The following is a 72,089-nucleotide window of genomic DNA, read 5'->3' as shown; positions in this document are numbered from 1 at the left end:
AGGTTATATATGATTTGTTAATATATTATAAGTTATAATATATTAATATGAAATCATATGTTTTAATTAGTATTGATCAAGAATTAATTTGGAATTAATTTAGTGATCAAAGGAGACTAATTAAATCTATGGGGACTAATTATGGTAATTAGTTATATTTATATGTGTTGGGCTTATGATCCATGTTGGACCAAGTTTATGTATGGATACATAAAGAGTTGGGCCACATGAACCATGGATCATAACACCCATGGGTATGGATTCGAGGTTATACCCATGACCCTTGGAATCCTACATATAAATATGTCCATTCATAGCCAAAAACGCCTAGACTTGTACTTGAAGTTCATGGAGGTGTTTTTGGGTGCATGGAATTCTCTCTCAAGTTCCACCTTTGTTCATGATGTGTTGTGACTTCATTTGAGGTTTTCACATTATTAGGGCTAAGCTCTTAAGGCCAAATACATCAAGACGTCAAGCTACATAAAAGGTATTTTATCCTAACTAGTATCTTGTATGGTATATGTCAATTGCATGCTAGTTATAGGCTTAATACCTTGGAAACATCATTGCATGTATAATTAGTGAAAACATAGATCCAAGGTATTTAGGGTTGTATGTGCACCATAGGATGTTGTAGTATACTAAGACCAACAGGTATAAGGCTGCAGTAACATTTTTTTGGTTGCAGATCTGAAGAAAACCCCACCGCCACCACCGGGAGGTGGTGGCTGCCATCCCAAATCCGTTGTTGCCGCCGCCGTGAGCCACCAGGTGGGTGACTAGAGTGTATACTGCTATCTGAAGTGTGTGTATGTGTTTTTATGTGGCCGGAAAAGCCACCACCACCACCGTGAGGTGGTGGCTGCCGCCATGTGCCACCGTCGGCCACCACAAGGTGGTTGTGTGTGTATTTTATTTAGATGTGTTATTTTTTGGGTTAAGCATTGTAAAATGTAATTAGAGACTAGTATAATAAAGAAAATTCATAACCACCACCGTGAGGTGGTGGCTGCCGCCACCGGCCGCCGTGTTGGGTGGCGGTGTGCTTTGCATGTGTTTGGATTACTTTTGGGATGCTTGGACTCGATTGGACTAGAACCATAACCACCACTGTGAGGTGGTGGCCACCACCGTGAGCCGCCGTTGACCACCACTATCCGAGGTGGTAGTAGGTGGTGCCCGACTAGCGAAACCTTAATGGGCCTAGTAAAACCCTAATGGTCCTAATGAAACCCTAATGGATATAAGGACTTAGCTTTTGGGCCTATTGGGTTGGGATTGGGTTGGAAACCCTAATTAGGGTTTAGAAAACCCTAATTTTGGATATATTGGTTTGGACTTATCGGGACCCGCATTTTGGGCCATTGGAATGGAATTGTGAATTACACCCAATCACACCATGTGATTTATCTAGTAGAGTGATGGACTTAATGGATTAAGTCCTTAATGGGTTAAGTGAGAAACACTTAACCCTAATCGTCATTTTATGTGAAAACCCTAATTTCACTTGGGCCTTGAGTTGGGCCTTTCTATTGGGCATCGATGATTGGGTTATTGGCAGGCCATCCAAGAATAATTATATGGACTAGAATATTTAGATGGGCTTTAGGGTAAGGCCCATATGTGAGGTTCGGGCCCAATTTGGAAAATTAGGCCATAGATGGGCCATAATTGGGCCTTTATGACTATGAGATAGTGGGTCATTAGAAATGCCAAATGTTTGGACTGGACTAAGTAGTTGGGCCTTAGAATAAGACCATCTAAAGGTTTGGGCCCAATTTGGAAAATTGGGCCATATGTTGGGCTTTGACTCATAGTTGACTTTTGGGCCTTTCGAATTGGGCCTTGGGCTTGAATAAAGCTAAGTTAGGGGTAAAGTAGTATTTACCCCAAGTATGTACTTATGGATATGTATTGGAACCCAATTATTAATTGGGTGTTATTTTGATGATTGACAGTTCGGGAACCTGTCATCCAGCAGCTAGAGTTTTGTCTGCGGGACTTCAGTAGTGTGAGGTGAGTTACCTTCCAGTAGAACTGGGTCTACGGCCACAATGCCGACCCACTAGTAGGAGTTGTTTGATTAGATGATTGTCTTTGTGATAATTATCTAGGTTTTCTACTAACTGATATGTTATATGTGCTAGCATGATATGATGTTGTGTGATAGTGGTAGTAGGGGGAATAGTCCCAGTGTCACGATCGTAAGGACCGAAGGGTAGGTCGGGCACCCCTGAATTGCCTGGCAGTATGTTTATGTTATGTTATTATATGGTAGTAGTAGTAGGGGTGAAATAGTCCCCGTAGCCGGTTCAGATAAACTGGAGGGTAGGTCGAGCACCCCAGAATGGCTTGACATGGGTAGGTCAGGCACCCTAGAATTGCCTGGCAGGGTAGGTCGAGCACTTCAAAATGGCTTGAAATGGGTAGGTCGGGCACCCCAAAATTGTCTGGCAGTATGTTTGTTATATGGTGTGTGGTATGATGGGGGAACTCACTAAGCTTCGTGCTTACGGTTTACAGTTTTGGTTTCAGGTACTCGTTTTCAAAGGAAATGAGTCAGCTTGATCGCAACGCATCACACTATGATTTTCCGCACATGAGATCTTTGGGATTACACTCTGATATTATTTTATGATAACTTGTTTTGATGATTGACACTTTGGTTTTGACATGGAACGTTACTATGGATGTTTTCATATACTGTTGGTTTTATAATAACTTAATTAAAATAAAATTTTTGGTCTTGAATTTTGGGATGTTACAAGTTGGTATCAAAGCCTTGGTTTGAGGGATTCGGGTACACTCTCGGGTGAGTCTGAACTCAAACTAAGGACTCGGTATGAAAATTTTCAAAGTAAAATCATTTTATAAAAAGAAGTTTGAAAAGAGAAAAAGAACTTTGAAAAGAACAAGGTGTGTGATGCGTGCAATCGGCCGAGCTCAAGTAAGTTTTCCCCAAGATACCCATACATGTTATGTTATGATATGATTATGAGAAATGCATGCTAGATTAGGGCTAAGGATCTAGGAAGGATGCCTTATATGCCTACTGTATGAGAACTGCATGCTAGATTAGAGCTAAGGATCTAGGAAGATGCCTTATATGCCCGCTGTATGTGCTTGTTGAGCTGCATGATAGTACTGACCATTTAGTGATAGGATAGCCTGTTTAGGTTATGGTTGATTGTATGAGCCTTAGAATCTCGTGCCAGTATAGATTCCTGATAAGAGGATAGAATGATTTGATTGGAATATGTTGGTTAGATTTTCCATTTTCTGAATGTTGCTTGCTTTGTGCTTTGTGGGACTCTTAGTAATGTGAGATAGCTATTAAGTGAATATGCTAAGTCACATGTGGCACGGGTTGGATAATCTCAGAGTGATAGATTTGACCCTATTGCGCAACTCTTGTTTGAGTCCAACCGTTTTAGGGATGGGTCTTTTACTCGAAGGATTATCTGATCTATGTTGCATGTGGCTATATTCATGAGGTAGCTAGTTGACATTATTGGGAATCTTTCAGCAGCTGAGGACTGGGTGGGTTTGGGAACCTAGGAAAGCCTAGGATATGTTTCAGTGGGTTAGTAGTGAGGTTTAGTGAGACTTGGGTGCACCAATTTGAGGAAGTGACTTGGAGGATTCAGGAGGATTGTTGATGAAAGTATGGATAGGTGTGGAAGGTAGTATTGGGCCCATACTACTGAAAGCACAGGATCCATACTCGAATCGGTGAGAGTCTTGGAGAATCTGAGAAGCTTCGGGGAGGAGTTTGTGACCCGGTTTTGGGACAGAGGGTGTTCCAGTTGTTGCAGCTCAGCCATTGGTGAGTGAGCTAGTGAGCGTGACAGGGTGTCAAACCCTGGAGGATATGACTTCTAAGACCGAGGATGCGAGATCGATTTGGAGCATTTTGACAAGAGAGGTTCGTGCCAGGTGCATATAGTAGGGGGTCCCGGAGAGAGACCCAAGACTTCTGATCATCGGATGAAAGGCCAGCAGGGCCGGAGTCAGTGAAGCACGTGTAGGAAAGTACACAAGGGAGTTTGACATTCCAAGGGCTTAGGCTGCTACAAGGGTAGTGGGGTTGGTCATGTCAGCAAAAGGTGATCAGGATTCTTCCAGATGTTGCGGATATGTCATCTTTGTTGGATAAGGTGTCTAAGTCCATAACTATATTTGGTATGTACTTGACCCGACCCGGCATGGTCCATTTGGGTTGCACTTCACCGGAACAATTTGTATGGATAGTCTTTTGAGAATAGTATATTTGTGATTTATTAATATATTATATATTCTAATATATTAATATGAAATCACATTATTTAATTAGTATTGATCAAGAATTAATTTGGAATTAATTTGGTGATCAAAAGAGGCTAGTTAAATATGGATTCTAATAGTATGGGCCAATGGATTATTTAGAATGGGCTAAGCTTGCATGGAAGTCCATGGATAGTCCATGGAGCTTTTAACCCATGGATCCAATGGAAATGAAAGGTCATGGATATTAGGGTTTACATGGATGTAACCCTAATCCTCCATACTATATAAAGAAGTCCAAGGCTCTAGAAATGGCACTAGTGTGTGTGATATCAAGGTGAGGCCGATTTCTAGTGAGCTCCATATTCTCTCAAGTCTTCCAAGTTGTTTTGGTGATTTGTGACTCCACTTGAGGCATTCACATTATTGGTGCTAGGCTCTTAAAGCTCCAAGGAATCAATCACAAGAAAAGGTATGTAATTCTATCTAGTTTTGTTATACAAGTACCTAGGATTGCATGCTAGAAAAGATAAAGCTTTGGAAATCAATTTTGCATGTATAATAGTGAAAACATAGTGCCAAAGCTTTTAGGGTTGTATGTGCACCTTAAGGTTGTTAGGATGCTCAAAACCCATCAATCTTCTACTGCTACTAGGTGGATGTTGGGAATACGTATCGCTTTGGAATTGTGAGTGAGTTTGGATAATTCAGATCTCGGGTCGGTTTTCTGCTAGTGTTTGGGTTATCAAGGATCATATATGCCATCCTGCATGCTGAAAATTCCTTGATGAACCCACAGAGGGACGCATCTTGCGGAGTGGGTTCCGCGTGTACCGTTATCATTCCGGATCTTTTTCGAGATATGTGCAGGAAGTAGTGGGCGATTTGAGGTAATAGTTACGGCGTTACAGGGAAATGATGAGTGAAAGAAACAGGTAACTGTCCCATCTAATACATATGGCCTAATTAGTACTTATCTGTTTCTTGAGAAAGTTTCGATTATACAACCGCTAGTTCGAATTGCCACTCCCCAGTTCTAACTAAGGGGACTTAATGAGGTATATACCTAGTTACCGAGGTATGTACCTCAAAGTCAACGGTTAAAGTCAAAGTTAAAATTGCCAACAGCAAGCCTCCACGTCGTGGCCTTCCATTGGCCATGTTGTGGGCACAAAACGACAAAATAGTTTACTAATCCCCCAGTCGCCATGTCGTGGCAACCCAAGGCCACGCCGTGGGAACTGGTCTTAACAACTTAAACGAGTTAAACTGCTTTAGGCCAATTCCAAGGGCTCCAAAGCCCAAATCAGATCCTTCCTAAGGTCTTAATAGATAAATTTTCCAACTTTATCCATTAAGACATCTCAATAAGACAAGATCTCTAAACCTAGGTCCTTGAAGACTAAAAATCATGCATGATTTCCAAACCACAACTAACTCCTAGATCTATGAGTTATAATGTTCTTGGGACTCAGAGAAATCATAAAGTTGCAAACTTTATCTCTTTTCTTCACTCAAAATCCACAAAAGGGTTCTAACATGCAAGATAACCTTAGATCTACTAAGAAGGAACTAAAATATTAGATCAAGAAACCTTACAAATGGTCCAGCAAGGTACTTTTAGAGATTGGGGAGTGTTGCTTGCTTGTTTCTTGCACTAACCAACTCCATTAAGATAATAAACAACGTAGGCCTTAAATGGGTATATAAGATATTTACAAACGCTCTATGTTGGCATGTGACTGAATCAAAACCAAGAAGCATGCAATTATTGTTTAACAAGATACTTACAATAGTTATGTTGTTTCTATTAAAGAAAATACGATCACGATTTCCAATCTAGGGACCTTCGGGTGTTATTTCACTGTAATATAGAGGTGTCATTGAGCATAAATGTGTTGGGATTTAATATTATGAAACATATCATAAGTATAAACACAAAACTTGTGCTAAACTTAAAGAGGCAAAGAAATTTCTGAATTTAACACATAATTTAAAAAAAAAATACATGATGTCTATATGGCTTCTTGACACACACACACAAAAAAAACAAAAAACAAAAAAAAAACAACAGAGATATGATTCTAAGCTGCTGGTAGTTGGTATTTATGTTATAAAAAACAGGAGTATACAATACGAAAGGATTCTTACCATTACATTTGATATGAAGCATGTTCCATCCTTGTTAAAGCTACCACCTTTTTTCACAGTGAGGGATTTCAAATTCACCACCAAGGGCTACCTATATCATTCGACATATAATATGCTTCAGTTTTCCTGATGTTATTTAACAAAAAAATGGAAATATAAAGTTAATAACAAAAATTGCCAATACTTCGTTCACATAACCGCTACGAATACATTTCATAATTAAATTGATTGCATATGAAAAGGAAAAGAGAAAATAGGAGGTTAACCAACATCTGTTAAAGACGAAAATGATTCAGGAAAGTGAGAGCGAGAGTGACGGATCGTGGTGGATTCTTCTCGCCGGAAAAGTGTTGCGAGAGCACACGGTAGGTGACAACGACGATCAGATATGGTGTGTGGTGTGAGGATGGAGAGTGGGTGGTTGTTCACTACCGATGGTGGTGAGGACGATGAGTTGGGCGGATGAGGTGCGATGACGGCTCTTCAAATTAGGGTTTTTGCTATTTGTTTGAGGGAAAATGTGAGGGCAGAGGGACAGAGGAGAAAAATAGAAACTATTGTTTACTTTTTTGAGGGTAGAGGGACGATGAGTTAATGCGATTAGTTTGTGAAACGGAAATGTGATAGGAGTATTGAACGTCAAGCATAAAATGATTGTATATTATAAAGTAGGTGTAGTACCTCTTAAATTTCAAGAAATGTATAAAATGTTTTATATATAAGTAAAAGATAATGTTGTTCTGTAAAATAATTTTATGATATTTATTATAAAAATTGATTCCAAAACTTATAGATGTTCATTCTTTGTTTTTTAAAATGCCCAAAATAATAGACCCTCTCGGTGTTTTATTAGAATTGTTGATGGATCAAAGGTAAATCAAAATTGTATCAAATACCAACCCATAAGAAACTTATCGTATTTATTATATTTATTATAAACTAATATTAGTTTACTTTAGTAACTAATAATGGACACAATAATCCAAGAGACGCAAGTTGGATTAAACTGTTGGCATCATATTTAATTTAACCAATGAAAATATAAATCGTGTTGCGAAGGGTTTGAACTGTGTATAAACCAACCACATTTAGTCTATGATATAATAAAATAAATAAACAATAATATTTAATTAATTAAGAATATGATTCCTAAACGCTAATCCTCTTTGAAGTTACGAGTCAAGTCCTGGTGCGGATATAGGTGAATTTAAGTGTTAGTTTAGAAGTAATTTTATATATTTGCCGGTCAAAAAAATAAAAAATATAATTAAATTTGTGGTAGATCTCCGACGAAAAACATCCATTTGCGTAATATGAATAACCATTTATGTATCGTCTAGACAATTATATACAAGTTATTTTGATAAAAAAAAAATAGAATTCATTCCAGCATAAATCAATATTCAATAATTGCCTTTATTTTATTTTTATTTTTTTGTTTATTTTATTTTTTTTTCTTAATCTGCCACAACTGGGTTGTGTATAACCAATCACAAGTAATCCGCTAATTAAGATAAAAATAACAATATAATATTTTATTTAATTAAATTTGAATATGATTCATGGACATGAAAAAAAAATGACTGGGATTATCTGAAAATCTAAAATCCAAATTGTATATTTGTTTAATATGCAGAAACATTTATGTATCATTTAGTAAAATATTTATTAGACATTTTTACAAAAACAAAATCCAAATTCCTTTCTTCATGCATTTTTATTTCTTTTTGTGTCATATAATAAGCCCGTATAAAACTAAAAATATCAATTCATACAGTGAATAAATATTAAATAATACCATGATTATATAATTGGATCTAATGTGATTCAATGTCTTTAGACGAATGACTATCATTGGTTGTTGATACGTGGTGCTCTTGTAAGTGCATACATGTGCATAAACCTTAACATTGATTTTTAAGTAATTTTATATTTAGACAGAGGATTCTATATTTAGAATAAATACAAAGGGTAAAATATTAAAAAATATAATCATTTATCTATTAATATTTAGAAATAATCTTATATTTTGTTTTATATTTATATAAACTCTTATATTTTTCAATTACATTTCACATTAATACAAATATCCATGATTTATAAAAAATTAGCAAGTTGTTTTTTGACATGATATTTATCTTTTGTATTTTTTGTTTAATATAAAAGAACTAAAATAAGTGATTATCTAAGATAAATGTGAGAAACAGACCATTACTCAAACATAAATAAGTGAAATCATTTATTTTTTTCCCATACAACCTAAAAACGAAAATAAACGTCATGTCACAAAATAATCGGTAATTTAAAAAAATATGATATTTTGGTATATCTGAAAGGTAAGGGTTTTTTTAATGTTGGTATGCATAAAAAAATATGAGAGTTTATCTACGTATAAACAAAATATAAAGAAACTTAAAATATAAAAAAATTTCTATGTATACACAAATTAATATTGGTATATAAATGGTTGTATTTTTCTTATTTTGCTCTTAGATAAAAAAAAATTATCAAATGAAAAGATTCAAATGTTTATTATAAATAGGAAATGTATTTGATAACTTGATTTTAATCTTATTTTAATACATTCGGAATTGGCATTTTAATTTAAATAAAGTAAATCACAAGTTGAATTAGTAAATTAAGGCCTTCACATATAATTCAATTTTTGTTTGATTACATAAAAAAAAATATAATTTAAAGCATGTAGGTCCCACAATTACTCGGCGAACAGAGAAAGGTCGCACATGTCATGGTTAGTGACTCACTTGGTCACTGGTAGTCTGGAATCTGTATAACTATTTAGTAATATTTCAAAAAATAGCATATTGGGCTTATAAAATTTACAGTTCAAGCCCCTCATGTCTAGAATAATAATATAGACCTACTCTTCAAAATCTAAACACGCCAAGTTCACTCCCTCTCGTTGTGGAAGTTTATAATTTAAGAAAATTGTTAATTGAGATGACATAAAAAGCAAAAAAAATAAAAATAAATAAAAAATAAATGGTTTTTAAAATATAAAATGTAAGGCTTTATGTTCTTACTTTCAATAAATGTACCCCTTTTAGATATCTATAGTACCACATTCCATCATCCATTGCTTAAACTATAGTACTATACTAATAGCACCGATTCATATCATCCTTTTCACGATATACTTAAAATTTCCAATTCCAATATAAACTTTGACTATCCAAAAAAATTCAAAGTTCTCCATCTTTAATGATAGTGTATATTTCTTTCATTGGAGATTTGATACCTTCAACCTAAAACATAGAGTGTTACAGGGTTACAAGGTTATAAACAATATGTATTTTAGAGTCCAAAACTGATTAAAACATAAACTTTGTTTCTTTATTTCTGTAAACTCGTTAATGAATCAACTCAAGAATTTAACTTACTTTCAATGGCAAATTTTCAAATCGCCAATTCCTTCATCGTATACCTTTACAAATCTAATAACCATTAAAATATTCGACATTTATTCACCTTCGTTCATCTTAAGAAGTTTGACTTTTCAAGAGTTATCACATGCTTTATTCCACCTTGAAATAATATTGTGGCATTATACTTATGTACAGTTATTTCTATATAGGTTGTTGGATTAATCGGTTAGTAAGTAAATATTTCTATATAGGTTGTTTGCTGCGGGGCAGGCGCAACAGGAACCGGGTTCGGTTTAAGGGGGTGTGGATTGTTTTTTGAGCGCGAGTTGAAACATCTCAACAGCAGCCCCGGTTTCTCTTAATCGGGCTTGTGAGAGACTAACCGGAGGCACGGAATAAACGGGCGGGAAGACATCAAATCGGGTGGCTTTGATTTGGTTCGTTTTGCGGGTGACAGAAGACGGTAAAGGTGGTCGTGACCTTGTCTTGTTGTCCGGTGGAAGAGTGCTCTCGTAACAAGCTTGATTAAAGAGGTCGGGGTTAATGAGAAAAGGATGTCATTGGTTAATGTTCGATGTCGTTTCAAGTTCCGGTTTTAACTCCAACGAATTATCCGGTGTGGGGAATCAAAGTCAAGTTGATTTATGGATGCACACGACATATGTGAGACGGTTGAACCGAGGGCGTTTGATGGAAGAATCTCTCGGAATATGATTGATCAACAAAGGTAGGGTTGTCAAGACAAGAAGAGAATGAACAAACAACACGGTGTGGACATTATGGTGGTGGAAGTTCAAATCGGATGGCTTTGGATTTGGTCAGGGAAAGGTCATGAATCCGGGAAAAGTCTAGATGGTAATGCACATATCCAACGGGATGCCATGGTATATGTCACATGTGTCGTCAACAATTAAAATGGGTTGTTAGAAGACTTTAGATGTGACCGAGATGGAGGTCGGGTGTCCGGGAAAAGTCGGGATGGTTTGGGAAGACGATAATGCAGTGTTGTTGTGAGTGGTATGACTAAACCGATTAAGGGGGTGATTGTTGGATTAATCGGTTAGTAAGTAAAGTTTTATTATATTAGGATAACCTTTATTCTAGAAGGTTGTTTTTCCTAGTTTTGGTATTAGAGCAGGATTCTAGTTTTATTAGTATAAATAAGGTTAATATTTAGGATGTTTAAGTTAACTTTTTCCTGTAATAAAGTTCACCAAGTAATTTGTGATTCTTGTTCTTTTCTTCTTCTTTGTTCAGTTCATACCTTGGACACCAAGGTAACATCAGGTGGTATACCTACATAGGTTTTATTCCTAATCTATTATCGACATTGGTTTCACTCATGGGCGGAGGATACTAAGGGCTAGTTTTACCTACTATATCTTATATATATTAGACATGAAAATATAAAATTTAGGCTTTGGCCCCTGCTGTTTTTTTTTAAGAACTATAGTTTTAGTTTCCCCCCCACACAAATACTTTGTTCAAGCTCCGCCACTGATTTCACTAAATCCACTCCGTTCAACCTCCTTACTCAAAGTAGCATCTTACTTTTCAAATTATGTTTGGTTTTCACTTATTAGATTTTGTTCCCACGATTTTTTCCTTCCTTTTCATTTTAGCATCTTGTTTGACTTTGACTATCAAACTAGTTTTCCCATAACAAAAATCTACTTTGCTACCAGTATGTGTTTTCATTTTCTTAAATGTCTCCATCACTTATTGTTTGATCATTATACCCTAACAAGTTCCATCCACCATTCCGTTTAACCAATATATCTCCATCATTATACCCAACACATTTTCTTAATTATATCATTCATAAAACACAAGGTAACGCATATCGTTTTCTCTCATCTCTTGATGAAATCGAAACAATGATGATAGCTACTACTGATGTTATGGAAACATTTAAAAATGTATTAAGTCGTCTTATTCAGGAATTCATAGGAAAACAAATTGAAGATAAAGTATCACAAGAAGCTTTTCAATTAGAATCATTATGGCATTTAACTAATCTACGAATTTGTAATATGTGTTATCTAGATCCGTTTATATGCGAATATTCTGAACATTATTATAATTTAGATTCCACTAGAAAAAATGTAGCATTAGATATGTTTTATCAAAAATTACCATCATTAGTAAGCCAAAGTGTAATAAAAAGATTTCCAAGAAGCATTACAACAAAATAAAATTTCAGATACTTTCCATCCACCATTCCATTTAACCAATATATCTCCATTATCATCATTTCAATGTCATTTATCATATCATATAAGTTCCATTTCTTTTATTTAAAAAAAAAAAAAAAAAAAAAAAAAAAAAAAAAACTACTTTCTAGAGCAATATCAACTCATTTTATTACCTTAAGTTCCATAACAATTGCTCGTTTCACCATCAAATTAAGCCTATAACGGCAATAACTTGATATTTCTACCTCATTTCATAATAATTAAATTGTTCGCAAATAATCTTTAGTGGTTAAAATGGGTTTTACATTGTTACATTTTTAATAATAATAATGGTTTTATTATTATTAAATAACAATTAATTTTTGCGGTTAGTGATTAATATTAGTTTTAATATAATTCTTTTTATAAATTTTTCTAACAAAAATTGCATTAACTGTAGAGGTAAATTAAATTGAGAATTATTAGTTATAATTGTTCTAATAAAACCCATAAGAGAGAAAGATTTGTAACATTTTGATTCATATTAAATTATTTATCGAATGTATTTCAATAATTTGAATCTTGTGTAGTATATTATATTAATATCGTCTGTAGAGACAATTGATTTATTATTGTCATTTATATGTGGGTACTTACTTTTAGTAAAAATATAAGTTAAGAGCAATTGTTTAATTTATAATGTAAGGAAATCTAGTTTAAAGTTGTATGTGTGAGGACTAAATTCTAATATAAACATAAATTAAGAGAAATTGTTTAACTAATAATGTAGGGAAATGGTTTAATATAATTAAACTCGAGGGATTTTTTGATAGAGAGCATACAACTATACAAGGGTTTAGGTTGTGGACTTTTGGCCATGTTTTGGCTGATTCAAAGTGTAGTTGGTCGTTCTTTTTTTTTCTTTCCTGGAACTTCCATAACGAAAGTTTTCATATTAGTTTTCACGTAAAGATTAATCTCCCCTGTGAACATAAGGTTATGTCTGATGTTCTGAAATCACTACAGACGAAGATTCCTGATCACATAAGTTGAATAATGTTATGATTTAAATATGAGTCAATAAGTTATCCACCACATCTTCCACATAAATTACACAAGGCACCACAACCTAAGCAGTGGTCGAACATTCTTAATTCATAAATATTTGTCACATGCATTACAAATACACAGGTCACCACAAAGTGGCCGAACATTCTTAATTCATAAATAGTTAAGCAGGGCATTCTTAATTCATAAATATTCTTGAATTTACCATCATTAAAATACATATTAAATATTTTATTTTTAATCAAACACTTTCATTGATATGAATAAAATTATTAATAAAAGTTAAAATATTGTAAATACCTTTAATACAAATTTACAAAATTATTCTTATTATTTTTTTGGAAAGGAAACTTCTCTAACGAGGGTTTTCGGACCAACTTTCATGCACCGACTAATCATCCGCTGCAAACATGATGTTTTGTTTCATGCCCTGAAGTCACTGCAGGCGAACCTTCATGGCCACAAGGGCTGATTAGTGTCAGGATTTGAACATTGGTCAATAGGTTATCCACCACATTTTTCACATATCTTACCAAGTCACCACAACCCAAGTGGGTAAATTTACAAAATTAAATTAAACCAAATATGAAATATTGTTGAATTAAAAAGACAAAACTGCAAAAATGGTCTATGTGGTTGTTCAAAAATTGTCATTTTGATCTAAAAAGTTTTGGAGTAGCACCACCGGTCTAAAACTTTGATTTTGTTGTGAGTTTGGTCCAAAATTTTTGAAACTTTTTATAATGACATATTTGCCCTTGATATTTTCATTTTTTAGATAAAATTGCAAAAATAGTCCTTGTGGTTTGGCGCAAATTATCATTTTGGTCCAAAACGTTTTGGAGTTGCACCCAAGTCCAAAACTTTGATTTTGTTACGAGTTTGGTTACGTTTGTTTTGAAAATGGCAAACAGTTTCTAACGCTTAGAAGCCCCACTGTGGATATCTATGGAGCAAAGGTTTAAAAAACTCATCGTCACTCTTTAGATTTTTGGCAGACTGGTGTTTTGCGGTGGCGAAACCGTCGAACGGATCTGGCTTCCGATGATGGTGATGTAACGAAACCCTAATTGAGTCAGAGAAGATGAAGGATGACAGTAGCGGTGGTGATTATATATATATATATATATATATATATATATATATATATATATATATATATATATATGGAGTTGTTACGAGTGAGAAGTTGAAGGGTGGGTGGGTTAGTAATAGGTAGGGGTGAGGTGATTTTTTTCCTTTTTAATTTAGAAAATTGTTAAATTAAATAAAATAAATAGAAAATGAAAATACAAAGGATAAACTTGTCATTTTTATAAATAATCAAAACAAATTGGACCAAACTCACAACAATATCAAAGTTTTTGACCGATAATTTACTCCAAAATATTTTGGATCAAAATGACAATTTTCGACAAACCAAAAGGACCCTTTTGTCAATTAAAAAAGTTGCGGTTATAAAATGAATGGAAGCCATTTTGCCTACGTGCAATCAACAATTAATTATGAACTCCCATTCCACAAAACATTAAATAATATCTTTGACGGGGATTTTGTAAATATGTTAATTACTAATTAAATACTAAAAATACGTTTATTAGAATAGGAGTAGGATCAAATGAGAACACCTAAAAGGTTGAGAACGCGAGAACAGGTCTAAGCCTTCTAAATTTTAAAATCAAAGGTTAATATTAACGGGTCATTTATATAAATTCTGAAAGTCATAGGATTAAACTGTAACTTCCTAATTACCTAAAAGGGTACTATAGTCATTAGGTTTTATCTTATTTTTATCAACTCCTAAAATCTCTCTCTCTCTCTCTATCTATCTATCTCTCTCTCTCGTTTCCTTTAAACCCTAATCGATGGAAGCCAGGACTAAAAAAACATCCGCCTCTTCCCTCTCACCCCCTCCTAATCGGACCTGCAAGTTGCTGTGAAGATAAAGACTATTGATGGAGTCGCTTTTTTTCTCTACTCATCCAGAAAGCACCCCATTTCTCCTTCGTCTTCTATCTTCAACAATCCATTTACCTCTCAACAATCTGCAACGCCGCCGCCTCCTTCTGCTGCCCTGGCCCTGACAACGCAAGCTTCGCCGAAGATGGTGCAGCGACGTCGGCTTCCTCGACCATTCAGGCGTCTATATCCACCTTAGACCCGTCTCCGCCATACCTGAGATGCAAATATCATAAGAGACGAGGATCTGAGACGAGGAGACGGGAGTGGATTCGAAGCATGAAACACAATTTGAGGTAATTTGGTTAAAGGAAATCGAGATGCAGAGGGAATAAATCGAACGCACATGGGTTCTCAATCTCCCTGTGTTTCTGTGTGGTCACGAGAACTGAAATAAGGGCAGGGTAGTCGCCGATGGCAGCAACGCTGACCACCAGAGAGGGAAACGGCGGAGCTCAATCGGAGGTGGCCGGAAAAAGGTACGAGTTAAATCAATTTCGTATTTCTGTTTTCCAAGTTCATAATGTCGATTGATATCAAGCCCTTGTAAAAATTCCTTGATTGTCATTTTAACATAAATTCATTTTGTGGTGGAGCGATTCAGTCAAGAACATGGAGTTGAGGTCTAATTACATCCAAATTCTATTATATTCAATTTTTGGATGTTTAGATTTTTTAAGGTTAGTTGATTATACTTTTTTCTTGGTGGATTTTGATTTCGGAATCGCAGGAGCAATTTGAAGAGTAAAAACACAGGGTGGCTGGGAAAGTTTGTGAATTGCCAATTTTCTCAAAACATCATTGATTTGTTTGCAGGTCTTCACTGTGGCAGATACTTTAGAGTTCATCATTGATTGTTTTTGTATCTTCAAGTGATCCGTTCTACAGGTTGTGTGGGAAAGTTTGTGCTATGCCACTGTTACATTACACATACAAAAGGAAGGGTAAAAAGGAAAATGAAGGGTAAAAAGGGAAAAGAGTAATTACCAATGAGCAAGAGGGGCATCATTGGATTTGTGTTACTTCCAGCTTTGTATAAGGATTATCTTTGGTTGTGGAGGGCGTATTTGACATCGGGTTCATTGGCTTTGTATCTGGGACGATTGGGCTGTTTGATGAAATGCGTGAGAGAGGTATTCATTTGTGAATAGCAGGGTATTCATTTGTTAATAACAATGTATTCATTTGTAAATAGCAGTGTAATCATGTTTGAATAAGTGTATTTATTTATGATTAGATGTATTCTTTTATTCATTTGTGAATACCAGGGTATTCATTTGTTAATAACAATGTATTCAATTGTAAATAGCAGTGTAATCATGTGTGAATAAGTGTATTTATTTATGATTAGATGTATTCTTTTATTCATTTGTGAATACCAGGGTATTCATTTGTTAATAACAATGTATTCATTTGTGTGAGTAAGTGTATTTATTTATGATTAAAGGTATTCTTTTATGAAGAAATGATAATTTTTACACCCCTTTTATTGTCGGTTGATTAAAAGAAAGGTGAATTACTTGTAAATTGATATGTATTCATTTGTGATTGTAGTAGTATTAGTTTTTTTGGAAAAAAAATCGTTTATGAATACAAATGTATTGATTTGGGTTGGATTTCTATTAATTTTTTCGAAAAAAAACATGAAATACGAGAAAAAAAATATTTTTTAAGAAAAAAAATTAAATGTTTTTAGTTTTAAATTTTTTTTTTTACAAAAATGTTTTTTATATTTCATTAATAAGAAAAATAAAAAATAATAATTCCTTCTTTTTTGGTAACTGATCCTAAATTTAAGGGAATTTGATTGATTTTATTTTATTTTAATTTAATTAAAATATACAATTACTAATATGACCTTATATATTGATTGGTCCAGAACTGTTCTCGCGTTCTCAACCTTTTAGGTGTTCTCATTTGATCCTTTCCCTATTAGAATATATATATATATATATATATATATATATATATATATATATATATATATATATATATATATATATATAGGAATGATCATTTGAGAACTCAAAGTTTCCCGAGAACCCGAGAACCAAAAGAATGTCGTTAAATCAAAATAATTGAAGGTTATGATGATTTATGGCATTTTTGTAAATAACTAGGGGAAAAAAGAGGCGGGGGCATCTTATTTCATAAGAATTTGGGGCATTTTAGAGATAACCTAATGTCAAGCCCTTCCCCTTCCCCCGTTCTCTCTCTATCTCATCATCTCGCCTCTCTCCTACCTTCATCCCATCTCCGGCCATTAACACTCCCTAATGTCCGGCTCGTCGATGATGAATCGAAGAAACAACAGACCAACATTGTGATTTGGATTGACAGATCGATTATATTCCCTTCATGTCGTCTCAGTCGTCCAGCATCCCTTCGACGAATGATCTGCAATCGTAGACGACCTCTCATATGCCGGTAGCATTCGTCTTATTCGTCTTAATCAGAGACGTAATTGAATTTGAGATCAACAAAATCCACGGGTGAGTATAGTTTCTATTTATCAATTCGCCTTGTTATTGTGCTATTTCACCGGATGATGATCATTGATCAATGTGTCTGATTTGTCGAATCAAAACCTAAATGTAAGGATTTTTTTGGAACAATGTATTTGAGTTGGTGTTTTGATTGGATTTTTTGAGTTACAAGCGTTTGGACTCCTTCAGGGACAGATTTCTTTGATTCAAGATGAAGTATCTACAGTTGGATCTGATTTGGAGGCACTTAAGGTGTTTGATTACACTTATTTAACTGCTCCAGATCACTCTGATTCCGTGATCCGTCGCCGCCTAGAGAGACTTTATACAGTTCCAGTGATTGGCGAGATGTGAAAACGGCGATCAAAGCTGTGAATCCTTCTTCCCAACATCGTGACCCACCGTATTGTTTGAATAGCAACCTACCTCGCTTTTTGTTACAATCTAGACTCGAAATTAGTCTTCTAAGGTACATCTTAATGCCTCCTCCGTTTATATTCAATCAAATTTTGTTCATCATTAAGCCCAATGCCAAAGTGATAGGTTTTAGTTGATTATATAAGATGTTGATGGTGCTGGTGGCTTGTTTGTTGCTGTAAAAGGTCATGCTCCTGAGGTACATGTTTAATTTTATTTACTCCCTGTTATCATATTTTGGTCTTCTAATGTGTATACATACTACACCAAAATATCCTCTTGCTTCATGGTAAATAACATGTTCTTATGACTATAAGAGATTAGGAACTTATTAGAATGATGACTTTTGTTTGGAATTAGTGATCATCGAGTTTTCTATTATAGAAATAGAAGGTTCACTTTTAGAGTGGATTAAAGTATTAGGATATTACAGTTGTGTATATTTTACCATTAGTCCAGTAGTAGAATTAAAATAGCTAATATCATATTTGGGCCAGGGGAAAATGTACATATTGTTGAAGAAAAATAAAATATTTTTCTTATAGGATTATAAAGTGAATATGCTTTTGATTGAGCAGTAGTCTATAAAGATGTACTTGATGTGTTTATGGTAAAATTACTTTACATGAATAACTAGTTGTTTATATTCTTCTTTTTAACCACATTAAATTTCTTTTAATAAAACGCAATCAGTGGTTTGGTTTTAACTTTTAATGATCTTTATATTGCAGGATATTGTGAGCAGGAAAATAAGCTTGGATATGGTTGTGGATTTTGCTTTGGCAGAAGGATCATAGTGGAAATTTATTACACCTCGTGATATAACGTAAACCACTAAGTTCAAGTTTGTTTCTTTTTCGTTATTTACTTACAAGAGAGATGTTTATAACATTTTATGACAAGTTCTGTAGTAAAGAAAAAAAATAGTGTTGTAACATTTTATTTAATTACTTGATATATATGTATATTTATTTACAGCATGGTAAAACATGATAAAGAAACAACAAATGGTCGTTCCTCACTCATAAACAAAGGTTTGGTTTGGTTTGGTCTGCTTTTGTTAATGCATTATGGTGTACTTTATAAAAATGGTTTTTTATAAAATAAAAAAAAACCATTACATGTCACAAGTGAATCACATATGAATTACATGTGATTCAGATGAAAATCACATGTAATTCACATATGAATCACATATAATTCACATGTAAATCACAAGTGAATTATATATAAATTATATATGAATCACATGTCACAAGTGAATCACATATGAATTACATGTGATTCACATTTAAATCACATGTTATTCACATGTAAATCACATGTTATTCACATATGAATCACATATAATTCATATATGAATTACATGTGATTCACATGTAATTCACATATGAATTATATGTGCTTCACATGTAAATCATATGTAATTCACATATGAATTACATGTGATTCACATGTAAATCACATATGAATTACATGCGATTCACATGTAAATCACATATGTATTTTTGTGAGTGTTTTTGCATCAATAAATTTCTTTTTATTTTTTTTGTAGATTTGGAAGAAATTGTGGTGAATATTGAAGAGGTGAAAAATAATAAATTGAAGAAAATATGGAAATATTGACACGAAAACATGAAAACGCTTTGAAATTTTATAGCATTTTTTTGTTTTTGATATTTTTATATTGTATCGAATAAAATACTTATTGTATTGTGCTTATAGATTAGTAAATAAAATGAGTTTTCTTATGATTCATTTACAAATATTATAATATATGAAATATGCATATATGCACTTGTAAAAATATACATACCTAAAAAAATACAGTTTTTTTTTTAAATAGTATCTTTTTGAAAAAATTGCAGTTTTTTTGAAAAAAAAGTGGTTTTTGAAAAAACTACAGTTTTTAAAAAAAATACATTTTTTAAAAAAAAGTTACAGGTTTTTTTAAAAAATTGTAGCTTTTTTTTGAAAAGTTTGCAGATTTTTTTAAAAAAAATATTGTTTTTTTTAAAAAGAAAAGCAGTTTTATTTTTTATTTTTGAAAAAATTGTAGTTTTTTTGGATGTAAAATGCAGTTTTTTTTTCTGAAAAAATTGCAATTTTTTTGAAAAAAAGATGCAGTGCAGTTTTTTTTAATGCAGTTGTTTTTTGATAAAATTACAGTTTTTTTAATATTTTTTATTTTTTTTTTAATTATGTTAATTTTTAAAACTTTTTATTAATGTTTCCAATAACACAAAAAATTAAACATTAAATGAGATTAGTATGATTACGATCATGCCCTTATTGAATTAATTTTGATCTAACGCTCCACTTTTAGTTATTGGGTTCTCGGGAAACTATGAGTTGTCAACCGATCTCACTATATATATATATATATATATATATATATATATATATATATATATATATATATATATATATATATATATAAAAGAGAGATTAAACTTTAAACCTTATTATTTTGTTTCAAATAAATGTAATATTTGACGTTAGTATGGAACTTGATAAATGATAAACATATTAAAACTGCTAAACAAAATATCTTGAATTCTCTATACTAAGTCAAACATGCTTATATTTGGTATTTCAAATTAGGGGACAAAAAATAGATTAATTAAAGGTTTTAAATATTTTTTTAAAAATGATGTTTTTAATATGACACAAGTTCAAATAAATCTTTCAATCGTAATATGTCATATCACCCAAAAATAATAATTTCTATTTGGAATGCATTCTTACATCATGAATAAACAATATTATTTCAGTTCAGCCTTGATTATAACCTAATAAAAAAATATAAGTACTTTTTTATTTATGGAAACATGTTGAAATAGAATATTAGTTACATCATCTTAATTAGGAATCAAGTGGTCCGGTCCTTGTTGACATGTTCTTTAATGACATCATTATATATGGTGCAAGATCGAAGATTCCACCATCTTTTCCAACTACTAATTAATGAATACTTAGCAATATATAAATTTCTCATACTAGTGTTGCATTTGTTACATGGAGTAAGATGATTAAATTGTAATAGATTGGATAAGACTTTTAGAACTATTTGTTACAATGAAAATAAAGAGAGCATTTCTGTATTTAGCACATAGAGATCGAGAGCAAATATTTGTCCCATATAGTTCAATGTTTTTGGATGTGATAAATTTATTAACACTATTATTGGTTCAAGTTCACTCATCATGCCTACAAGACATACAACAACAAAACCTTAAATCTTCTAAAAAATGGCAGGTAGCCTTAGCTATTTGCAAATAAAACCTCTAAAAAAGAAAAAAATATATATATAGTAAAAACAAGTGAAAAAGACAGAGCATGCTCGATGATCTATGATCTCCTACAAGATATACTATGTCTATATGATGATACCAAAAAGATCTTTAATTAAGCATATAATTAGTAATTCGATCGTGATATTAACATACTTTCATATATTTCAATCATAATATGATGTAATATTTGTGACTTGTGACTTGTGAGAAATATTACTTACAATATTAAAAGACAACGTTTGTTCGCTTTAAATGGAAGAAACACGAGATTATAATACCAAGGTTCTAAAACATTGCATTTAATAATCAATAATTATACTCCAGAACAGTTTAACTGCAGTTATTAGATTGTTTATTGTGGTATAAGATAATAAAGTAATGCTAATTTTTAATTAAGATGGCAAGAAACACGATTGTTGATCACCTGTCGCCGCGGCACTGCCAAATAAGACCTAAGAAAATAATTTAATAATTGCAAATGGAAATTAAACTAATTAAAAAAAAGTAAATGGGACACATGAATCCATTCTCAGTGACGCACCACGTGACGAAAAATGCTAATTAAGAAAAAAAAATCCCAATAATATATTTTTAACATAAATATAATAGTTAAACAAAATTAACAAATACTTAAAAAGAAATATTTTAATTTTTTCTCATGTTTAATCATTGCTTTACTTTTTTATATTAATGAAGGATGTTTTCTTTAATAAAGACCAACAATTGATAAGTAAGATAATCATTTATTATTTAGTATAAAATATCAATTTGCTTTTTTTTCTTAACCGGCGAATAAAATATATTGAAACAAAGAAAAAATACACCCCGTCTAACAAGAAACTAGATGAATGCATAGTACAAGACGGCAAACAAGTTGAACAAATTACAATTGAATAAACGGGTTAACAAATCAGTCAATCCATTTTAGATCTCCAATACCACTCTTGTGCTTAACCCAAATGAATGTCAAGGACTTGATTGTGTCAGCTACCTCCGCGAGGATCACCTTTTTATTGTTGAATAGCGATCGTTCCTTGATCTCCAAATGCACCAGAGGGTTCCATAACAGATTCCTAACAGCCAGTTCTTTTTCTTGGGACAGTTTCCACAGCTCAAAGCAAAGTCAAGCATGGCGTGGACCGTTTGAAAATGTACCGTTGGAATGTTACACCACCTTAAGATCCAATCTAGAACTGATTTGGCGAATGAGCAACTTACTAGCACGTGATCCACACTTTCGTCCGCCAGTCCACAATACTTACAAATTTTTTAATCTATAGTCACTCCACGATTCGCCGAAGGGATGCGACCCATTTTCGCTCGCCAGATGAAACATACAATTTTAATGGGGATATCTTTAACCCAAGTAAACTTTCCTGACAGTGGCAGATTTGATGAGGGGCACAGGGTTGCACCGGTAACACCTACTTTTCCGGAAGACAGTAGAAAATTTTTCAATTTTTTTTTTACCTTTTGTGCCACTACGTAAAAAAAATGGCAACTACTATATATATATATATATATATATATATATATATATATATATATATATATATATATATTGTGAGATTGACATAAAAAAAAATTCGAATTTGATATTATTGGAAAAAAGATAAAAAATTATGAATTTTTGTATTTTTAGTTTTTTTTTTTTTTGATAAAAAATAAGTTCTAAAAGTTGAAAAAAATATTGGTTCCTTGGTTCCTTGGTTAATTATGGTTCTCTATTGAACTTCACCCTATATATATATATATATATATATATATATATATATATATATATATATATATATATATATATAAACACATTGAATCAATTAAGCCCCAATAATTATAAGCCCAAACATATTTTTTTAATCCACCTAATATTAGCCCAAAAGAAAAAGAATATGAGGAAATAGCCCAAATAAAATAATTATCCAATTGTCCAATTGGGTCCAAGAGTCCAAGTCTTAATTCTTGAATCACAAAAGAAAAAAAAAATAAACAAGAGCTCGTCTTTTTCCTTTTGTTCGTCCTCAATCCTCACAACCTCACATCGACAATTCTCACATTCTACAATTGACGACTTCATTCTTCTAATCTTCTTCTTCAAGTTCAACCGATAATCCACAATTTCCAAGTGCAAAATTCAATTTCCAACTTCCAAGTGCAAAACAACTTCAATCCAAGCTCCAAACCCTAATGAAGCAAGTAAGTATTTCTAATTTTCTATGGTTTTTGAATTTATAGTTGTAATTGATAAGCAAAATTCAAATATGCTATGGTTTATAGGTTAAAATTGCTATGAAGTTATTGGATATTTGGATGACTTGGTACAATTGCTATGTTATTATAGAAATTATTGTTTGATTAGTTGTAATTTCTATGATTTTTATTGAATTGATTGTTTGATATGTTAAAATTGCTATGTTTTAGGTTTACATGTTATTGTTTGATTAGGTATTAGGTGAAAATTCTATGTTTTATTGAAGTTATTTTTTGATTAGGTTAAATTGTCATGTTTATATAGGTTAAAGTAAGTGGTTTTTTTACCAAAAGACCAAGACTTAATCCTAATGAAAGTGGTGAAGGATGTTCCCAAACACCAATTGTAATATCCCAAAATTCAAGGCAAAAATTTCGTTTTAATTAAGTTATTATATAAAACCATCAGTATAAAAACATTCATATTAATATCTCATGTCAAACCAAAGTGTCAATAATCAAAACATATTATCATAAAACCATAGCAGAGTGTAATCCCAAAGATCTCATGTGCAAAAAACATAGTGTGATGCGCTGCGATCAAGCCGGCTCCTTTCCTTTGACAACGAGTACCTGAAACCAAAAATGTAAACCGTAAGCACGAAGCTTAGTGAGTTCCCCATAATACCACATACCATACACATATAATGAACAACTAGGAGATACGGGCCTCGCCCACACTCATGGAGATACGGGCCTCGCCCACACCCCGCTAGCTGGGAGATACGGGCCTCGCCCACACTCCACTATCTAGGAGATACAGGCCTCACCCACACTCCATTATCTCTGAGATACAGGCCTCGCCCACACTCAACTACTAAACCATAACATACAAGTATCACACAGACAACGAGTATAAACAATTCTATCATACAAGCATATATCATAATCAAACTCAACTACAAGATACGGGCTCTGCCCACACTCCGATACTAACATATCATCTATACGGGCCGGCCTTGGTGCCTTAGACCCGTTCCTACTGGAAGGAAACTCACCTCACACTGCTGGAGTCCCGTAGACACAATCTCACTCTGCTGAAGTCCCGCAAACTCAACCCCAGCTGCTAGATGACAGATTCCCGAACTGTCAACACCAAAATAACACCCAATTAATAATTGGATCCCAACACATAACCATAAGCTCATTCTTTGGATAATTACTACATTAGCCCAAGCTTGACTTATTCAAGCCCAAGACCCAATCCATAGGCCCAAAGTGAACTGGGAATCAAAGCCCAACATATGGCCCAATTTTCCAAATTGGGCCCAAGCCTTTACAAGGTCTTACCATAAGGCCCAACCATTTAGTCCAGTCCAACATTCAACATTCTAATGGACCAATATCACATCATCATACAGGCCCAAACTATGGCCCATTTATGGCCCAATTTTTTCCAAATTAGGCCCAACTACTCATATGGGCTTTACCACCAAGCCCATTAATTATTCTAGTCCATTTGCTTGATCTTGGATGGCCCATTATTAACCCAATCATCAAGACGCCCAACAATAAAGCCAGGTGAAATTAGAGTTTCACATAAAATGATGATTTGGGTTAAGTTTCCTACTTAACCCATTAGGGACTTAATCCTCTAAGGACTTAATCCATTAAGTCCAATATCGCTTAGATTAATCTTTGCCAATGATTATTATTTAATATCTCAAGTTATTAAATAATTCCGGCGTGTGTGTCTTGATTAATTCTCAAAATTAGGTATTCATTGCATTAGGGTTTTCCAAACCCTAATTAAGGTTTCCAACCCACATTATGCCTAATAGCTAAGTCATTAGATCCATTAGGGTTCACTAAGCCCATTAGACATATGTTTGGGCTTTAATGTCAATTAGGGCTTACAAGGCCCATTAGGGTTTTAGTCCCTTGTCCAAACATCCCAACTGAATCACAACACAACTAAGCACACCGCCATCCGACACGGCGGCCGGTGGCGGTAGGAGGCGGCAGCCACCACCCTACGGTGGTGGTTTGAGTTCCATTTCATTATTCCAATTTGTAATTACACTTTACAATGCTAAATCTCAAATAAACACACGCACCTACTAACACACACACATAAACACGGTGGTGCATGGTGGCAGCCACCATGGCTGGCGGCCATGGTGGTTTCTTGACAACTCCGGCCAACAGAAAAGGACCATACACCCGATCACACACTCATGGCGGCGACAACAGCAGACTTGGGATGGCAGCCACCACCTCACGGTGATGGTGGTGATTCCTTTGGTTCTCAGTCAATCAGCCACACATACCAGCAGCCCCAACTCGGAAATGAACTCAATACCCACCTGTGGTGGGCAGCAACGGTAGCAGCAATGACTTGACGGCGGCAGCAGCCTAAAACCCATCCCCGATCTTCGACAGTTTCCCTCCTCGGCCGCCCACGACGTCACAGGCAGTGACTGTGGTGTTTGGGTGGCGAAGTAACAGCAGCAATGTAACAGCGGGACGGCGGCGCCGATCCTTGGTTGTCATAGGGCTCCAACAGCGGCGGCTAGGGTGGGAAACTCCCACCGGATGCGATGCAACGTCAACGAACAGGAGAGGGAGGAGAAAAAGTGAATACGACGAGGCAGGAGGCGGTGGTCTTGTCGTCATCGGCGAAGGGTGGTACGGAAGCAAGCATCCTCACCGGCATCAACGGCTTGCGGTGGCTTCGGCGGTCGGAGAAACGAGAAGAGTAGGGTGGTGGTCGGCTGGGAATGATAGTGGAGAGAGTAGCGGCTAGGGGACTCCGATGATGGCGGCTGCGCTCTATCGGTTAGGGTTAGGGTGGACTGGGGGGTGACGGGTTATATACCCCGATCCCCCGTGAACATAATTTCCATAAATGCCAAAAGTGGTCCCTCCCTTCCCCAATCCTTTCAAAATAAACCCGATAATTACCATTTAGACCCTCAGCCTTAAAATCCTTACAAATTAGGTACGAAAGTTACCAAACAGCCCCAAATATCTTAATTATGACATATTCTGCCCTTCCATCTCATTTCCTTTTAAATTAGACCCAAATAGTTACCACAGAGTCCCTGACCTCATAAATACTTACAAATTAAGTCCGGAACTCACATTTTTAACACCTGACTTCCAGAACTGTGACAATTAGCCATTCGAGACCATCCTTTGATATATAATTATTTATTTTTGGGCTACCATTTGCTCATTAATTAATTTATTTATCTAATAAAGAAACAGGGTGTTACACCAATCACCAATCAATCAATCCTTTTCGTTTCTAATTCTAATGCAACCCCACAAACACCAATCACCAATCAATCAACCCCTTCGGTTTCTGATGCAATTCCACAAACACCATGCTCTAATGAACCTAATGATAATGTTGATTTGAAAGATCTTCCAAAGGACCCGACGGATAGGCCAAATATTACAAGTTACAAATCAAATGTAAGAGATGATGTAAGAAGAGCGTATTTTCTTCAAGGTCCTTGTCAAATAAGGTTACATAAGTTTACAAAAAAGAAAATAGGTGATAGATTTAGAAGATTCGTTCCTTCATGGTTTGATGATTTTGGTTGGTTGGAATATAGTGTGAAAAAGAATAAAGCATATTGTTTATATTGTTATGTATTTGGAGACCTCATGAATCAAAGAGGAGGGAGAGATGCATTTGTTTCCCAAGGTTTTGATACTTGGAATAAAAAAGATGCATTTCGGACTCATGTGGGTAGTGTTGATAGTTTGCACAACAAAGCAAGAGAAAAGTGTGAATTTTTATTGAGAAAAAAACAAGCTATTAATGTAGTCTTGAGGAGGCAAACCGAAGCGGAGGACCATGAATATAAAGATCGATTACGTGTTTTTATTCTTGTTGTTAGACTTTTATTGAAAACCGGTTTACCGTTTCGTGGTCATGATGAGTCGGTTAACTCGGGAAATAGAGGGTTTTACATTGAAGTGTTAAAAGCCATTCGGGAGACTAATGAAGATATTTTCAACAATACTTTAGAAAATGCTCCTAAAAACAATCAACTTATTTCCCCTAAAATTCAAAAAGAACTTGTACATTGTTTTGCACAAAAAGTCCTTTGGAGTATTCGCCAAGAGATTGGTGTAGATGTATTTGCTTTATTGGTCGATGAATCTAGTGATGTCTCAATAAAGGAAGAAATGGCTATTGTTTTGTGATATGTTGATAGTCTTGGCTTTGTAAAAGAAAGATTCATAAGCCTTGTGCACGTGAAGGATACATCCTCTTTGACACTAAAAAAAGCCATAAATGAAGTACTTACAAGCAACAAGTTGAGTTTTAGTCAGGTAACTTTTTTTTTATTTCAATTTAATTTAATTCGCTTTATGTGTAATATTATATATAATATTTTTTAATTTTTTTAATAGATAAGAGGACAATGTTATGATGGGGCTAGCAATATACGAGGGAAATTCAATGGTTTGAAAGCTTTGATATTACAAGAGAATGACACAGCTTTTTATATACATTGCTTTGCACACCAACTTCAATTAGTGGTTGTGGCTGTAGCAAAGAAGCATGATGGTGTTAGTGACTTTTTTGAACAGATTTCATTGGTGGTTAATGTTGTTTGTGCCTCGTGTAAAAGAAAAGACTTACTACAGCAACAAGCAAGAGAAAGGGTGCAAAAAGGCTTGTGTAGTGGTGAACTTGGGGGAGAGGTTTAAATCAAGAGACTACACTTGTTCGAGCGGGAGATACAAGATGGGGTTCACATTTCAACACACTCACTAGTTTAATGAAGTTGTTTGCGGATGTTCTTGTAGTTTTAGAATTTGTGAAAGTGGATGGAGGGTCATTGGCAAACCGTCAACAAGCGTCTGGAATCTTAGCATATTTTAAATCTTATGAGTTCGTGTTTTACTTATATATGATGTATGATATTTTACGCCTCACGGGTACATTATCAAAGCAACTTCAAAAAAAAGATCTAGACATTTTAGAAGCAGCTTCGATGGTTAGAGGGACAATGGACGCATTGCAATCTTTAAGAGACACGGGGTTTGCTAGCATTTTGCCAAAGATATCCTCTTTTTGTCAAACACACAATATTGCTACTTTGGAAATGGAGGATTTTTATGTTGGTGTAAGAAACCGTACGACCACAAAGACCAATAGATTTCATTTTGAGGTTGAAATCTTCAACATGGTGGTGGACATGAAACTTACAGAATATCGGGATCGATTTAGTGAAACAAGCACCCAGTTACTAGAATACATGGGTGCTTTGAGCCCTTGTGATTCATTTGCACAATTTGACAAATCAAAGTTGTTGAAGTTGGCTAAGTTGTACAAGTATGACTTTGATGATTCGGATTTGATAGATCTTGAAGGACAACTAGAGATATTTTATCACTCTTGCATCAAAGATGAGCATTTTACCACTTTGAAAGGAATTTCCGAGCTTTCTTGTTTGATGGTTAGTACGGGGAAACATCGATCTTATCCTTTGGTTTATAAGCTTTTGAAGTTGGCTTTAATTTTACCCATAGCGACCGCAAGTGTGGAAAGATGTTTTTCGAAGATGAAGCTCTTGAAGACCGACTTGCGCAACAAAATTGGTGATGGCTTTTTGAACGACGCGTTACTTTGCAATGTTGAGACCGAAGCACTTGTGAAAGTTGAGAATGAAAAAGTAATGGAGCGGTTTCAAAAGATGTCCACACGAAGAGGACAAATTTAAATTGTAGTAGATAGTTATGTTTTTAACTTTTTATGTAATGAATCGTTTTTTTTTTGTATTAGACGTAATGAATTATTTTTCAGTTTTCAATTATGTTTGACCGGAATTTTTTTTTTGGCAACCCATACTATCAATTCCTGCGTCCGCCCCTGTTGCCTGAGTCAACAGGTTTATGGTTCTCCAATCTGTTCCTGAGAGCACGGGTTGCATAACGCCCGTCTGAAGTTAGTTCACAGATCCATGAATACCCGTAAGGTGTCGATTTTCTGGTGAGGACTTGATTTACTGAAATGTCGTGCTTTATTAACTCTTTAGTCACGCTTGCAACGTTGCTACAGACCCCGGGTAATGCTTTATTAGAAAGGCAATTTTTAGCTCTAGCATTTAACCTGTGAATTCCAGTAATCGCTTTAGCCCAAAGTGAGGTACGGCTCTGCCTGAGGCGCCACCGCCATTTCACTATTAGAGAGATGTTGAACGATTTGAGAGTGATCACTCCCAGCCCACCTAATTCTTTAGGTGTTGTAACTTTCTCCCATGAAGTCCAATGAATTTTCCTGTTCGATTCCTCCCTTCCTCCCTACAAGAAGTGTCTTCTAATTTTTTCCATTGCTTCTATGACGCTCACAGGTGCCACAAATAAAGAGAGAGAGTAAGTGAGGAGATTCCCTAAAACTGATTTCAACAATGTTAGCCTCCCGCCAAATGAGAGAGATTTGGACTTCCATACTGTGAGTTTGGATCTGAATTTATCTATAACAGGCTTCCAGTTCTTCACTAGTTTCATGTTAGCACCAATGGGGACACCAAGATAGTTAAACGGAAGGGAAGAAGGTTCACATCCAAGAGGTTCGGCCCATCTGGAAATCTCTTGTTGAGTTACTCCCACACCGAATACTTTAGATTTATTAAAATTAACTTTAAGGCCCTACGAGACGTAAAAACAATGAAGAATTCTTGCCAAATTTTTAATATTCCGTTTTGACCATTCTCCAACGAACAAAGCATCATCTGCATATAGTAGATGTGAGATCAAAGGGCCTCCGTGTGGTAAATGAAGACCATGGAATAATCCTATTTCACAAGCGGATCGCATAGCTACACTTAAACATTCCATAGCAATGATGAATAAAAACGGGGAAAGCGGGTCACCTTGTCGTACACCTTTGGATATTGGAAATTCTTTCGTGGGATTCCCGTTAACAATGACTGAAGCTTTTGAAGACTCGAGAGACAACATTTGATCCATATGCGCCATTTTTCACCAAAACTCATCTGCATAAGGTTTGAGTCCAAAAATTCCCAGTTTATGGAGTCGAAGGCTTTGTCAAAGTCAGCTTTAAACAACAAAACTTTCTTTTTTGACTTTTTTGCTCATGAATAGATTTCATTTATCATTAAGGGGCCATCCAAAATGTCCCCCCCCCCCCCCCTTCCACATACGCGGATTGCGCTTCATCAATGCAGTGACCCATAACTTTTTTGATTCTCAGGGCAAGGATCTTGGCGATTATCTTATAGATGCACCCAATCAGACTAATTGGGCGACAATCACCTAACTTCAAGGGATCTTTGATTTTTGGAATTTAAGAAATAAAGAATGAACTGCACGACTTATCCAACCTCCTGTAACGTTCAAAATGTTTGACAACAGCTGCGAAATCACCGAATAGTACGTCCCAATATTTTTTTATGAAGTTGAATGTGAACCCATCTGATCCAAGGGCCTTTTCATTCCCACAAGCCCAAACTACTGTTTTGATTTCAAGATAGATGGGAGACTCTAAAGTGCGAGCGTCATCTAGGTGGATTTTTTAAAATGTAGGTTACATAATTCTGGCCTTGATGGGCAGAACTCTTTGAATTTATTTTCAAAAAATCTGACCACCTCCTTTTTAATTGTTGATGGATTGGTACACCACTCTCCATTGACCATAAGACCATTAATTCTATTCTTTCGGTTGTCGTTATTGACAAACCCATGAAAGTATCTAGAGTTTTCATCCCCATCGATGGCCCATTTAATTCTTGCTTTATGTTTCACATCAAGAACAGCTAATTGTTTCACATCAATTTGCTAAACAGGAAATATTATATTTGTGCAAAATAAAATTTGAAAACGGTAATAATATATTAAATAAGGGGTTAGTTTGTGACTTTTGTATTGCACCTTAAAATTACACAAATGGTCCATGTGGTTTAATAAAGTTTACAGTTTCAGTCAAACTTTCAAACAATCAGTCGTACTCGAAGTAATTTGTTTTTCTATTAAAGGATAGTCCAATATGCAACCAATAGTGTTTTGTGTAGTAGAGATTTTCATTAAAAATTCATAATAAAGCTTCATCAACGTATTTATTGTTAACCCAAATAAGTCCCAAAATAGATTTACAGATAGGATTGGTTCCTCTTTCGTCTACTTCACTAAAATGTTAAAAACACCATCACCATGACCATGTTTTTACTAGTCGTATGCTTAATTAATACTAATAATAATAATAATAACCAAAAAAACAACTAATATCATATTGGAATTTGGAAGCACATATCCAATTTGGGGGCTTTCTATTACTCTACCATTTCACCAAGCTTTCAACTCAATATCTCATCCACTTCTTCCATATACGACTTTAACAGCTGCCTTCAATATCATTATCATTCATTCTAACCTGCTAATTATATAAAAGATCTATGTCAGTACTCTATAATAAGTTATATGTGTGTGTTTGTGTATATTGTTCTTAATTTTATAAAAACTGAAGTCACCTTGCAAACAGATTAGAAATCTTTATCTTCTCCAAAACTACCAAACCGACCACCACCACCACCACCACCACCACCAGACCGCGGACTACCAAATCCACCCGACCCAAACCCACTTGACCGGTCCGAACCACCACCAAACCCACCTGACCGTCCGCCACCAAAACCACCAGACCGGTCCGAACCAAAGTCCCCGAACCCACTTCTACGACCCGCCCCACCTGACCGACTCGAATCTTCACCAAAGCCACCAGACCGTCCACCAGAGCTCGGCCCTCTGAACCCACCGCCACCTGAGCCGCCATAACTAGGCCTACCAAAGCCGCCGCCGCCACCACCACGTGGTGACGAGCCACCATAAGAACCAAAGCCGCCCGATCTACCACCAAATCCAGAGTCACCAAATCTGCCACCAGAAGAACCAAAACCGCCACCCATCTCAATTCTTGATGCAGGATCAACAGCAATTGGAGGAAGCTTAACAAATCAAAAAAAGAAATTAGTCCTTGACATGATAAATCTAGAAAAAAAAAAAAGAGGGGTATTTCAGTAATTCTGTAATTTACCTCTGAAAATTTGCATCCTACTTCACGCTCATATCCCTTGACATCTCTCCACTGTTGAGAAGAATACATGAGAATTGCACTTCCTTTCTTTCCAGCACGACCCGTTCGCCCAGATCGATGAACAAATATTTCTGATGAGTTGGGAAGTTCATAATGTATAATCTGAAAATTAAAAAAAAAATGTTTCTAATCAGAAAGTGAAAAAACTAATTAGTTGTGCATATAATATTAAAAATACCAAGGAAAAAAGATTTTGACCAGATCAACATTAGGAACATCAAGGCCACGTGCAGCAACATCAGTGGCTACTAAAACATTGAATCGCCCATCTCTAAACCCTGAAAGAGTTCTCTCCCTTTGATTTTGTGAAATGTCTCCATGCAAAGCTTCACATTTGAAGCTCTTTTGTAAGGCATATGATAATCGATCTGCATCACGCTTTGTTTGGGTGAAAACTATACATTTCCCACCATTCGCATGCTCCTAAAACACAAAAAAAAAAAATGTAAACAAATAATATATAGTATAACAAAATATGAGGAAATTCAATCAGATAACAGCACATACTGTTATTAGTGGTCCTATAAGTGATGGTCTCTCCCGCATTTCTGATGAAATAGAATATAGTGTTATCCCATCAGCCAATTTTTGGTCTGAATCACCAACCTACAATCAAAAACTTGTTATAATAGGAAGTAGGAACAGATGAAAGTAGCATACTAGAGGGTGCATAACATACAAGATCAATTGTTAAGGGTGTCTTGAGATATTTATGGGTAAGTTTGACAATCCAACTTGGCATAGTAGCAGAAAACATCATGGTTTGACGTTCTTTTGGCAAATAATCAAGGATTGTTTCAACATCATCAGCAAATCCAACATTGAGCATCTGATCAGCTTCATCAAGAACTGCAAACTTAACTTCTGATAGATTCAAAGCACCTCTTTTGATCAAATCAATAACACGTCCAGGGGTGCCTACAATCACATCAACACCTCGATCAAGAGTGCTCATCTGGCGTTGAATGGGTGATCCCCCATAGACACACAGAGTGTCTAGATTCGGTGCAGATTCATAGAATTCCTTTTCAACTTGGCGAGCTAGCTCTCTAGTAGGAGCCAACACAATGGCTAATGGATTCCTTCCTCTTCTGTTGTATTTTCACCAAATATATAAAAATGGGTAACTTGAGAGAAACAACAACATACTTTACTCTTGCTACCAATGTAGCAATGGATTTAATTTTTTTACATACAATAGCAATGTACTTACATTTCTTTAACAAAAATAGCAACACAAACTATTTTTCAACTATAAGGAATTGTAAGTATGTTGCTATTATGCTTAAAGAAAATGTAAAACATGCTATTATAGGTATGAAGTGAAGTGCATTGCTTGTGTTGGTAACAAGTGTGGCTATTTCATGCAATTTTCCCAGAAAGATTCTACATGCAATGAAAGTGCCATTTTGAAAAAACAGATCATTAAAAAAAAAAAAAAAAAAGTCCCTCACCCATATTTATCGTTGTGTTTAATGATCTTGTCCATGATGGGAATGCCAAAAGCAAGAGTCTTTCCTGTTCCAGTTCTAGCACGCCCAATCATGTCACGCCCCTGCATTGCTGGCTCCAGCACAGCCCTCTGAGAATTCAAGATCATGTTTTGTTTGTCAGTAGAAATCAAATGAAATTTCATATGATTTATGTATATACAATGCATAGTTTTGACTCTACTCAACTGTATGTATACATTAGTCAAATATAATTAAAGAGCTTTTTGTTCACAAAAAGTAAGAAAAACTCATTATAAAGATTATAACTTTGAAGTCTCCTGATCCAAACACCCCCTAAAGGTTGTACCTTTTGACACTAACTTCCATTTGCAGTGACAATTTGTACTTCGATAAAGAATCAGAAACTGACACCAACTACCATTTGTAATTTCACTTTCCAAAGATGCACAATTAGACATATGAAAGCAAGGTAGCAATCAAACACGAAACTTGATGAACAATAATATGTGAACACTAAAACACAAAAACAGAAACGATAAAGAAAACATGTAATGAATGTTTATTTACCTGAATGGGAAAGAGCTTGGTTATACCCTTTTTCGCAAGAGCCGAGACAATCTCTTGATTAATCCCAAGCTTAGAGATCTCGAGGCCATCGGAAGACGTACCCCTGTCACCGTCGTAAGCGTGATCGGCGGCAACCGCAAATCCCGCAGCCTGTGTTGACACATCGGAAGCCCTGATACTCGCCCATCGTGACCCATGAAAACTCCTCAAAAACCCAAACTTTGGATGGGAAGTTTGAGACTCGCTAGGAGATTCTTTACGATTTGCGGGTGAGGGTGGTGTGGATGAAGGAACGAGAAGGTGTTTGAGCGGGTTGCAAGTAGTAAGGGAAGCAAGGTTAGTGAGTCTCTTGGAAGAAGTTTTAAAGAGGAGACTATTCATTTCTGTAATTCGATTTCAGATCGTCTGTCGCTTCTGTGTGTGTAGGTACTGTGTGAGATGAATAGGGAGTGTAAAACCCTAATTTGAATGGGGGTGAGGGTTTACGAGATGAGAGGAAAAAAAGGAAGTTATAAAGTTATTGGCCTATTGCCAAGGGCGGTGGCTGGCTATAATACTCGGCAATCGGCATATGGAAGATTACACTTTTACCCTCGTACGGTTAGTTTAATGACATTGTGTTTCAAGAAAAAAAAAAAAAAACAGTTTTATAATTGATCCGATGTGATGAAAAGGTAATGGGTTGTTCGATTGAATTAGGGATGAGCAAAGGAACCGACCCGGCTGGAACCGGACCCGGCCCGGGAACCGATGTCGGCCGAAATTAAGAACTGAACCGGACCGCCGGTTCCGGTTCCGGTTCCTACCGGTTCTTGTCGTGTCTTCAATGTTGGAACCGGTCCTCAAGAAATAGCAACATACGGTTTCGGTTGTTGCCGGTTCCACCGATTCCCGATTCCAAAAATCCACAAAAATATTGTCTCGGTCCCGGCCCGATCGGTTCTATCCGGTACTGGTTCCGGCCGGTTCTCCGATCCAAATGCTCATCCCTAGGTTGAATCATCAGTATATTTAGGGGTGTGATACAAAATCAAAACCGAATAACCAAACTGAACTAAATGATGTTTGGTTTATTTGGTTCGGATTATTTGGTTTTTGGTTAATTTGGTTTGGTTAACCGAATAATGATTCCTTGTTTGGTTTGGTTTTGGTTAAATTTTAATTGTTTTGGTTGAAACGAAAAAATCAAATAAGTTTTTTATAACATAGTATTATTTAGTTATTAAATATTAATATTTTATAAATAAATTTATAGATTAGTTACTAAGATTTTTATAACATGTTATTTAGTTATTAACTATCATAAATTTATAATTGTTTTATAATTTATATTAAAAAGCAAAAGCAAATTAATCAAATACGAATTAACCTTCAGTCATTTCTCTCATCTTCATATAGGACTAAAGTTATATTAACCTATCTCTACAACGTGTGTGTCTGTATCGGCTCTTCATGGCATAACATTATGAAAGTTTGAATATAATATGTTATAACATTGTATGTCATAAAATACCTATCATAAATCCTTGTAGTATTTCAAGGATTCAAGCTATTACTTTGCATGTATGTTTATATGTTTAAATACATAAAGTTCATACATGTACATATGTTCATTACTTTGGAACGTACCTCTTATAAAAGCGAGTACATTACACTTTTACATACATATCAAGCTCGGTTTTTATAAACTTTATACAATAAAATTCATTTTGTCTACTGACTTATCCACAAATAAGTTAGGGTTGAGAGTTATTCACATACTTTAGTTAAAGGGCTTTTTAGTGAAACTATATACATTAGTTGAGTCTAAACACTTAACATACCCACACTACTATAACCGTTAATCTTCGGAGCGAGATACATATGTATAGATCTATACTGGGTTGACATCCCTACCTACGGTTGCTAGCTACAACCTCGACCGATCAATCGAAGTGGGTGATAAGTGTTTATAATTGTTACTACAACGTCCAATGAAGTGTTGTAAGGGGTACATTCAGTCACATAGCTCGGTTATAGGACTCACTATAAACATTAACTTGAATCTCACTCTCACACTACAAACCATGGGCTTGGTTGCTTTCAAAATTATTTTAAGTAAGGATTTACTTATGTAACAGTACAGGTTGGTTTTCAAGTATATTCAAGGATTTTTTACAAACACAGTTTTAAGTATGGATTTACTTATACAAAGATACATTTTGGCTTTCAAAGACTCATTGCAAACACTGTTTTGACTATTATTATACATACAAAGAAAATACTTTTTAGACTTATTAAAAGTATTATTGTTATTAGCAGAAAACTTGTAACACTCACCAACCTTGTGTTGACCCTCAAAACTACATGTATTCTCAGGAAATCAATAAATAGACATTCAAGACGGAATGGATTACAGGTGGCCTATTTTACTTGTTGTTGTATTATATGCCTATCTGTTAAGGCAATTCGTATACTATTATTATCTGTAAAAACCTTGTATTCAAATATCAATATGGAATACACATATTATTTTTTTTTATTGTTGTACTTGTGCTATATATTCAGTTTACATGTGATCCATGAACTTAGTCGCACAGCCTGACGTGTTCCGCAGCCTCGGTCGGGGGTGTGACATCATCAACATTCAAACAATCATCTATATTCACAATACCATATGCATACGAATCATTAGCAACATTATCATAATCAGCTACTTTACTTTCACAATCAAAAGTAGTTTCGTCCACTAATTCACGTTTGAAAATTATGAACGAAAGTAGCTTCCTATGTTGTTCCTTGCATATGTCTGAAGAATGATAAAGTTCAGTTAATTTTCCATACAGACACTTAGCAGTATTATAGTAAATATTTATTTGTTTTACCAACATGCTATTTTCCATACGTATAGAATCCCTATCAATCATGATATTTATTATTTTTAACTCTAGGCCTTCTATCCTAGTGTTATTCTCCTCCAGTTTATTACGTGCTTCGTAAATCAATGTCTTAGATTTCTCCACTTCGCTACTCATAGAGATCAACATATCATTAAGGTAAGAGCAAGTATCATCAAAATCAGATAAAATAGCATGGTAAGAATTTAAAGGAACATTAAGAGAAACAAGAAGATCATGTACCTTCGCAGTCATTGAAGACTTTGAAGTTGTAGTCACGAAGCACCTTCCAGTCAACTTTTCTTCCTCCTCTTCACTCCCTTCTACTTTCTTCTTTTTAAACTCTTCCCAATCACTATCTTTCTCAATCTTCACCAAGCAAACTCTTTTTTTACAGAATGACCTTCTTCATGATTTGCAAACATGACTCCGTGATTAGGTTGGCGCATTTCTTTGTCATCGGAGCCAAAAGACTATATTTGATATATCCCCTCATCATCATCAGCACCCTTTGCAACCAAAGAAAGATTCTTTGTTTGAGCACGCACTTCTTCAAGCCTCTTAGCATAATATGCTTCATCCTCCACTTTATCCTTTTTCTTCTCCTTCTTCCTAAGCATAAAATCATTCATAATATGATTATGTCCGTTACAATAGTTACAATTGTAATCGGAATCACCTTTCAGCTTCTTCTCAATCTTCTTCTCTTTTTCTCTTTTTCTCCACTTTCTCAACACTTTTCTGACTAGCTCTAGAGTTTGTCATCGGCTTAATCACTGAACTATTTTTGAAGTTTCCACTAGTTAGATTTTGGTAGGGGTGAGCATATTAACCAAAAAACCGAACCATAACCAAATTAACCATATAACCGAACCATTTTAACCGAACCGTTACTAAAAGATATGATGCGGTTTTTAATTTTGATTAACCGAATACATATGGTTCGGTTATGGTTTTCATCTAAAATCGAACCACTATTAACCGAACCAAACCAATAATATTAATAAATATTCTTGATATAATATAATATTATATACTCATCCGTTCTACATTTACTGTCCACTTGTGACTTTTTAAAGTTTTTAATCTTCAAATTTGACCTTAAATATTTTTGTTATTGATATATAATACTTTAGGCAAAATATATGAATGGATTGTGTTTTAAATGTTTTTTCATTGTTATAATTTAATCAAGTAATTTATAAGACAAATAAAAATATTTAAGGTCAAAGTTGAAGAATAAAGACTTCAAAAGTCAAAAGTGGACACTAAATATAGGATGTAGTGAGTATATTATATGTAATTATATTAAGAATTGGAAATTTAAAGGGAAATTATCTAGAATTATATATGATAAGTAATCTTTTATCAATACAATTATATATATGATATCATTCACTTTTTATAACAATGGACTTTATGTTTTTCATTTTTTATAAAAAACTATTTTTATTTTTATGTCATCTTGGACCATTATGGTTAACCGATATTAACCATTAACCAAAACCAATATTAACCGCTACCCAATGGTTATCGAAATACATTAACCAATTGTAATGGTTATGGTTCGGTTTTGACCAATAACTGAACCAAACCGCCCCATACACACCCCTAGATTTTGGTAGAACTTATTAACCCTATTATTGGATTAATAAACAACTACTTCGTCATCAAAATTGATTAGAAAACCATATTCATTATCCTCAACTTCTTCATCAGATTCAACTTCCTTTCATGTTGTTTTCAAAACGAGCGCCATTGGACAACCAAAATTCATTTTGTTATTCTCCTCAGCAATCTTCTTCACCTCAGACTCGTGTGCTTTTAAGCTATTGTAGAGATTCGACAGAGAGTAGGTGTCGAAATTCTCTTGAGTCTTGATCATGAGACAAATATGAAAGGTCTAGTATGTTCAAGAGTCATATTAAAGTGATATTGCTAATTAACATATGATACTAATGAGTCACACTAACAACAACTTGATATAATTGATTATTTATTAGAAATCAATTTTAATAAATATTCAATAAAACTCTTATAATTAAATTGGAAATTATTTGTTTCATGAAAATATTAATTTTCATTAGCAAGTAAGATCATATATCATATGGTATGATTTATAAGTCATGTACATTATTTTGGACTAGAAAGACTTTTGTATTTTAGCCAAAAGTCAAACTTTATAACTTATAAAATAGCTTGTGAGTTTTTATAAAAGTTTGACTTCTTTTTATATCATAAAAATGTGACATGCTTCTAGGAAGCATGTCATGGGCTTTTGATTATTTAAAAGAAAATAATTACAAGTCTTAAAAGCATGGGGAGACAAGTAGGCTTTAAGAGACATTATTGTCTTAAAGTGTTAAGGACTTATGGTCCATAAAATCACTTTATGCATATAAAAGATGAGTCTTGCACTCATCTTCTCCACTTAATGCAATTGACCAAATCCACTTTTCCATCTCCCTTTCTCTCTAGTTTTGGTTAGAAAACTTGAAGAACACTTGCATCTTTTGCTTTCTTTGTGTTCTTATTTTGATAAGAACATAAAGCTTAAGAGTTAAGAGTTTATGGACTAGCATCTACATCAAGCTGAGTCATTCTTGGTGTCTCAAAGGTTCCACATTCTTCATCAACTTCCAAGCCTCCCGAGACGTTCCAAAGAACAACAAAGGTTGTATTTCTTCATCCTTTCTATGGTTGATATTTTATCTTTCTATAACTTGCAAGGATGTAACGACGTAAATTTTAAAACAATTTTTTTTTCAAACATAATAAAACTCATATAATATTCTCAAAATCTCATGTGTATCAAATGTCATCACGATAAAACATATCTCAGAATCTCAAAAACATAATCCTCTGCCAGTGTGTACAAATCATGCCGGCGCCTTCCCGCAATCCTCGGTAGCACCTGAAACACATATCACATAACACGGTAAACATAAATGCTTAGTGAGTTCCCCAAAATACCACATACGGCACATAAGCCACTCGAGGCTATAACTCGGTAAGACCCTCTGGTCAATGTGTCTCAGCGGGACCCTCCAGTCCCGTACCTCGTTGGACCCTCCGGTCCGGTCTAGCTCGTTGGACCCTTTGGTCCGGTCTAAATCGTTGGACCCTCCGGTCCGGTCTAAATCGTTGGACCCTCCGGTCCGGTCTGGTTGAGAACCCTCTGGCCTCGTAAGTCGTTGGACCCTCCGGTCCGGTCTAAATATCACATAGCATACCTAAATCACAATGCCCATAATCTCAAGTAAACACATAACACATAAGACCCTCCAGTCTGCACATAGATACCACTCTAGGTAATGTATAGTGAGAAGACTCACCTCGTAAGATGTCTAGTAAACTCTCGTGCTCGATATCCTCAATCTAGCCTCCGCCTAGCACAATGATAATAATTCTAATCAATACTCTCTTTACATCCTCATCTCTGGAGAATGGGTAGAAGACCATTCTACCCCTCCCTGACCCCTCTTAATCAGTTTGACCAAACCCTAAGGTCAACTGAAGTCAACTCTAGTCAACGGTCCAATTTTGACCAGACTCGCCGAGTGCACCCTTGTGACTCGTCGAGTCCACTTATTTCCTCAGAAGTCTCGTGAAAGTCCAGCTCAGCTCGTCGAGTTGACCCCTAACTCGTCGAGCTATCGCATGATTCAGCTCTTCGGGACAAACCCTAACCAACTCGTCGAGTCGGCTCATTGACTCGGCGAGTTCATTCAGACCAAATGTTCATTCAGACGATTTCAATCAGATCTATCACTCCAAACACTAGATCTATCATCTCAAGGCTCAATAATCACGTAAAGCTTCGATCTTTACGTTCATACATGAGGTTATTGCTCCAAAATGCTAATACATGCCTTTCATGAAAGATTAAGCACAAAAACCCTCATATGGATGAATAAAATTGGGACATCTAAACTCTAAGGACCTCACAAGGTCCAGATCTGAGGTCTAGACTTCTGGATAACACATGCTACTCAAAAACCCAACCAAAATGACAAAAGCCCTAAATTTTCATAGATATGAGATCCAACTAAATAGGTGAGAAAAGTGTGGGCTTTTTACATTCCAGAGAAGCTCTTTGAGAAGAATGCTAAATCCCACAGCCTCATCCCACTCCTTCCTTGAAGCTCACTCCTATTCTTCCAAAAAGGTCCATCTAAACACTTGATACAAGATCAAGGACTCTCTCTTAGCTTCCATGGCCGCCTAGGGTTTCAAACAGGAGAGTTGATCAGAAGATGAGCCGCAAATGAGGCTATAAGTGCCTTTAAATAGGTCACAGGCCCGAAAGTTTAGGGTTTCCTTCACCAGCGTTGACTCGGCGAGTCGAAACACAGACTCGTCGAGTCAGCTCATTAATCCTCGTCACCTAACGCGACTCTACTCGACGAGTTGAGGCACTAACTCGTCGAGTCGCCCATGAAACTCATTATTACAATAGAAATGTTATACCTCGGAACCAGGATGTTACAATTCTCCCCCACTTAATTTGATTTTGCCCTCGGAATCGCTCTTCATTCACACATAGCTCGAACCTATAACTCGGAAAGCACCACTGAAAAGGGCCTCATACCCCACCGATATCTTTTCTGTGGACACCTGAATCCAAATAGGAACTCCCAAATCCGGAACAAAACCGACCCCTCTACCGCTAAGATACCCCCCTTTCTGACCTCCCAAAAATCTGAAAGCTCTAGTGTCCTAGCCCGCCGCCAGACCGCCCACTCAAGATACCACTACGTTATTCGCTCCTCGAATAACAAACCATGATAACTCACTGCCCATCTGATTCTCTCCAGACAAAATCCAACAATCGGCTACCGATCACTCATACCAAACATAGTAATGATCCGAAACACGCCCTAAGAAACGGAAGGGTTCACATCCCATCAGGGCTCATCCACTGAACTGCTAACAGAACCCATACGGATAATTAATTCTCAACACCCTGCCCTCAGACACAAGAGAATAATCATGCTCGCTCAGAAGTGTCCTCAGACATCTAAAAATCATAAGCCTCAACTCCATTTCTTATATCCCTTTTTAACACTGAGTACCAGGTATGATCTCGACCCAACAGTTGAACCTCCAAGGTTATCCATTGCATTATCCCAACCGTCTCAATGGTTTCCTTCTCACAATAACTACATCGGCCCATTGTGACACATAAGTCATGAAGTTCGCCTTACCCCAATCGAATGCTACACTCCCAACTGATGATCGACTCAACCTCGACCTCTGTCGTCTACTGCTCATAGTTCCATGCATCTCGCGGTACCTCCCGTACCCGAGTACTGACCTACACAGGTCTAAGACATCAGATGATAAACAATACCCCTCAACATGGAACTCATCTCAGAATCCAGAATCTCATCTCGCCTACCCAACGCACCACCAAAACCAAACTCAAACTTGAGAGTTTGGTCTGACCCAAAGTTGGGACCGCTCGACCCAATGAAGCACTCAACTCATGACTCATGACCCGAAACCCGCACGTATACCACTTCTCCAATTCCCTTGGGTTACGACAACCACCACTCAATTCAGAGTATAACGATTCCCGACAAATATGGAGACCCCAGTCCCGCCCCTGGTTCGACCACCAGGCTCTCAATAACTAAAATATCAGGGCTACCCAATCCTAAAACTCTTCTGCGTCTTGCTCTGACCAGAGAGTACTCATCACAACACCCTCTCGCTGGCTAGTGAGTACTACGGCTCCCCGCAGCATCACAATAACCTCTCGCTGACTGGTAAATACTACAGCTCCCCCGTAGCATCACAACAACCTCTCGCTGATTGGTGAATACTACGGCTCCCCGCAACATCACAACAACCTCTCGCTGACTGGTAAATACTACAGCTCCCCCGTAGCATCACAACAACCTCTCGCTGACTAGTGAATACTACAGCTCCCCCGTAGCATCACAACAACCTCTCGCTGACTCATGGATGCTGCAGCTCCCTACAGCCTTATAACACCTTCTCTTACCACTCACGGTCTCATCCTCAAGTCGACGCCACACACTGCATCCATTAACCCACGTTCCACGCCCCACATAGATAGATGCATACATACCCATTCAAAAATAAGCGTCATTACTCCTGACGACAACCGTCATGACAAACTCCTTTTCTCACTGCAATCCTCATTCTTAATTAATTTCGTTTAACATCAATTAGTCAAAGTGCTCCCACTGGAACCATAGATACTTGTTACACCACTTGCCAGCTCTCAACTTAGAACTCAGAATAATCTAGAAATAAGGACATCATACCCGGATACCTCGGTACACCAACACAGAATATCACGATGTTTTTCCCAATCCACTGATCTCATACTCACGACACCATGCTTGGATACCGCATTGCTCTTTCAGAATCTCTCACCCGATCTTCCTCTCGCACCACTTGTAACCTCAGAGTATTCCATCTCCCAATTTGAAATACCGAGGCATCGTCAATGGCCCAAAACATGTTGTCGAAAACCGAAATTCCCCCTCTACTGGTCACTACCCTTACAGAACTACTCATATCGACCCTGAAATTGGTTGACGAATCAACTGTTGCCCTTACAGGGGTATAGATTACAATCTATACCCTCACTTGCAAATCTCAGCTATTGCATCCGCAATCCAGCGACTCGGTCGCACTCGAACTCGACATATGTTATCCCCAAAAATCACAGGCCACAATGAATTTTCCAATCCACAGCCACCTGCCATGGATCCACTCATCTTTTCTTAAACACAAACTCATACATATTCCCACCTGGCACCTCGCCTCCTCCTCGGGCTCATGCGTCCGCACCGCAAATTCCCATAACCATTTCTTTGACCGCACATGAGTGGATCACTGGTCCCCTAACTGGAAAACCAGTTCTCCCTCACTCAGGGTTCGAACAATCACCAATTGGCACATCCAAAACCTACTCAAAAGATTGTCTCACCAGTCATGACACACTTGACTCTTAAAAGTATTACGCAATCATCCCAGGGCCTTCCTAAAGGAAACCAAACACTCTCCAATTTTCGTCCATGACAAAATCTTGGAATCCTCCCCACATGACTGCATCTAGTCACCTGGAAGGCTCAGACTGACATACCGCCAGGAACCCCACTGTTCCGAATCCAATCTGTCTCTAATCCGGAAATAGTGCCCTATCGCGCACTTCGTCTCTATCTCCTCGACCCGCCTCCCAAATCGGGAATAACCATAAAAGCACAGACCTCATTCTCACTGTTGATACACAATGTAGACCACAAGGGCCACTGCCCCGATATACTCCTTTTTTAACCACCGGAAACTACTAATAACAACACTTTTTCCCCCAACAAGGCACCTCTTTGTTCTCATCCGTATTAGTCCCACTAATGACTCTTTCCTGGTATAAGAATACCTCGCAGCCAACATACTGCCCAAACATTATGGTGAAAAGGTCACCATGCTTGCTACCCCACAGGGTTTACCTTCAATTCTGAACCAAAAACTCAATATCTTTCCTGTTTCCCGCAGAAAACTGGAGTAGCACCATTCACGTCACATAAAGTGACATCTCCACTATCGGCCGGTCGCTCAGCCCAGACCGTATTCTCCCATAACGCACCATCCTTACTCATCCCTGAGTCTTGCGACTCCAACTGACATCTCACCAACAATCCCTCGGAGCTAACTCGATTTCCCTCCCAAGGGATTCTCCACTAAAACTCGTTCATCATGGACCTCTGGCCCCATACTCTTTCACATATGGTCTCAGTCTAGACAATCACCACGGAATAACCGGTAAAACCAGAAGCACTAACCGCCACGTGTCATGGTACTCAAACCATGTGACCACCTCTCGATCTGATATGAATCATGGTACCCGAACCATGTTATCTCCTCTTAATCTGCTACGAATCATGGTACTCGAACCATGTTCTCTCTTCTCAATCCGCCTCAATTCATGATACTCGAACCGTGACATCACCTCTCGATCTGCTACTTAGATCCTCCATAATACTCCCTGTATCGAGTATGGGTCCTCTGCTTTCAGTAGTACGGGCCCATACTACCTGCCACATCTACCCATACTCTCTACACGGACCATCTCAGAGTCCCTAAGTAGCTGCTCAACCTTCTCAATCACTAATCACGTCACGCGTGCTCGCTTCCCAGCAAAATGCTCTACTCTGTCAGCGTACTCATCTGACTAATGTCACTTCCTAGGCTCTTCCTAGGTCCTCACACTTCTCTGCCATCAGCTGCTGAAGAACTCCTAATGATGCCAACCATCTACCTCCTGAATATCGTCATATTCACTTGGTAGTTGTCTCCCATCATTGAAAGTTCCACAAAGCACGAAGCAAGCAACATTCGGGCATCGAATAAACACGTAAAACCCACTCTAGGTGATAACTCCAATTGCTCTACTCATACTCAAAAGATATCACCGAACTCAACAACTCTACCCCTCGCGGGTATCTAACTACTCTCTTAATAGGCTCCACAAATGCTCATCTAGGTATCTCTCCTAGATTACTCCTCTACTCAAATCCTTCTCTAAAAGGATTCCTGCTGGATAATCTTACTCAGCCCATACTCGGAAGCACATCACAGATAACAACAACTCCTAGGATAAGGCATCACAAATCAGGCCACTCTAGTCCTAAAATATGAAATACCTAGCCTGTCTCTAGCATGCATAATATCTCATAAATATCTCATAATACAAAAGTAAGGGTATTTTGGGAAATCACTGTTCGGGCTCTGGCTGATTGTACACACTGCTCTTCCTCGTTTTCTCTTAGAAACTCTTTCTCGCTTTAGAAAAATCATTTCTCTGAAATTTTTTCTCAAATCCTCAGTTTGAGTCCAGATTTACTCGAAGGTGCATCCGAATCCTTCAAACCAAGGCTCTGATACCAACTTGTAACGACGTAAATTTTAAAACAATTTTTCTTTTTTCAAACACAATAAAAATCATATAATATTCTCAAAATCTCATGTGTATCAAATGTCATCACGATAAAACATATTCCAAAATCTCAAAAACATAATCCTCTACCAGTGTGTACAAATCATGCCGGTGCCTTCCCGCGATCCTCGGTAGCACCTGAAACGCATATCACATAACACGGTAAGCATAAATGCTTAGTGAGTTCCCCAAAATACCACATACAACACATAAGCCACTCGAGTCTATAATTCGGTAAGACCCTTTGGTCAATGTGTCTCAGCGGGACCCTCCAGTCCCGTAGCTCGTTGGACCCTCCGGTCCGGTCTAGCTCGTTAGACCCTCTGCTCCGGTCTAAATCGTTGGACCCTCCGGTCCGGTCTGGTTGAGAACCCTCTGGCCTCGTAAGTCGTTGGACCCTCCAGTCCGCTCTAAATATCACATAGCATACCTAAATCACAATGCCCATAATCTCAAGTAAACACATAACACATAAGACCCTCCAGTCTGCACATAGATACCACTCTAGGTAATGTATAGTGAGAAGACTCACCTCGTAAGATGTCTAGTAAACTCTCGTGCTCGATATCCTCGATCTAGCCTCCGCCTAGCACAATGATAATAATTCTAATCAATACTCTCTTTACATCCTCATCTCTGGAGAATAGGTAGAAGACCATTCTACCCCTCCCTGACCCCTCTTAATCAGTTTGACCAAACCCTAAGGTCAACTGAAGTCAACTCTAGTCAACGGTCCAATTTTGACCAGACTCGCCGAGTGCACCCTTGTGACTCGTCGAGTCCACTTATTTCCTCAGAAGTCTCGTGAAAGTCCAGCTCAACTCATCAAGTTGACCCCTAACTTGTCGAGCTATCGCATGATTCAGCTCTTTGGGACAAACCCTAACCAACTCGTCGAGTCGGCTCATTGACTCGGCGAGTTCATTCAGACCAAATGTTCATTCAGACGATTTCAATCAGATCTATCACTCCAAACACTAGATCTATCATCTCAAGGCTCAATAATCACGTAAAGCTTCGATCTTTACGTTCATACATGAGGTTATTGCTCCAAAATGCTAATACATGCCTTTCATGAAAGATTAAGCCCAAAAACCCTCATATGGATGAATAATGCTGGGACATCTAAACTCTAAGGACCTCACAAGGTCCAGATCTGAGGTCTAGACTTCTGGATAACACATGCTACTCAAAAACCCAACCAAAATGACAAAAGCCCTAAATTTTCATAGATATGAGATCCAACTAAATAGGTGAGAAAGGTGTGGGCTTTTTACCTTCCAGAGAAGCTCTTTGAGAAGAATGCTAGATCCCACAGCCTCATCCTACTCCTTGCTTGAAGCTCACTCCTATTCTTCCAAAAAGGTCCATCAAAACACTTGATACAAGCTCAAGCACTCTCTCTTAGCTTCCATGGCCGCCTAGGGTTTCACCAAGGAGAGTTGATCAGAAGATGAGCCGCAAATGAGGGTATAAGTGCCTTTAAATAGGTCACAGGCCCGAAAGTTTAGGGTTTCCTTCACCAGCACTGACTCGGCGAGTCAAAACACAGACTCGTCAAGTCAGCTCATTAATCCTCGTCACCCAACGCGACTCTACTCGACGAGTTGAGGCACTAACTCGTCGAGTCTCCCATGAAACTCATTATTACAATAGAAATGTTATACCTCAGAACCAGGATGTTACAAAGGAGATCCTTGGTGGGTATAAAATGTTATGTTATGTTCAAAGTTTTAAGTCTTCCGTTGCCATATTTTTCTAGTTTATGAAACTATTTTTGAACTAAAACCCAACAAAATATTCATCCATTCCTTTCTCAGTCCCAAAATGAAGGTGAGGTTGAATTCTAGTGTGGTACGAACAACTCCATATCTTGTACACTTAAAGATGAGCTCATTCAGTCTATCGTAATATGCTTCGATAGTCTTATTCTCCTTCCGCTCAAATTCAGACAATTCTGACAAACATTGTGTCACCGATCTATTTTTAGTTCTCTCATTCCCTTGTTACTTCTATTTCAAAGTATCCCAAATCTTTTTCACTGTCTTACAACCTCGAACATAGTTGTAACCAACTGGTGGAAGAGCTTTTCGCAGCTCACAGAGACATCTTTTTTCATTCACCTTCTTCTTGTTGCCTTGAGCAATCATGTCTTCAGCAACACCAACATTTCCAACAGCTTGAACCAGGTCAGCCCGATAAGGTCCAGTTTCGACAGATCACCAAAGATCTTCATCAATTCCATTGAGATAATCTTCCATACTATCCGCCCATTGCTCGTAATACTCAGGAAGCAACATTGGAACTTTAGTCGCAGATCCAAGCAAGTTTGCAAAGCTCATCATTGTATTGACGTTCAAATTTGCCATTTGATTGAGTAAAACAAGGATTATCTTTGAAAAGAAAGAAATCAAATGTGAATCGATTGACAAAACAAACATAAAATCATTTAATCACAACGATCAAATGAATAATTACGTTTCAATCTTGCGGAAAAAGTGAATCGGAAAGAACGATTCAATAAGATTAAAACATGAAAAAGATTCTTCTATCGATTTGTAGATTCCTACTCTGATACCAATTGAAAAGTTTTTAGAATTATGTTTTAATCAATCGTAAGCTAAATCAAAGCAAGTAAGAACACAGAGATCTAAATAAGATATGGTTTCAGCTCGATTACTTTTCGGGATGAGTACAAGAGAATTGCAGTGAGAGAAAGCTTATGCGTACAAAATATCCAAAAGTTACGACTCCCTAATGTACTTACCCTATTTATAGAGTACTCACGGAAACAAAAAATACTAGGACTTGACATCACATAGCGAACCACTACAGTGCCTAGTAAATATATAACATAACGAAGTCCAACTTACCTTCTCTATTTACAAACTATTCGACATCCAAGACACTACCTAAGGTTCGTCATCTCACAACATATATAGATTCTACACTCATCATCATCTCCAATATTATATTCTAGACCTTTATAAGTGTTCAAGATCCAAGCTTTATTGTTCTATGTCTTTAGATCAAGGTTTTTGTACCTTTTCCTTCAAATATGAGCTACTTAGAATGGTGGGATTCCATAAAGTTAGCAACTTTATGGATCCTTCAGGCCCCTTGGTGAGTATAAGGTTCAGATACGAAGTGCGTTGGTGTTTTGAGCTTCATGCATGAGATTTTGGTGTTATTCTCCATTTTTGACCTAGCTTGAGATTTAGACTTGCATTGGACATGCGTGACTTAAAAGCATCGATCTTTAGATTGTAATGGACGTTAGGAAGCCTTCTGGAAGGAAAGAATAGATAGATTAATGGATTGAGAGCTGAATCCATTAAGCTAAGAAAGTCTAGTTCCCACGACGTGGCAGCCTGCTCGCCACAACATGGCGACTGGGGGTTTCACGTCTGTTTTGGACTTACTTTGCCACGACGTGGTAGCTTGAGTCCCACGAAGTGGCAATGGATTTGTTTGCGACTGAGATTTTGGATTGGGGCTAAGTTCATCAGCCACGACGTGGAAGCATGCATACGTTAGCAATGACCGTTGACTTTTGATGTGGTTGACTTTTGGTTAAATTGCTAGTTCTAGAGTGTAGACTAAGGTGAGACCTTGTGTGATTCGATAGGTGGGTTGTAGCACCTGTTTCGTGACGTTGAGCTGGGATTTGTCTGAATTTGTGATAAAGGTGAGTCTTCTCACTATACTATGTAGGATGTTAGCTGTCTTTGTGACTCTTGGATTGTATGTTGGGCGGGGCCCGATATGATGGGTGGGGCCCGATATGATGGGCGGGTCCCAATATATGGGAGGGCCCCGATGTTATGTATGGTATATGGTATTTTGAGAAACTCAATAAGCTTTATGGTTTAAACATTTCAGGTACTTCTAGTTCTAAATGGAAGGGCTCGACATGATCGCACAACATCCCCTCGATTTTTATTCCACACTGTTATTTAGATTTACTCTGGTGTTGAGAATATTTATATTGTGGTTGGTTTTGGAACAATAGGTTATATCTTTTTGGGTGTTTTGAAAATGAAATTTTTACTGGTATTTTTGGGACGTTACGGTGCTATTAAGACTGTGTTTGGCGTGCCACAAGTAGCTGAAGATAACTTATTTTTTGATTTTTTTAAGTTGTCATGTTTAGGAAACAAAAAAGTAGTTTATAAGTTAAAATTACATAAATGGTCATTGTGGTTTACCAAAGGTCACAAACTCAGTCCTTGCTAATTTTTCTTTACGAACTTGGTCTAAGTGGTTTCTAAAACTTGCACGGATGGTCCTTATCCATATAAAAAGGCTTATTTGCCATTCTTATATTCTTTTACCTTTAGTTTGTTTAAATATAATTTACATAAAAAGAAAAAAGAAATAAAAAAACACCCACCCTACCCCTATCATATACACCCAACCCCACATACATATATCAGAGGGTGAAAATGGAGACAAGGTTTGTTGCTCGATTCATAAGAGGGAGGAAAAGGATGATTGAAGGACCTTTCATCATTCTTGTCTCTGTTGGAGTACACACAGAAGTCAAAGAGGGTGCAGATCTTTTTCTTTGCATAACGTGGAGAAGAAAGTCTAGGGCAAAGAAGGATAAAGAGGACAAAAAGAGAGAAAATGAATATTAGAGGAGTGGGGGTGGGTGAATTGGGAGGGTGAGTTTCTATTTATTTCCTCATTTTTTTAAAGTAAAATTACATAAATAAAAATGAAAGTTTAATTGAAAATGGTATAATAGTAATTTCAGATAAAATTTGTAACAAAAAGAAATCATATGGATCAACCATGCAAGTTTTAGAAACCATAGGGACCATGTTCGTCAAAAACAATTTAGCAGGGATTGAGGTTGTGACATTTGGTAAACACATAGACCATTTATGTAATTATGTCTTTAATTATAAAAAAACATATTCATTGGATGCCATTTTATACCATTTTATATTTTCTAGCTAGCTTATCAACTGGTTTTTACTAAACATCATTTTTTATCGGTTAGTTTATAAGCTAGCAGCTAGTTTTCAACTATCAACTAGCTTTTCAGAAAATACGTCAAACATAGCCTAAAGTTTGAATCAGAATAGTTGTCGGGACATGTAATCATCTTATTAATTTTTTGTTTAGGTTTTAATTAATTATATACAAAAAGGAATTTTATTGTTAGTTGTTTTTGGATTGTTAGTGACATGGTTATACATAGGAAGTTGTTGATCGCTAATTTGCGACGGTGAGGTTTTAATTATGGTATGTAAATAGATCGTATGTATTTGGATCAAATCAAAATAAAATTGACTCAAATGAAAACAAAATTTCGGAAATTTCAGTCTTATTTTTGTGATTGATTGATATAAACCAATTTTACTGTAGAAGACGAAGGATGAGGCGGAGGGAGAGAGGGTGGTCTGATCGATCAGAGAAGACGAATGACGAGGGGAATGGTGTTTGGTCAGTGGCGGACTTAGAAAGAAAAACCATGAGTGCGCACTACTAGAAAAAACTAATTTCCAAGTGCATTTTTCATCATAAAATCATCACTAAACCTACAATTTTGCACTAAATCCACAATTATCAAACTCTGTGATGGATTGTCAATGAATTCATGATGAAATTGTGACAGATTTTCTATAAATTTTCACTAAATTTACATTTGACGGAAAATTTTGAAAGGTAACAACACACTAAATCCGTCCCTGTGTTTGGTTGTACATACGTGTATGGTGGTTGTACGATGGTATCACAAAAATAAATAACCAATAAAACATTAAATAAATTAAGAAAATACAGAGAGAGAGAGAGAAATATTAAGAACCCTATAAGTAAAAATAAATAGCCATACAAATCCAAACCAAAAGTACCATTCATCTAATTTACTCTAAAAACAGTAACAAAGCACATGGACCAAACGTGTAATTTACTCAAGAGTCAATGTTATACTATTTTAAAACTGGTTGACCGAGAGGCTCCGGCGCCGGTTGACAGCCGCGAATACCGCGAAACCAGATCCATGTCCTTATATAAAGCCTTTACTGATCACCGTTAAGTCTAGTGTTTTCATCCCAGCGACAAAATGTGTATATCAGTGTTTCTATGGCAAGCTCATCCACTCTACCCGTTTCTTCTATTGCTCAATCGAGATGAATATCATATACGGTGAGTTAAATTTGAATTTCAACTCATTTTTGTACATTTTGCAAAACAATTCAACCATTTACAGATTCAATTTTGTTCCTATATACTTGAACTTTGACAGATGAGTTTTTCTTGCTAACTACTTATTATAATATGATATGATCGGAGATGAATATTTCTGACTAATTGCTTTGCTATATATGTAAGACCAACGGAGCCACTAAATTGGTGGGAAGGTGGAAAAATATTGGGTGGCAGAGATGTGACAGCCGGCGGAACATGGTTGGCCTCTAGCAGAGAAGGAAGGGTGGCTTTTGTTACGAACGTTCGTGAATTGAACTCAATATCTGCTGCAAAGAGTAGAGGTGATCTCCCAGTTCGTTTTTTGCAGGTTGGTTTTTAAGTTTACATCGTAGTAAATCATGCCCACCAACTGTTTGATTTTTTTCCTGTTGGTATGATTTTGGTAATTTTGATGATTATAGAGCAAGAAAAACGCCATGGAGTTTGCAGAAGAGATTGCGAAGGAAGCAGATGAATACAATGGATTCAATTTGATAATTGCTGATCTTTTGTCCATGAATATGGTTTATGTAACCAATAGGCTGAAAGGAGATAAGTGCTATGTGACTTCAGTTTCACCTGGTGTCCATGTGCTATCAAATGCAAGTCTAGACACTCCATGGCCTAAGGTGAGCAACTACAGCTGCCTATTTTATGCAACAGATTTTCACTTCTTTAGCCAACTTATGCAACAATATTGTGGCCCTAAAAAGAAAAGTTGTTGCATAAATTGGAATACTTGTGAAACATTGTTGCATAAAGGTTAATGTTTTCTTTTTTCTAATATGTATTGTATGTATCTAATTCTGTACTCAGGCTCAAAGATTGGAACATGGTTTTAAAGATGTTTTGGATGAATATGGTGAAGGTGAAATTCCAGTTACTGAATTGATTGATAAACTGATGAGAAACACTGTAAAAGATGACATCAGCATGCTTCCCGGGATCTATGGTCCAGATTTTGAGTATGAGTTGAGTTCTGTATTTGTTAATCCAGTATCTCCAAAGGTAACAATTTTCCCAACTTTCTAATTTTGTTCCATTTTGTCAAGATTTGAAGGTGCTGACGTGGCATTGACATGGGAAAACATATTGGGTGATATGCAGGACTATGGTACACGAAGTACCTCTGCATTGGCTGTAAAAGCAAGTGGTGAAGTATTCTTTTATGAAAGGCATCTTGAAAATGGGTTATGGAAAGAGAACACAGAAACATACATGATTGAGAAAATGAAGTGAGGGTTAATGTGTGAAGAAATATAAGTATGTTGCTGTTATGGGTAAAGATATGTAAGTAGTAAGTACGTTGTTATGGGTAAAAAAATACAAAGGAACACATGTTGCTATTTCCTGCAACTTGTCTTATTATTTTTTTTTTTAATCTTATTTGGTATGAAAGTTATAGTGTGTGCCTTGAATAAAAAGAAATGATCAACTATCAGTTGATATGATGTATGTGATCTTATTTGTAAGAAATAATGAATTTTGAGAAGTTTGTATTATGTAGTCGATCAAATTTGTACTTAAGATGGTATTTGGTTATTTATAAGAAAGATAACGATAAAGGAAATAGATACAAGTTTCGTTGCTTGATTGATTGTTATTTATATCCGCAAGGGTTTTTGTGTGTTTATTTAGTGTGTGTGTGTGTGTGAGAGAGAGAGAGAGAGAGAGGATGTAACCACTTATTTTATCCATTTTCAAAACTGGGTAACAAATTGAATTTGGGCAACAAACTCAATTATCTCTAAAATTAACAACATTTTATACATTTTATTCTATCTAGAGGTAACCAACCATGAAAGTTGTCCTCAATTGGTCCGTATGACTTATTATAGCAGGTACCACAAGTTACCAACTTTTTTTTCACAATTTTGACATAAATTTTAACTTTTGTTACGAATTTGACCCAAACTTTTTTCTTTTACAAAGCTGCCCAACTTTTTTTACAATATTGTTTTTAAGACTTATTGTTTTTATAATATTACCTCTTTACAACTTTATTTATAATTATTTTGCTCCAGTTTACAACTTAATAACTTTTTTATATAAATTATGTTTTTGACAACTGTTTTATACAACTTTTTGCCTCAACGTTTTTTACAAACTTTTTCTACGACTTAGTTTTTTTTATAAATTTCTAAAAACAAATATGTAAAAAAAACAAGTTTTTACATGATTTGCTCAACCTTACATGCATAAAAACAAATATGTAAAAAAAAATATAAATCAAAATTGTGAAAAAAAACTAATTTGTAAAAACGAAAAAGAATTCAAAAAAACATGCAAAATGGATACGTAAGAGAAAATTGGAATAAAAAAAGGTGTAAAAGTAGTTGTAAAAAAGTAATTTCGTAAAAAGTACATTTGAAAAAAAAAAGTTATAAAAAAACATGTTGTGAAAAAATTTATGGCAAATATGTAAAATTATTTGGACCAAGTTTGTAACAGAAATTAAAAATTCGGTTAAAATTGTGAAAAATGAAAGTTGGTAACATGTTATAGTACTATAGCAGTAGGTCACAACAACCAATTCATGACAATTTTTATGGTTGGTTACTTTTTGATATAAGGCTATGGGTTTACTCATTATGACACGTAAGTGATGCTGATGTAGAGCTCCTTTATGAGAATGAACACCAACACACCCCCTCTCACGTGGAGCTGATGTGGAGACCCGTGAAATTTCACGGTTGACCATGCGTAACTCCGCTCTTGTTTAGAAACTCTTCAAGGACGTGAAGACTGTGAACATCTCCTCCTCGGGTTGTGATGGAGAGATGGTTGAAGTCGGTGATGATGTGGTTGTGGGGTGTGGTGTGACCACACCGAAAAACCAACATAATGTGTAAATTGATGTTTACAAGACAATTGAAATAGTTCGTTGGTCAAAATTCAGTAGGGCTGTGCATGGGTCGGTTTTGGACCCAAACTCAACCCCACCCATAAATGGTTGGTTTCTGGTTTTCAGAACCCAATAGGATCAATTTCTGGTCGGTTCAGTTTCTTGGGTTCTAAGGTCGGTTTGGGCGGTTTTTCGGTTTCTTGGGTTCAACCCATACACTCACGGGTTCTGGGTTTAAACTCATGGGTTTTGGGTTTTAACATATTTTCCATAAATGAAGCAACAAGTTAAATACTTCAAAAAACACCAAATTTAAGTTAAATACTTCAAAAAACATGAGTCTTACAACAAATAGTCTATTACAAGTTACAATCAAAGCCTGAAATAGTCTATTACAACCAAAACACAATCAAGTATGAGTCGGTTTCTCGGGTTGGATGGGTCGGTTTCTTGGGGCGGTTTGTCGGTTTTAAGTATGGGTCGGTTTCTCGGGTTGGATGAGTTGGTTTCTGGGTAAAACCCGAAACCGAACCCGATTTTTCGGTTTTTAAAAAATTCAAACCCTAACCGTCGGTTTTTGTCACAACCCGAAATTTTAGACTCAGCAAAGCTTAAACCCTAGCCTAGTACAAATGAAAAACCACATTTCACTCATCGATGCATTGTATCCTCTATTTCCCTTATAAACTAATAAATAAGTGTAGTTTGAAATCTAGGTGGATTTTAAGCTAAAATAGGGCATCCTAAGCTAAATTAGAGTGGTATAAATGAGCATAGGTTAAAAGACTAAGGGTTTAAAACATAAATATAAGTTTTCACCCAAAGTAATCAATACATTAAAGGAGTTTACGCCCAATGAATTAATTGCCAATGCGGTTCACGGTCCAAAAGCTAATCCATGAGGTAGTTCACGGTTGGGGAATAAAACCAAAGAAGTGTTCACGGTTTGAAGTTTTAATTTCACAAAGGTGTTTACGGTTTGGCAAATCCGTAAACCCCTTATTCTTTTGATTCAAGACCGTAAACACCCCCCCCCCCTTCTAGAAGCCATAGGCCGCAAACCACCCCTATATATGTATTATGGCGAAAACATTTTCATTTCACACACTTTCCATCCGTAAACACTTCCAAAATCCTCTCAATCTTCATCCGTGAACAACCCCATTTCCTCTCAATCTTCAAGAGTTTACGCCCAGTTCCTTCAAATCTTCATATTTCCCCACCAAGAACATTCAACCCTCATTCAAATCTTCAAACAAATCTTCAGATCTTCATAATTTTCAAGATCCAACTGTGAACTCACTTACCTCCAACCGTAAACCCATTTTTGCCATCCGAAAACTCCATTTCCTCATTTCCAAATAATTCCAGTTTAATTGTAAGTCCTTCTTATATAATTAAATTATTATTTAAACCCATTATTTAAATTAATATATTATTAATTTAAATACGACGACGAATATAATTATTTTAGGATAACGTTATTTCGTACGTACGCTAGCTCGAGGACCGCTTCGCTATCCAAAATACGAACACGTAACGAAGGTGAGTTAATACCCCTACATTTTCACTATTTTTCAATCTTTTTAGGGGGGAATACAAGTAAAACACAAGGACTTTTGTGTCTAAACGATTTCAAATCCGTTTTAAACCATTTGCAACTGTTTCAAACTGATTTAGTATTTACATTTTATCAAAATGCATATATATATATATATATATATATATATATATATATATATATATATATATATATATATATATATAAGGCTCAACAGACTTAGAATTGACAATTTCGTCCTGAATCTTGTTCCTTGTCTGGTTGTGGGTTTAGGATAAAATTATTTATTCGACTGTCTTTTCATTCTTAATTATATATGCAGTGAATATATATGAATATAAAATATTATTCGTTAAATTTACAACCCTTTTGTAATATGTCGAGCAAAAGGGTATTTTTCATAAGTCTCTTACCATCATCTTATACACTGTTAAATTACAAAGGTTTCCAGTTCATTCCGAGCTTACATTAAAACTGTAATAGGTATAGTTTGTGCGTCACTACACTATTTTACAAGGTTCAAGAAACGATACAGGAATGCTACTCTATTTTACTAAGATCATGGTTACATAACTAAATAATTATTTAAGTATAATTATTTTATATTACAAAGTACACTACTACAAGATAATACAAACAGTTTCAAATACAAGAGAACACTATAACACTACACGTAAACTAGTTAATACGGGGTTATGAGGCACTACTTCGGGTACCCACCAGGGTACAGGTTCAAGTCCTATAAATTATAACCAGAGTCTCCCGGATGGAGAGCGTGAGGTTTGTGTATAGATTTATACGGGACTGACAATCCCACACCCAAACTGCTAGCTACAGTTAGGCAGACATGCTTGGGGGTGACAAATGTCATAAAATACCGACGCATGAAGAACGTCGTAGAGGCCACTAGGTCATATTAGCATGGTTATATGAAACTCACAATAGTATCAACTAAAACAATGTTTATGGGATTAACACTACTTTATAGGTTTTATTTTTATAATAAGACCACACAACTTTTCAAGAAACAGGAACATACAATTCAGAAGGGACCTATAATGTTAACTTTATGATTTCGTAGTTTATGCGTTAAAGGTTATTTATATTTATAGGGTCCAATAGGTAGTAGGATGGGTGATTTCCGCTTCATTCCCTGTTCCTTGTTTGGTTGTGGGCTTAGAGCAGATTCACACAGTTTACTATCTATTCGATCTTGGTTATACATGACCTGTATACACTAAGTAATCATAGGGGGAAACAGGTATGGGTCAGGTCACTATATACAAGTACAGTATGCTATTTTCTAGTACAAAACATACTTTTATGAAAGAACGTATAACAAGGTACATGCATACAAAAAGGGTTGCATTACAAACACAACCGTATTACATTACTTTTCCAAGTACGAGTCCACAGAACTTACATTTCATTACATCGGAAAATATAGGATTTTCTGGAAGAATATACTTACATTTCAAAAAGAACCATTACTTTTAACTCTACAAGTACCTAGTGAATGCGTTAGGGTTAAATATACAATGAAGATCCGACAGACAGTGGAATGTGTGATTTCCGCCTCATTCCTGTTCCTTGTTTGGTTGTGGGCTTAGGGCAGAACCACACAGTCGATTGTCTTCTCGATCCAAATAGTATATAGCTTGTATTCACTAAGTACTCGTAGAAGGAACTAGCATGGGTCACATTTCTTACATTCATTACATCAGAAAATATAAGATTTTCTGGAGGAACACACGAAGGTTTTCAAGGAACAAAGAACATGCTTTCTAAAACAAAATGCTTATGAAGTCACCAACTTTAATGTTGACACTTTCAAAACCACTTGTATTCTCAGGGCACTAGTAGACAGGTACTCGCACATGTTCTAGAAGACGGAGCATAGTGGCTTCAAGTCTTTATTTTGCTAATTACTTTCGGAGTCAATCATATGTGATTTAAATTCAATGTAAGCACTATATTACTAATACAATGGTTGTTGTGCTTTGATTACTATTATTCAAATGTTGTGATACTATACATAACGTCGTCCGCCCCCGAACGATCCCGCCGTTCCAGTTTGGGGGTGTGACAGTTTTGCTTCGGTTTCGGTTTCATCGGTTTCTTGGTTTGGGTTTGCTCACCCCTAAAATTCAGTGTTAACCCTTTTTTAAATGGTTTAAAAAATATAATCATTCAATTGTTATAAAACTAATTAATTGATAGCACTATAAATTTTTGTTGTATTTTTATGTATTTTTTAATATCGTTAATACTATTGGTTGATGATGCCTAATTTTATATTTGGGACAAAAATGATGAGCTAATAAGCCATTATGTAGGGTTATGTTAAGACTTAAGACTAGTGGCTACAATGAATGGTGCAGAGAGAGAGAGAGAGAGCCACAATACTTGATTCATGTATAGTGGCTATGAGATATTTCATGACTATAGCAGAAGCAACATTAACATCAACAACAAAAAACTTTGAGACTCTCATTAAGATGAGGCAGAGGTAGATATCGACAATCATATCTCCAAAAGTAATTGCATTGCTTAACTGAGCTTCGACATATACACTAACGTAAATCTATAAAAGCAAAAAAGTTCCCTAAAAAGAACCAAGCCATCGAAGAGAGAAGACAAAGCAGTTAAATCAAATTCCTTGTATTTTGAAAAGGTAACACCAATCATTAAAAAATTGTTCAAAAAATTAAGAAAAACAAAAAAGCAAAACTACAAGACAACAAGACAACAAGAGAAAAAAAAGGAACTCAAACTAAACAAACATGTAACACCCCATTCCTGGTATGCATTTAAAATATTATTTTTCTTTTATTTTAGAAGCTACTCGACGAGTCAGTGGCCTTAACTCGTCGAGTAGCAGCGAATTAGCACGTGGAGTAGGCGTGGCGACTCGACGAGTCCATAGTTCCCGACTCGGCGAGTCTGCCAGTCTGGATGAAACCCTAATTCTTAGGGTTTGTACCCTATTTAAACGTCCTTATAGCCCCCATCCCAGCCTCCAGCACCTCTAGAGTGTTCCCCCTCAAAATCCTATCCCTCCATTGGTGAGTTGAGTGATTCCTTCTTGATTTTGAGTGTTTTGGTGTATTCTTGGAAGTGTAGAAGAGAAGGAAGGAGAGAAGGTGAAAATGAGAAGAAGGAGATCCAGAAACTAGCTTCCATTTGCTACTTCATCTGGTAATAAAGCCTCTACCTTGTTTATTTTCCTAGTAGATCTTCATATATGCTTGTTTTGCCACTTTTGGGACATTTCATGGTCCAAACTCGAGATTGGAGCTCCCTTAGGGTAGTGAACTATAGATCTGGACATCATTGAGCTCCAAGAGCTCAAAGTAGCTACCTTTATGCAAAGCAAGGCCTTGTTCCAAACCCTAGCTTCCCATTTCTAGCTTATTTTAGTGTTTTAGCTTCATACCTCTATGCATGTACGTGAAGTTGGCAACTTTACGTGTTATATCGGCCCTAGAAGCTCAGATCTATGAATTTGATGCACTGGAATCGATTAGAATCAACTGTTTAGTGAAGACATGCATAGGACTCGACGAGTCGTTCATTGGACTCGGCGAGTAGGAGTGCAAACTCCCGATTTCTCCGATTTGAGAGTTGCGAGTTGAATCCGTGAGTGGAAGAGGACTCAGTGAGTTAGAACAAGGATCTGAAAGTAGAAGGACTCGACGAGTCTACGCCCCGACTCGGCGAGTCGAGTCGCGAGTTAGAGAATTGTGAGTTAGGAAACTCGGCGAGTCCATAGTAGGACTCGGCGAGTAGAGTCAACCTGGAAGTTGACTCTGACCAGGACTTTGACTTTGACCAGAGGGGTAAATTGGTCATTTACTCCATGAGGAATCATCAGTTGATTCAGAATGTTATGTGATTGTAGCCGGGGAGTCGCCGGAGCAGCGGACAGGGATTTCTCACTCGGGATATCAGCAGCCAGTTATACGAGGTGAGTTCTTCTTCAGTAGGAACGGGTCTACGGCACCAAGGTCGGCCTGTAGTGTGATATGATAGTAGCTGAGTGTGGGCGGGGCCCGTATCCTATCCTAGCAGAGCGTGGGCGAGGCCCTTATCTCATAGTAGTAGTTAAATATGATGAATGAGCAGTAGATTAGCTTTACATGTTGTCTGTGTGATACTTGTATGTTGGGTTTAGTAGTTGAGTGTGGGCGAGGCCCGTACCTCATAATAGTCAAGTGTGGGCGAGGCCCGTATCTCGAAGTAGCTGAGCATGGGCGAGGCCCGTACCTCAGAGATAGTGGAGTGTGGGCGAGGCCCGTATCTCCTAGACAGTGGAGTGTGGACGAGGCCCGTATCTCCTAGACAGTGGAGTGTGGGCGAGGACCGTATCTCCTAGATAGCGAAGTGTGGGTGAGGCCCGTATCTCCACGAGTGTGGGCGTGTCCCGTATCTCCTAGTTACATGCTATGTGTAGATGGTATGTGGTAGATTGGGGAGACTCACTAAGCTTTGTGCTTACTGTTTTCAGTTTTGGTTTCAGGTACTTCCACTAGCACTGGGAAGGGCTCGGGATGATCGCATGACACACACCACAGTCTTTAGCCTGGGAGCTAGACTCTGATATTTGGATATGAGATTTGATCTGAGACAGATACTATGATGTTTATGATACACGATTATGATTTTACTTATGATTTTGGATGGTTGATGACTCTAATAATGTTTTGAAAACGAAATTTTTGGACTCGAAAAATGGGATGTTACAAAACAATACTAGGCTAAGCTCAATTTTAATTCGATAACTCGACTAGTGTTTTAGATGCAGCACGAATTTAATTGGAGAAAGATTAGAACTCGGTTAAGTTTGACTCTAATTCGTTTATCGTTGAAGGGTTTTTCGGATGTGTGCTTTTGAACTAATTATTACAATTTGAAATTGTCATAATCATTTTAAACAAATTCTACTTCTGTTTATGTGATTATTAATATGAAAAATAATCGATTTGTATAGCTTTGATTATTTATATGATTATTGACTTAAGTAATGTGGTTTGATAAGTTATTTCATCATTACATTTATAACGAGACTTTGCCAAACACTAGGGATGTGTTTGCACTCTAGATGATAAACTACCTTATTAATAAGTTATCGTAAATAATTTACCAAAGCTATAGTTTGTAAGCTACAGTGAGTTATTTTGTTGGTCTCACCAAACACTAAGATTACGTGTAAAATGATACAACTAACTTATATTTTAAGTTTTTTTAGGTTGTCATGAAATATATATATATATATATATATATATATATATATATATATATATATATATATATATATATATATAACCACCAACTTTTTCAAAAGGTACTCAAACTAGTGTTTCAACGATTTTATCGAGTTCGTTTTTTATCTCAAATATACACTTATTAATTATATAAAAAAACTCGAATTTTCTACATATCATTTCGTATATTTCAACTAGCTTATCAAATAGTTTTATCAAATGTTATGATTTACCAGCTAAATTATCAACTAGCAGCTACTTTTTAGCTATCAACTACCACAAAACATAGCCTAAATTGCAATAATGTAACGTCCCGAAAATTCAGAGAAATTTTTTCATTTTAATAACATTAATTCATATAACATTCCATTCCCAAAATCATTCGTAGTAAAAAAAATAGTATTAATCATCAGAGTAAAAATTACGATTAATCAAATGCAGAATAAACTCTGGGGGATGTTGTGCAGTCACGCCGAGTCATTCCCTTTCGAACCGGAAGTATCTGAAACCATAAATATGAAACCGTAAGCACAAAGCTTAGCGAGTTCCCCAAAATACCGCATACCATACATATACGTCAGCTCAAGGCTATACCGGGTCTTCCGAAAGCCATAACTTCTTCGTCCTGATTTCGATTTCGACATTCTTTATATGCTCGGAAAGGTAATGAGAAGCCTTACACTCCTATCAACTCTCTCTTTTGCCTCACAACCTTATGAACTTAAATCCTTAATTCATGAAAGGTCTGAACCATCACTTTTACCATTATCCCCTTGGGCTCCAAAGCACAAACCGAACTCTTGGATCACATAATCTACATTACACACATCCAAATGGATCTAAACCTCTCTTTCCTCAAAGACCGAAGCCTTATGATAATTGATCTTTGAGTCACGGCTCCGAATTAAGAAAACGACTCGAAACAGGATGTTACAAATAAACTCCAAAAATAAACTAGCTTATCTATACCAAATACAGTCTAAAAGTAACTTCTCAAGTTATTACGTTTTACTACGATATTAATTAATCAAAATATTCTTTTTTTAAATTCCGTTTTGATACCTGATAAACAAATTAACAGTTTTCCAAAAAGATAACAAGTTGTTTTAAATAAGGGTATCCCAAAATCTCTCTTACTATATTGCATATTATTTCTAATTTGTATCCATTAAAAAATGATTTGTAATTAGTTTAATAAACACAAAAGAAAACAAATTAAAACTTTAAAATTAACATTCTTTGTAAATCGTAAATCCCAACCATCTAACCTTAAAAAAGATACCGATTTATAAGAGTAATCCCGCTTTTGTTAAGATTTAATCATTTTTTATATATCATTTACTATTAAACTTGTTTTTGGTCATTAGAATCATCTGTTTTACATCATTTATTAATAAACTTATTTTTGGTGCTCACGTTACCCAGTTGAGTTTGGCATCTTCGAGAACTCTCTGATGATTTTCTCTCGTGAGTCTCCCACCAACATGAGTTCTTGGTTATTTTAGGTTTGGTAATTGAAATTTATATGAGGTTTTGAAGAATCAATTCTTGAACATGAGTTTTTGTTTCTTATGAACTCACAAACAAATCTCGTTTCTACCGAACCCACCAAAAAACCCTTCAGATCTCTAAAACCCAGAAGTTCAAAATAAAAATGTTTATATAAATTTCAATTACCTAACCTAAAATAATAACCAAATGGCACTTGAACCACTCCATAAATAAGATCTCATGTTCAAACTAAGATAATCATATGAAAAGAATAAAAACTCAGTAACCAATTTATCAGTTTTATATACATATATCTTTGTAACAATATTATTAAAAACAGTTTATAAAAATCTAATGACTTCATAATCTAACTATAAAAATCAAAAAATAAAATAAAAAACAAAATTCTGCCCAAGGCCTCTCTAACTTCCACCATTCTGCTCCTTTGACATTCTTAACAAATAAGTACCACCCTCACAACACACAGTACAATCAATCCAAAGCATTAGGTCCAGCACATGCTTTCAAAACGGGGCTCCATATCCACTGTACCAAAAACTTTCTACGTCTTCTACCGTTCATATTAAAAGTCCGACCCGACCCGTCTTTCATCACCTGACCAATGTACCCGCCTCCACCACCCGACCCATATAACCCTTCACACAAATCCCCAATCTCAGTCGGCGCTGTCGGATCTTCACCGGCATACCAAGCGTTCACCAATGGGTTTGACGCCAGCTCCGCCAGCTCGTGACCGATGACGCTGATCATTCCGTCAACCCCGACGTCACCATTCGGCGGTGCAAGGGAACGCGGCCCGCCGTTACCCATGTACCCCGGAACGGCAAACGGGTAAGCACAGACCTCCGGGCACTGTTTACCGGAATTCCCAACCCATGCGTAGGGTAAGGTGTATCCTACTTTCGACGGGAACGTGAAGTAGTGAAACCCACAGACGGCACGGCAAAAATCTTGTACGGTGACATCGTCGGAAGTGAGAATTAAGTAAACTCCGTTTTTGTGATCGACTGTAAACGGAGCTGATTGAACGGAGGTGGCGATGACGTCTTGCATGGTGAGACGGGTGAGGTGAGTTCCATGGGTGTATTTCCGATCGGAATATTCTCCGGCGATTAGGATTTCGCTGGAGATGTTGGCGTTGGTTTGGTCAGTGTAGAGCGTTACGGTTTTCCACCAGTCGGAGACGGAGGGGGCGGAGGCAGCACGGCGTTTGGTGGTGGATATTGATAGTAGAAAGTCTTTGATCAATAGCTTTTGAGCTGGAAGCCATTTACCATACCAGATGAGGTAGATGTTGATCGGAGAAGAAAGGACCGGACCCATATGGTACCGGAGGTTGACGAGGTCCGACGACCCCTCAAATCTCTTGGAAGTGGTGAAAGCATCGTGTGGAAGTTTAGGGTTAACAACAGAGGCAGGAAGAACAGAAGATGCGAGGAAGACGAGAGAGAAGAAGGTGAGAGTGAGGGGTAGAATGGACATTTTGTTATGAGATGAAAATAGGGTGGGGAGAAACATAGGAATTTATAAAGAGGGTAAGGAAAATGGGCTGGTGACAGCTGACAGGTTTTTTTTGGGAATGATGAAGTGAAAGTAGAAATTTTGAAATTTGAGTAGGGATGAATGACGAAAATATCCCTGTCCTTTTTGGCTTTAGATTTTTCAAGTTGTGTTTGCGGGGTTGAGTGGAATCTTCTTTTTCTAGATTCGATTTCTATTGGGTGTGGTGTTAGTTTATTCTTTCGAGGCCTCAACTAGAAACAAATGAATTAATACATCAGAAATTTGGAATGCATGTCATAGATATGTCTCATTGGGCAATCTGAGTTAGATATTTAGTATTTACAAACTTGGAATGATAAATGGTTTTCTCAGAATTAATGAATGTGATACATAGGAAAAAGAAATCATACATTTCAAAATGAAAGGATTGGATCAATCTAGCTGTTTTATGAGAGCAAATAAAATAAATGTTACAAATTAGAAAGATTGTGTTTGTGTACAATGTACCTCTCTCTACAAATATAATAAATATGTTTATGTGTGTTTGATTCTGCGTCTTGTGGAGAAAGAGATGGTCTAAAGCAATTTTTTCAATCTGCACCACAAAACTGGAATCACACAAGGAATAGAATGGAGAATGGACATGGATAGGGTAACAGAATATTAGGTAATGGAATGGATGATTACAATTTACATTATATGAGTACGTTGCTTTCTTTTGCATTAACCCTAAATATATTAGAATTATAGAAAAAAAAAAAAAAAGACATGGGCACACTCACATCATATTACACTAATCGTTTTGAATCCCTAGCTGTTCCAAGGAATGTGGGCCCACCAGGAATATTCGCCTTATTGTTTTGTATCGGAAAACAACAACTCCCTTATAAGCAGTTCTTGGTATACCATCCTTAACAATATAAGAAACATGAGTTAATTATATAAAAAAAATTCGTTGTGTAGTGATTAAACAAACCATTATATATTTTTCCTAACATCTTATTTGGAAGAAATAATGTGAGATAGAGGAGGATACCTTCCATTCTTCAAAAATGCCAAATTGGCGAGCAATGTCTTCAAAATCTGTTTGATCTGTATATTGTATACGCACATCTCCATCTACATTGTTTGTCTTTAGAACAAGATTAGGTTCATAAAGAGGCTTTGCATCTTTCACCATGTTTGCAAAATGGTTTACATATTTATCCTACAAAGAAAGAAATAGTCAATTTGTCATTAGAAATCACCATCATACCAAACTCTACCTAAATGAATCATCAATTATATCATAACTTGCATACCTCCATTAAGTATGTCAAGTTCATCTTTTTCCAATCAATCTTTCACACACAAAAAAAAAAAAAAAAAAAACAAAGTAATTATTAATATGCATACATGCCAATAATGTAAAAAAAAAAAAAAAAAAAATTACATACGGTGACATCATTCAGCCTAATAGGTTTCAGGTATTGATTGAAGAACTGGCCCAAACTAGAACCCTGAATAGATATTATATGCAATTTGTAATTAGCAAGAGCAAGATACAGTGGTATTTTAAGTAATTTTCATTTAAAATTGAGATGTGATACGTACATGCTCACCAAAGTTGTATGTTCTGCAAATTTCAGGACGAATAAACTGTCGCCCTTTGTGATTTTCTTGTAATCTCAGCCAATCATCCCAGTAAGTAATAAGTAGTCAAAGAAAAAGTGTGTTGAAATGACAAGCAGAAAATGCAAATAAGAATTTATAAAAGGATATGCTTTTGGCCACTTTGGAGATAACTCATCCCATGTAGGTTTAGATAGCATCCATCCAAGCCCAGGAAAGAAATCTGAACGATATAATGCATCTGCAAGATTCACCAAAATGGAATTTAATTTCACTCCTTTGTTATGTTCTTGTTAAGACAATAAATTATAAAATTTAAATGATAAAAAAGAAGAAACCAATGTACTATGAACTACAAAAACTTTCTTTAAGGTATGCACAGGTGTTATGTACATACACCCTGGCTTCTATGTAGGTCCCACCCATGGTTTATTATTTATGATGAAAGTTATAGACTTACAAGGATCATGCACAAATTGCTTTTGCCCATTGTCATTCCATGAGGAGATAGCCATGATGGACCTATCAATATCATGGTTTAAAAGATAACAACTTCTCAACATTGAAAAAAAATTAAAAGCTAAATGCAAAAATAGCAACACGCTTTTAATAACTTGTGTATTATAGCATCCTACTTTTATTTCTTTTTACTACTTTTTTTTATAGCATCCTACTTTTGATATTTTGTCTTATCCTCTGAAAAAGCTACCCAATTCTATTTCTAGCACTGAAAAAATCTACCTAATTATATCTCTGAAAACTGATTTGTATTTGACATTGCTATAATTGGGTAGATTCTTCATAGTACAATGTTGTAACAGAAATAAATGAGAGGATGATGCTATGATAAACAAATCGATGAAAATACATAGTTATTATTATTATTTTTTATATTACCCAATATTTATAGATAATATATCATATATATGTCATTCCAGTTCATACCAAAGACTTACCTATCTTTGTCAAGGAGGTCTGCTCCAGCCTCAAAATAATCAAAAAAGTCAGGAGAGATCTCCATATCATCTGCATCACATAAGGATTTATATAATCTCAAGTCTTTTTGACTTTCAACTTCTAAGAGCTTTAGAACAGATCAAAGGGAAATAGATTCAACCGAAGAATCAACCTGCTACCTTTTAATCCGGTTACCCATTGCTATAATGGTTATATTTTATAATGTTGTAATAAGAAGAAATGAAAGTAGAATGCTAAAAAGTACCTTCAAGTATGATGACCCGATTAAAATTATGTTTGTAAAACAATTGATCCAGTGCCCATTTGTAGTGGCCTGAAAATATGAGAGTTTAAAAAAAAAAAAAAAAAAAAGACATTCTTGAAAATATATAGAAATGGAATTGAGGTAAAAACATTCTTACGTGCAATCTTGTAATATGCAATTAATTCCCCAGGCCTTTCAGTATCCACAGGTTCATAATCCAAGTGCTGCAACAATGATATTTAAAAAAATTGGAGTTGATTTCCCATAATAGCAACACACTTATATTTTTTACCCATAATAGCAATGTAATTACATTTTTTATGTGTAATAGCAAAGGATTTACAATTTATTATCCATAATAACAACATACTTACATTTTTTTTTTACCATAATAGCAATATGTAACTAGTAACTAGTAAACAAAGTACATTGCCCATATTGGTAGAGAAATGTAAGTATTTTGCTAGTATAGAAAAAAAAACAACATATATTCCTATTATTGGTAGACAATTGTTACCAATAATATTGCTCTTTAATTAAGACTTGAGTACTATATATTTTCTTTACTTAATGGAGTTAATGGGAGAGGATTTAATAGGGTATTTCACTTAATGCACAAAGAACAACTTAATAAATTAAGTCTGGAAAAATGAAGCTTTGATCATTATGTCCTAACTTTTAACGAATTTACCCCCATCTGTTTTCTCCTTCCATTTCCCCAAGTATGTGTCATTTTCTCAAAAAAAAATTATCATACATCTTTTATCCAGATAACAATTAATGGGAAAAATATTAATAATAATGATGACAAAGATCTACCTGCATGTAGGTCAACTGATTGTAACTCATAGCCTTTGTTCTAACATCAGAATTTGACCCATCCTGAAAATGTTAAAATTATATATATATATATATATATATATATATATATATATATATATATACATATACAGAGAGAGAGAGAGAGAGAGTTTAGCCTCTTTCATAATAACATCAAAATGCAATATACCTGGGATACAAAAACCGGAAATTTTGATGCAACAGTGCCATGATACCTGAAATTATGAAGAGTTGGGCCAAATAATTAGTCAACAGATGCAAAGTTGACTTGCATTACAACAGGGTTAAATGCAAGAAATGGTAATGTGGTTTCATTTATTAGTTTATTATAGCATCCTACTTTCATTTCATCCTATTACATCATTCTTCTTTGAAAATTCTACCCAATTATAGCAATGTCATCTAAATACAAAGAAATTAACTGCTATAATTTGGTAGATTTTTCAAAATACAATGTCATAGAAAAAGGAAAAACTAAAAATAGGTAAAGTACCATGCCTTAATACAATAAATGTGAAAGCACGATGTTGCAATAAAAAGAAAGGAAAGTAGGATGCTATAATAAACAAGTAAATGAAAGTATGTTGCTTTTTTTTTTTGCATTTAGCCCTTAAAAACATACTTAAGGATGGATTTAACAGTTCAAATCATGACAAGTTGGGCCAAATAATTAGACAATAAATGCTCAAATGAAGTACACCAAAAATAGGGTTAAATACAAGAAATGGCGATGTACTTTCATTTCTTTTTTTACTATAGCAATGTCATCCAAAACAAAGCAATTTTCACTGATATAATTGGGTAGACTTTTCAAAATACAATGTCTTAGATAAGAAAAAAAAAAAAAAAACTAAAATTAGGTAAGTTTTTCAAAGTACAATGCCTCAATAGGAAAAGGAAATTGGAAGTAGAATGAAATAGGATGTTATAATGAACAAATGAATGAATGTATGTTTCTATATCTTGCATTTAGCCCTCAAAAAATAAAAATAGAACCACTTACTTAAAAATAGAGTTGATAGTCCTTTCTAGATAGTCAGCACGATTGCAAGCCATAATAACAACAGCTGCAACTGGTGCCTTTACTTGTTCAAACAAGCTTTTCACTCCTTTCCCTACAAATTGCATCAACTGTTGTTCAGATGAAATGTTGTTTAAAAAAATTGAGAAAACGACAACACACTTGGGGAAATGGAAAGAAAAAATCTCTGACTTTCTCTATTAAGTTTTAAGCCATTCTCTCTGTATTAAGTCAAAAGGAACACCCATATATAGCTTGCCAGATTAAGCCCATTAAGTAAAAAAGAAGCAATGCCTAAATATATAGAAATAAGAGACACTTTTGATGATTTGGACTTACTTTCAAGATTTTGAACAAGTGTCCTCAATTGCTCACACTCCTCTTCTTGGCGTCTCACTTTTTCTGAAAATACAAGTAAAAGATGAAGAAGGCTGGATATGAATTGAATCCTTTTTCTTTCCAAATGAAAAAGGATGTATATGTTAAAATTATGGATTTTGAAAACCCCTAACCACCATAATTACCTTCCAAAACCACCACCTTTTGTTTCTGCATACTTATCTCATCAATCAAAAACCGCATCTGGCTTGTACAATGATTTTCCCCTTCCACCTGTTATTTAAAATTTTCAATTTAAACACTGAGCCATTATTATAATAATCATAAAAAAAAAAATAGTTCAATTGCTAAATCGATAAAACAGTGAAAGTACATTGTGCTTTCTGTATTTTTCCTTTTTTTTTTCAAAATCAGATAACCGGGAAAAATCAAAATAGGTAAAATGGTTTAATCAATACAGAAAATAGGTAAGTAGTTAAATCGATAAACCTGGTACTCAAGATTATGCATGTGTTTGCGATTATCAACTCTAAAACTTAATTCCTACAGAATCCCCTTAAATAAGGAACTGTTATTTTTTCCCATTAAGTTGTATGACTATGGATAAAATGTTGTCTGAATAAATGATGGTAAAAGAGTATTTGAGAAAATGACAAATGGAAGGAAAAAAATCATAAGGGAAACAGTGTTGTATGATATAATACTTACTGCAACTGCAATTTTGTCTGCATACTCAGATTGGGCCTTAAACAGCCTCACCTGTTGTGACATAAAAACAAAACAAGTTTTAGGGCTAAATGCAAAAATAGCAAACTTCTTTCATTTATTTGTGCATTAAAGCATCCTGCTTTCGTTTCTTTCAAATATTGCATTGTACTTCAATCTATGAATTATGGAATTGAAATTTGCTTTCCATTTGGATGAAATTAGTATAATTAGGTAAATTTTTTGACCAATTCATTTTGAAAATAGCGAGCATAAAGGACAGTTGTATTGTATGCCTAGAAAAGCATTTTGAAGTAAATCAAATTTTATAGCGTCTTTTATCAATCGTTTGCTGTTATGTATCTAACAGGCTTCTTGCCTGTGTAACTACTAGGTCCTCATATACTGGAGAAAGTTGGATCATAGATTTTAGATATTAAGAAATTCAATAAATTTGAATCACAATGCAGCAGAAGTTCAACACAAACTGAAATAACATAGAAAACGAAAGAAATTGCAACTGATAGCAACATTTCACCTGGGTATAGATGAAGGCGATTGCAACGAGAAGAAGCAAGCATCTAAAACCGCCGGACCATCTCGCCATTGTTGTTTGTTGACTTTATGTTTTTCGATCAAATGCTTCAGAACAGCATATGAACTGAAACCCGTGATCTCTCTCTCTCTCTCTCTCTCTCTCTCTCTCTCTCTCTCTCTCTCTCTCTTAAAATAAAAACTTCACAATTTCCATATTCAAAATCCTCTGTTCTTCAGGTCAATCAGAGTCCAATCATAACAATTTTGGTTTCACCACAGCTCGGCAATTGTTAGCTTGAACCCTTGATAAAGTTGGGGTTTCTTTAAACCCTAATTGTTAGTTGATGATCATGTGATTCATCTGAAGAGGCACGTATTCTGAATTCTATTTGGTTCGTTCGACACCCAGTCGTATGACTCGTATCCTGTTTTCTTGTGGAGTTTTTTCTCCAAAATTTGAATCCCTACTTGGTTTGTTTGGATCTAGACCAAACATGTAAGAAAACAAGGCCAAATGGCATAAAAACCCTC

The 72,089-nt window shown here is 35.8% G+C and overlaps 6 protein-coding genes and 1 long non-coding RNA gene across 8 annotated transcripts; 3 read left to right on the top strand and 4 right to left on the bottom strand.

Moving 5' to 3' along the window:
• Positions 1-23,859: 23,859 nt before the first annotated feature.
• Positions 23,860-26,247, bottom strand: LOC145107504 (uncharacterized). Its single transcript, XR_013707883.1, has 3 exons — positions 25,508-26,247; positions 24,449-24,536; positions 23,860-24,023 (listed from the first exon to the last, which is right to left on the bottom strand). It is a non-coding gene; the product is annotated as an uncharacterized LOC145107504 (long non-coding RNA).
• A 51-nt stretch (positions 26,248-26,298) lies between these two features.
• Positions 26,299-28,121, top strand: LOC145105137 (uncharacterized). Its single transcript, XM_079042269.1, has 4 exons — positions 26,299-26,310; positions 26,661-27,602; positions 27,669-27,740; positions 27,822-28,121. Exons 1-4 carry the CDS (start codon positions 26,299-26,301, stop codon positions 28,119-28,121), a joined length of 1,326 nt encoding a protein of 441 aa, XP_078898395.1.
• A 71-nt stretch (positions 28,122-28,192) lies between these two features.
• Positions 28,193-29,137, top strand: LOC145105136 (uncharacterized). The gene has a single exon (XM_079042268.1). The coding sequence runs from the start codon at positions 28,193-28,195 to the stop codon at positions 29,135-29,137; it is 945 nt and encodes a 314-aa protein (XP_078898394.1).
• Positions 29,138-31,466: 2,329 nt separating this feature from the next.
• On the bottom strand, positions 31,467-35,058 carry LOC145107503 (DEAD-box ATP-dependent RNA helicase 53, mitochondrial-like). 2 transcript variants are annotated; one of them, XM_079044395.1, is made up of 8 exons: positions 34,548-35,058; positions 33,981-34,108; positions 33,206-33,617; positions 33,034-33,132; positions 32,725-32,949; positions 32,467-32,628; positions 31,904-32,377; positions 31,467-31,809 (listed from the first exon to the last, which is right to left on the bottom strand). In XM_079044395.1, the coding sequence occupies exons 1-7, from the start codon at positions 34,926-34,928 to the stop codon at positions 31,916-31,918; spliced, it is 1,869 nt and encodes a 622-aa protein (XP_078900521.1). In that variant the 5' UTR covers positions 34,929-35,058; the 3' UTR covers positions 31,467-31,809; positions 31,904-31,915. The 2 variants fall into 2 exon arrangements, with proteins under 2 accessions (XP_078900521.1, XP_078900522.1); XM_079044396.1 differs by having other exon boundaries at positions 31,467-31,806.
• A 17,279-nt stretch (positions 35,059-52,337) lies between these two features.
• Positions 52,338-54,090, top strand: LOC145107502 (uncharacterized). Its single transcript, XM_079044394.1, has 5 exons — positions 52,338-52,556; positions 52,743-52,926; positions 53,021-53,227; positions 53,415-53,606; positions 53,706-54,090. Exons 1-5 carry the CDS (start codon positions 52,474-52,476, stop codon positions 53,835-53,837), a joined length of 798 nt encoding a protein of 265 aa, XP_078900520.1. The 5' UTR covers positions 52,338-52,473; the 3' UTR covers positions 53,838-54,090.
• A 9,948-nt stretch (positions 54,091-64,038) lies between these two features.
• Positions 64,039-65,505, bottom strand: LOC145107501 (protein EXORDIUM-like 5). Its single transcript, XM_079044393.1, has one exon. The coding sequence runs from the start codon at positions 65,296-65,298 to the stop codon at positions 64,252-64,254; it is 1,047 nt and encodes a 348-aa protein (XP_078900519.1). The 5' UTR covers positions 65,299-65,505; the 3' UTR covers positions 64,039-64,251.
• Positions 65,506-65,636: 131 nt separating this feature from the next.
• On the bottom strand, positions 65,637-72,039 carry LOC145107499 (alpha-1,3-mannosyl-glycoprotein 2-beta-N-acetylglucosaminyltransferase-like). Its single transcript, XM_079044392.1, has 18 exons — positions 71,560-72,039; positions 71,025-71,075; positions 70,502-70,589; positions 70,317-70,379; positions 69,960-70,071; positions 69,126-69,171; positions 68,936-68,998; positions 68,274-68,340; positions 68,117-68,185; positions 67,851-67,920; positions 67,355-67,416; positions 67,046-67,135; positions 66,877-66,971; positions 66,720-66,782; positions 66,585-66,623; positions 66,320-66,490; positions 66,066-66,193; positions 65,637-65,878 (listed from the first exon to the last, which is right to left on the bottom strand). The coding sequence occupies exons 1-17, from the start codon at positions 71,626-71,628 to the stop codon at positions 66,077-66,079; spliced, it is 1,335 nt and encodes a 444-aa protein (XP_078900518.1). The 5' UTR covers positions 71,629-72,039; the 3' UTR covers positions 65,637-65,878; positions 66,066-66,076.
• Positions 72,040-72,089: the final 50 nt, after the last annotated feature.

The sequence above is a fragment of the Lactuca virosa genome, chromosome 4, assembly GCF_052849685.1.
Source record: "Lactuca virosa cultivar CGN04683 chromosome 4, Lactuca_virosa_CGN04683_v6, whole genome shotgun sequence".
In the NCBI taxonomy this organism is placed as follows: Eukaryota; Viridiplantae; Streptophyta; class Magnoliopsida; order Asterales; family Asteraceae; genus Lactuca; species Lactuca virosa.
This window is presented reverse-complemented; position numbering and strand designations above follow the sequence as displayed.

Bases quoted from the DNA above. Each gene is read 5' to 3' on its own strand.
- LOC145105137 (XM_079042269.1), top strand. The intron at 27,603-27,668 runs GTTTTGTGATAT...GTGCACGTGAAG, and splicing joins TAAAGGAAGAAATGGCTATT to GATACATCCTCTTTGACACT. The intron at 27,741-27,821 runs GTAACTTTTTTT...TTTTTTTAATAG, and splicing joins ACAAGTTGAGTTTTAGTCAG to ATAAGAGGACAATGTTATGA.
- LOC145105136 (XM_079042268.1), top strand. From the start codon at position 28,193: ATGAAGTTGTTTGCGGATGTTCTTGTAGTTTTAGAATTTGTGAAAGTG.
- LOC145107503 (XM_079044395.1), bottom strand. From the start codon at position 34,928: ATGAATAGTCTCCTCTTTAAAACTTCTTCCAAGAGACTCACTAACCTT. The intron at 34,109-34,547 runs GTAAATAAACAT...TTGAATTCTCAG, and splicing joins CCAAGCTCTTTCCCATTCAG to AGGGCTGTGCTGGAGCCAGC. The intron at 32,950-33,033 runs GTATGTGCTGTT...TTTGTGTTTTAG, and splicing joins TTATAGGACCACTAATAACA to GAGCATGCGAATGGTGGGAA.
- LOC145107502 (XM_079044394.1), top strand. From the start codon at position 52,474: ATGTGTATATCAGTGTTTCTATGGCAAGCTCATCCACTCTACCCGTTT. The intron at 52,927-53,020 runs GTTGGTTTTTAA...TGATGATTATAG, and splicing joins TCCCAGTTCGTTTTTTGCAG to AGCAAGAAAAACGCCATGGA. The intron at 53,607-53,705 runs GTAACAATTTTC...GGTGATATGCAG, and splicing joins TTAATCCAGTATCTCCAAAG to GACTATGGTACACGAAGTAC.
- LOC145107501 (XM_079044393.1), bottom strand. From the start codon at position 65,298: ATGTTTCTCCCCACCCTATTTTCATCTCATAACAAAATGTCCATTCTA.
- LOC145107499 (XM_079044392.1), bottom strand. From the start codon at position 71,628: ATGGCGAGATGGTCCGGCGGTTTTAGATGCTTGCTTCTTCTCGTTGCA. The intron at 66,972-67,045 runs CATATCCTTTTA...GACTACTTATTA, and splicing joins ATCTCCAAAGTGGCCAAAAG to CTTACTGGGATGATTGGCTG. The intron at 66,491-66,584 runs GTATGCAAGTTA...CTTTCTTTGTAG, and splicing joins ACTTGACATACTTAATGGAG to GATAAATATGTAAACCATTT.